Genomic DNA, 64,491 nt, shown 5'->3' with positions numbered 1-64,491 from the left:
GAGATGACTTCAAAGAAAAAAAAATCTCTGTACTCACTTCGGCAGCACATAAACTAAACCACGAGAAAGGAGAAAGGCAGGGGATTATACATGTGAGATTGTTAACATTTAGTTCCTGGGCACAGTGTGGGGCAGGGGAGAAGACAATTGAAAAAATAGGATGTTTATTAATGTGAATTCAGAGTAATTTAACAAAGAAAATATTAAAGAAACTGCACATCCAAGCAAGATAGATCATTGTAGATGCTGTTTCTAATGACAAGATTTTGCTTCTAGGTCTTGTTGAAAGTAATTATGATATAGTCATTCAGTGAAACACACATACATACACAATGAACATAGGTGTTTATCACTATGAAAAGTGTTTACAATGCATATGTTTAAAAAGTTGTTACAGAAAAGTAGATCTATACCCATATCCACACCTATCTATGTATTGATGTGTATCTTGGTGGTTATGCCCAAATCAGTCATGGTGGTTGTTAATAGTCTACGGATGAAGGACACTGGGTGGGTTTGTCTTCTGTATTTTCTTTCTCCTTTTTTTTTTAACTTTTAATTAGGTGTATCCTCTCTTTTTTTCTCCCCCTTTCATTAATTCTGTGTTAAGTAATAAAACACATATCTGAGCTGGTTAAACATGTGTGTTCAGTTTGTGAAAATTCAGAGAGCTGTATCCTTTTTGCACTTTTCCATGTATGTGAATCTTCAATAAAAATAAATTCAGGGCATCTGGTGGTTCAGGCAGTTAAGCGTCTGCCTTCAGTTCAGGTCATGATCCCAGGGTGCCAGGATCGAGCCCTGAGTTGGGCTCCCAGCTTGGCAGGGAGCTTGGGTCTCCCTCTCCCTTTGCCCCTCCCCATCCTCCTCCACACGCACTCTCTCTCTCTCCAATAAATAAAAATCTTAAAAATAGATATGAATTTGAAGTGAATGGATTTTACATACAAATTCAACTTTGTAGCTTCATTTAAACAAAATCTGGCCAAATTAAGCCCATGTCCCCACAGGCAACAACTGCTGGAGCAGAGTAATCATTGTCCTTATGGACAAAGCATGAGTGTACAACTCCACAACCCCAAGCAGGTCTTCTCTGTTTCAGGACACTCTCCGGACATCCCTAGATTAACGGCCTCACAGATCCTTTTCATTTGTAAAAATCCTAAGGTTCTCCAGAAACAGTGAGACACACCAGGAAAAATGAGAAAATAGGACTGAGAATAAAGGGAACGAATCTCAACTCTACCACTTACTAGTATGAATGAACCACTTAGCTTATCTGAGCCTCAGTTTCCTGAATTGTAAAATGGGTATAACAATAATACCTACCTTACAGGGTTGTTAGGTTCAATGTATAGTATTGGACGCAGAGTCACTCCTATCTCTATAGGTAGTAGAGACTTACAGCTTTTCCTAATACTCAGAAACGGGAAAAGAGGGTTCAAAGAGATTAAGCAGTGCATTGGCAGCAACTCAGCCAGTTGGAGGCCAAGGTTAACTCCCCGATTGCCCTTGGGAAGAATGAAAGCCAGTCGTCTGAACCTAAGGGTGGGGGATGTTTCAAAGCTTGGGGACTCTGGATGATGAGGACAGAGGTTCAGTCTGGAAGGCATCAGTGTCTGACCCTGAGTAACCTTGCCCTCGCTTATGCAATGGTGGAGCTACTGACGTGATAGCGGTTTCACCTGAGAGGAAAGAGAAAACCCCTTTGATGTGCCCTGGGCCTCAGGCCAGAGCAGTTGCTCAGCCTCCTGGCCATTGCTCTCCTCTGCCCACTCCCCGTCATGAAGGCCTCCCACTCCCCAACCCCAGGCAACCAGAGCCATGGAGCGGCTCCTACAGGCTCACGAAAGCCCATTAAAGTTTGCAAACCATTTTTTTTTTTTAACACCAGCATTACCTAAAATTAAGTTCTACTAAAAATGAAACTTTAAAACTGCAAAAATTGAAATAAGATCAACTTACAACGAAAACTGTATTAAAAAACAAAAAAATATCTGTAGCTATTTAACTCTGCTGTTGTACGGTGAAAGCAGCCAGAGACAGTTTGTAAATGGGTTGGTACCACTGTGTGCCATTTATTACAAAAACAGGCAGTGAGGAAAAAAATTAGACCGTGGTCCGGATTCGGACCAGGGGCTGTAGATTGTGCCCTCCTGCCCTGACAATAAAATAAATCCAGCCTTGGGCGCCTGGGTGGCTCAGTCGTTAAGCGTCTGCCTTCGGCTCGGGTCATGATCCCAGGGTCCTGGGATCGAGCCCCACATCGGGCTCCCTGCTCCGCGGGAAGCCTGCTTCTCCCTCTCCCACTCCCCCTGCTTGTGTTCCTGCTCTCACTATGTCTCTCTGTCAAATAAATAAATAAAATCTTTAAAAAAAAATAAAAATAAATCCAGCCTTGGTTTGTAGCATTTGCTGAATTCTGTGGTGTAAATACTCCCTATGGCCAATTTCAAGCTACCAATGTGAGGTCACTCATTGAAACTGGGAGTTGAGAATGGCATGTACACCAGCATATCACACAGATGTAACAGAAATCACCTCAAAAGCACAAGTAAAACGAAAATGTAGTAAAAGAATTAGGAGGTGGTGAAAGCTGAGCATTTATTACCTTTGGGTTTTTTTTTATTATTATGTTGTTAATCACCATACATTACATCATTAGTTTTCGACGTAGTGTTCCATGATTCATTGTTTGCGTATAACACCCAGTGCTCCATGCAGTATTACCTTTGTTTTTACTCTTTTAAGTAGGCTCCATGTCCAATGTGGGGCTCAAACTCACGACCCCGAGACTGCGAGTCGCTTGCTCTACAGACTGAGCCAGCCAGGTGCCCCTTGGCTTGACATTTTCTGACCAAAATAGACTATTTGGGCAAGTCTCTTGAGTCTCAGTTCCCTTATCTGTAAAACATTAGAAATAATATTAAGTTGAGAGGACAAAATGGGCACAATGCTTGACTGTAGCGAATCAAATGGGGGAGAGGTACAAGTAGTGAGGACATTTTCATGGGACAGGTTCTCCAGAAGCAGACGCTGAGACAGAGCTGAGGTGCAAGAAGTTTGTAGGGCTTCACCTCGGTGAAAGGGAGGGGGGAAACCGGATTGAGAAGGAGGGGTAGGTGGTGGAAGACCACCTTGGCCAGCCCCACTGGTGGTTCTGGAGACAGGACTTACTGGTCAGCTTTCCCCATTGGGCTGAAATTGTTACAGGATTTTTTCTCCATCGGTGTCCACAGTTCTTTGTCACTCTGCTTCGAAGAACGGAGAGGTAGACCAGACAGACTGGTGGGCAGCAATAGCAAGGTTTATTGAGTGATAGCAGAGTGATGGTACAAAGCTCTCAAGGAGGGAGGGGACCCGAGGGGGTTGCCACTGGAGTTTCTATGTCTAGGGGGTTTTATGGGCTTGTTGGCTGGCTGTTTTAATCTGATTAACCCTCCCTGCACCTGTCATCCAATCAGATTTTTTCATCTATCTATCATATGGAAAAGAGTGGAGGGCTCCTTCCAGGGTGGTGTAAAATCCTCCTAAGGGGGGTTTCCTCTTAGGGGGGGGGGCCCTTGTCCCTGCCTGCCTGCCTTCCAACTGTCCATCATGCCCCCTCTGAAGAGGTAACCCTAACTGCTATTAGGGAAAAAGGTCGACGACCGATGGTAGCTACTTCTGCTGGTCAGGGGTGCTGGATGGGGGGGCAGTCAGGGCTCCTCTCCTCCCAATCTATCAAGGGGTCCCCTGCAGATGTTTGGTTTTGACCTTCAAGTGAGGCTCCATCTGAAATACCATTTGGAGTTTGACCCTTATTCTGGAAAATATACAGCAGGTTGGGGCATTTAGGAGGCAAGGCCCAGAGCACAATGCAAGACCGAGTACAGCCAGGGATCCTGTGAGAAATAGAGCACGTTTTAGTGAACCCCTCACATACATGCAATAAGGATGACGATTTGATGGGATATAGGGGAAATAATATTTATCTGTGTCTTGTCGCTTCAAGACTAGTTTGAGGTCCTCTCTGGGTTTACAGAGGGATTTTGGTTCCTTGTTAGGCCCCGTTGGGAACCAGGATTTGACCCTGGAATGGTGGATCCAGGCTTCACTTTGCTGTTGGAGTTGCTACAATCCCTGTATGCGGCCCTTTCCAGACCGGTGCTAACAAGCCCTTAGTCCCCAGGGTGAAATGGGACAGGTTAGTTATTTTGGAGCTGGGAGTTAGAAAGCTCCTTGCAAGAGGGATAATGATTCTGTTATCACTCTGAAGGGACTGGGGGAGTCCAAACCAAGGGATTTACCTGCCTTTATCACTTCTGGGGCTTTTTCGGTTTTACAGAGGAAGGCCTCAATCCAGTGCATGAAGGTATCTACCCAAACCAGGAGGTACCAGGAACCCATGCATTTTAGACACGCGTGAAGTCCATTTGCCGATCTTCCCTGGGGTAACTTCCTACTTGCTACATGCCTCTGGGGATTTGTGAATGGGAGAATGGGTTCTTCTTCCGGCAGACTTCATTGTTTTTAACATGTTTTTAATAGTCCTATCTAAATTTCTCCCTGTAAAGAGTTTGTGGATCATTTGTAGGGTTTTATCTCAACCTAAATGGAAGGTTTGATGTAGGGTTTTTAGGACCTTCCATTGGTCAGCGGCTGGCAGGTGAAGCCTACCATCCTCTGCCTGGAGCCAGCCCGTAGACTGGGGAGTATATCCCCGTTGTGTTGCCCGTTGTCTTTCCTCAACTGAATAGCGGGGTGTTTCCTGGGTTATGGAGCCATCCCAGACTAGGGGGGCAACCGTAAGGGTCATTGACCTGGCAGCTGATTTTGCTGCAGCATCGGCCAATCTATTCCCTTCATCCGTTCCTTTTTGGTGCCCCTTGCAACGTCTAACTGCTATTTCCGGGGTTGATGTATGGCTCGTAGAGCTGGGTGACTTCCTGGTGATACTTGATAGGAGAACCGGAAGCAGTTAGGAAAGGCATGTTTGCATTTAGTTAGAAAAGGCGTATCTGGAGTCGGTATATACGTTGACTCTTTTGTCCTTACTGAGCTCTAAAGCTCAGGTGAGGGCCCTCAGCTCAGCCGGTTGGGCGCTTGACCCAGGTGGGAGAGGGTTACTCTCTGTTGTTTCACATAAAGATCCAGCCTTTCGGGTGCCCTGTTCAACAAATAAGCTCCCATCAGAAAATAAAGTCCATTCTGGGTTTGCTATTGGGGTTTCTTTTTAAGTCCTCCCAGGCAGCATAGGTTTGGGTTATCATTTCTTGACAGTCATGCTCTGTCCTGTGCCTTTTCCCAGAAGGAAGGTGGCGGGATTTTAAAGTAGAGCAAGTTTTTATTTGCATGACTGGGCCTTCCAGGAAGAGGGCCTGGTAACGCAGAAGGCAGCTGTCTGTGAGCCAGCGACGGCTATCAGTTGATAGGAGGCCTTGGATATCATGAGGGGTGTAGATAATAAGATCCTGTCCCAGAGTTTGTTTTGTAGTTTCCCACTGGCTGTTGAGCTGGCCCCCAGGCCTGAGTTAGGACACCCAAGGCCATTCCTGTTCTTTCTGTCACATGCAAGTTGTAAGCCTTCCCGGTAGGAATTAAAGCTGGGGCACTGAGCAAGGCCCTCTTGAGATTTTTAAAAGCTTTTTCCGACTCTGGATCCCATATGAATAGATGGATACTGGCTGTCTGGGTGTCCTTGATCCGAGAGAGAGGGTGTGCTATTTCTCCATATTCTAGTATCCAGGAGCGGCAGTGTCCTGTTACGCCCAAAAAACCTTTCCAACAAGGGAAAGTTGTGGGGTCCTTAAGGTGTATGGGAACAGGCCCTGCTGTTAAGGCCCGACCCACTACAGCCTGAGCTACCCAGACCTGGGAATGAAGAGAAGTGTGGGGCTCCCAGGCATTAAGAGTGAGAGAAAATTAGATCTCCGCAGGTGCACCCCAGAAGGTGAGAAAAAAATTTGGCTTATGGGGTTGCCCAGTGACACCCTTAAGGACAACACTGCGGTTGAATAGTTGGCCCCGGGGTGGAGAGTAGAACAGAAGAGGTGGCTCCAGTATCAAGAAGGAAATCGACTGGTTTTCCTTCTGTTTCCAAAATGCCCTGAGGCCCTGGGTTCCCTATGGTGGGCTGTTGTGGAGAAGCCACCACGGAGAGCCCCGGGCCCCATCAGGTCCCAATCAGGGGCGCTGGCCACCTGAGCCCTCGCAGATTGAGATCCCCGAGGGCATTCAGATTTCCAGCATCCCCCTCCACAGGTGGGACAAGGGTTACAGGGCCTTGGTTTTTGTCACGGGGCCAGTGTCCCGGGTGGCCACCCAGATGGCCTTTGGTGCCAGAGCCTTGGGAGGCCGATCTTCCTCACTCTCCTCTGGGTCCGGACTGTAAAAGACCCACTGGCAGCTTGTTAGAGCTCTTCTGGGGTCCCCTCGGGGCCAACAGCCAACTTTTGCAGTTTTTTTCCGTGTAAGAACAATCTCGGCCTTAGGGACAACCAGGCAGGGGAGATAGCTGTGTATTTAATGAGAGCCTTTCTCAATCTAAGAAAATTGTTGGGTCTTCTTCCCGAGTTTGGGTTGACAGTTTATTTACCAACAGACCCAGATATCCTTTACCAGAGACTTTGAAAGCTACCTTAACAATTGCCCATGAAAACTTTGAGACAGGCAAGATTAACCGCCATTTTTTATCAATAGACCCAAATATCCTTGAAAAGCACACACCAATGTCCGGTAATCAACGCTTTAGCACTTTACTCTATTAGGAAAAGACCTAAATGTAATCCCATTTATCATCCAAGCAAAGCTTTCTTAACAATTACCCATGAAAGCTTTTGAGACAGACAAGATTAACCGCCATTTTAACTCGAGTTTTTTTGACCTTCCACAAACCTAGACAGAATCGTTCCTGGTTCTAAACCCCATCAGCTCGGACAGATGAGTAGATGCCATGCTTTTTTTTTCCCCACCGAAGTGGGAATATGCAGTCCCTGTCAGGCCGGAGAAGACAGGGAACTTCCCCAAAACAAAGGGAGTTTTGGCAGCTGCTTGGGAATATTCCTTAGTCTCTGTCCTGAGGGCGCCTGGGTGGCTCAGTTGGTTAAGCGACTGCCTTCGGCTCAGGTCATGATCCTGGAGTCCCGGGATCGAGTCCCGCATCGGGCTCCCTGCTCGGCGGGGGGTCTGCTTCTCCCTCTGACCCTCTTCCCTCTCGTGCTCTCTGTCTCTCATTCTCTCTCTCAAATAAATAAATAAAATCTTAAAAAAAAAAAAAAGTCTCTGTCCTGAGGTAGACTAACCACAGTTGGTTCCAGTTATAGCCATTACCCTGGGAAATGAGGGAGAAACCCCCATATACCACTCAATCCCTCTATGATACGAGCTTGGACGTGACAGCGATACCAATTTCCAAGGGGATCGTTAGGATCCTAACTGGGGTCTTGAGAGCGTCCCCGGTTGGGGTCTTGAGAAAGTACAGCTGGGACTCCAGCTGGAAACTGAAGCCACCCATGGGCTCACCCATCCCTTGATCCCCGTGTCTTTCAGTGGTGGCCAGAACCCCACATTTTTCTGCTTCAGAGAGGGTCTGACTTAAGAGAAGCACTACATCCAAGCTTGGAAAACTTTGAGGTCGCCCTTCATCTCAGGTCTTGTAGCAGTACCTCCCCTTGATCCCCCTTGGAGCACTACCTGTTCTTGCAGAGGGTAAGGCCCTGGAGCACCAGCAGGGGTTCCAAGATAGGTTGGGACAGGTATGCGGACCTGACCTCACCCTAGGAAGGATGGAGCCAGGGGTGGAGATTCCCCTACAGACTATTTGCCTATCAACTTCTATGTGGCTGTGGTGTTCCTTTGTTCCTTCCGGAGTGGAGGGGGGGTGGGGGGAGAGCCGGAACAAAGCAGCCAGGAGGCTAGGATCAATCCTACATGGCTGAGATCAGAACAAAATAAAATTTTTCCCAGTTAAAACCAGGAAGGCGGGGCGCCTGGGTGGCTCAGTCGTTAAGCGTCTGCCTTCGGCTCAGGTCGTGATCCCGGGGTCCTGGGATCGAGCCCCGCATCGGGCTCCCTGCTCGGCAGGAAGCCTGCTTCTCCCTCTCCCGCTCCCCCTGCTTAGGTTCCCTCTCTCGCCGTGCCTCTCTCTGTCAAATAAATAAATAAAATCTTTAAAAAAAAAAAAACAAAACAAAACCAGGAAGGCAAAGTCCCTCAGGTGGCCACATCTCCTCCTCCAACTTCTATTGTGGCCATGTCCCAGGACAAAAGAGAATGAGTTGCCTTCGTCCAGTTAAAACCAGGAAGGCGTCCCAGTAAACGACATTGAGCGATTTATGGGTCTGAAACTCTTCCTATAGCCTACAATGCCAGGAAGGGACTCTTAAAGGAGTAAGGTCTTGGTCCGGGAATTACGCATCTACAAGAAGAAAGGAAAAGGCGTCCCCTACCTCAGTTCCTCCTCATCTTTTCCTGATGTGTGGTCCCAGCGACTCATGCGACTGACAGCCAGAGCCCCTGTCCTCCTTGCGAGGTGCTGGGAGGAGTCGAGCTTACCCAGGCTTGGTGCTACCTCCAGAGCGCGACCCTGGTTCCCCACGCTTGAGACTCCCTTAGAAGTCAATGCATACACTAGACGTCTTTCAGTGTTCTGTCTGGCATAGCCACATGGAGGGACAAGATGGGTCACCCGGGGAGGGGAAATCCACCTGGGATAAGCCCTGATGGAACCGAAAAGTTGGGAGATCCCTTAGATCTTAGTTCTTTCGCCCTGCTTGGCCATTCCTTCACACAGGTGGCGTAGCCAATCTGAGGGGTGTCCCAGTAATGCCCAGGATAGGAGGAGTCAGAAACAGGAGACTCTTCCTCACTGGGACAGGGAACTCTGAGTGAGATCCCTTGGAGGCCACCCAAACCACTCGCACCACCACCAAGGTGCTCAGATATTAGGAATCTGCCTAGTTCTTTCCCATCCCTGCTTTCCCAGGCATGTTTTTCCCTCAGTGGAGTTAGATGGCCCCCAAAGCACCATTCGATAAGTTTGACAAATACAGAGCTCAGAGAGAGGCTCTTTCTCAGGCAAAAGTCCCAGGGCAAACCCACATTGGCCAGCTCTGGTCAGGCTCCCATCCCTGAAGAAATCACAGGGATCCTCACTGGCTGGTCTTGGCTCGCCTGCCCCCAAACCACATGGACGGGAAGGGGAAGGGATGATTCCCGAAAGGAAAAGTGAGATGCTGTAACAACAGAGTAGGAATAGAGGCTGGCAGCAAAATCCTAGACATTCCTCAGTGGCCCCAGAGCTGAGCCCAGAAGACATCCTTCATCCCACATTGCCTGCACTGTTTGGAACACTGAGACTCAGAGAGGATCTGGGAGTAGCCCAAGTTCACGGTCTCCAGAGCCCAGGGGTCCTGTATCCCATGCCACAACTCTCTTGGGCCCTCTAGGCTGTCACTGATGCTGCCTGTGCCCCCAAAGCTCAGGCCTGTGGGCTCTGTGCCCCAAGAGATAAAGACTAGCCAGCTGCACCCGCCCCACTGTGCTACCCCGATAACTGCCAAGCCCCCTGGCCAGCCCCCACCTGCTCCCAAACTGCTGCCTGCCCTTGCTGGCAGGGCTGTGGGGCCTGGGGCGGAGAGGAGTTCTATCCGTGTGCCTTTGAATCCTCATTCCCTTTTGGGGGCTCTGTAGCTGTGTTGATTCTAGAAAGCAGAGCACGGGACCGTTTGGCTGTTTTTAGGTCCAATTTTAAAATGCAACTAAAGCCTTTTGGTTTATTTATGTTCTCTGAATATAATAAAGAATCACAAATAGGCCACTGGGCCGATCCAGTCCAAGCACAGCAGCTATGAACAGCCGGGTTCTCTGCTCAGCCCTCTTCCCTATGTTGACCTTGAAGAGAGGAGCCTTTAAAGGCCTGATGATGTTGCAACTATAAAACTCACACTGCCTCAGAGATAAAACCCAAATACCCAAATCTAACATTTGAGACCTTCCCACATTCCTCATAATAATCCACGTAAGCGGTAACCATTAACCGAGTCTTACTGTGGGCCAGGTATCAGGCAAAGCACTCCACGTACATCAGACCAGATGATCCTCATAACAACCCTATGGAAGGAGGTACTATTTTAATTCCCATTTTACAGAGGAGGAACCTGGAGAGGCCACGTTCAGGCAATAGGCTTGAGCAACGGAACCGTGAGCAAGGCACAAGGGCCCCCAGCGACCACACCACCGGGCAGAATGCAAGCAGGCTCATTAAGGGACCCACCTCGAAATAGCCATAGGCCTTAGTAATCACTGGGCTACTCACAACCAGGCACAGTTACCAAAAAAGGGACAATTCTATACGTTCCCATACGTCCTCACCCCAGCCTATAACTGTGGCCCCTCACCACCACCTCATGGCGGACGGTGTCTCTCCTTTGCTGTCCCGCCCACTGCCTCCCTGCGGTGTATTCAGCAAACTTCTATCTCCTTTGCTCTGCCTTGAGTGAATTCCTGCGCGTCCAGCACCGCTGGCCCCCACCCAATTGGGACGCCCCACATTTGGTGGCTCACACGGGGGACCTCTGCTGGCCTGGGACTCTCCCCAGATTCTCTAGGAATTTCTCAGGACTTTCCGTCGGTGGATGGACTCTCGGATTCCTGGGAGAACTGATGACCTCTGACTGATGACCTCTCCGGTTGCTTGGAGAACTGGTTACTCCTTGGTGAGGATCCGAAGTCACAAGGGGAACCCCTCGGATGGCCCTTGCCTGAAAGGGTGAGGGATTTCTCCTCTTGGCCTTCAGAGGGAGCCTTCCCTCCCTCTCCTCTCTCTCTGGCCCTTTGGTGGCCTAACCCTAGTATTCCTCAGACAACTAAAGTGTCTGGCCACGGTGGCTCCCCGGTGTGGTCTGAAGGTCTGAGGGCCTGTGAGGGTGAAGGACCCCTTTCCTTTCCTCTTCCACTCCATCTGCAGCTCATCCAGGGCAAATCCGCACACGTTACAGACTCAGTTGGGACCCTCTCCCGACGGGGACTGACTCTCAGCCGCCTGGCTTCTTTCAGGCATGCCCCGCTTCCCTTTACTCTCGCGGATCCAGCCACCATCTTGATCTGTAGGCAGAACACGCTCCTCTGTGATTGAGTGCTGAGTCCCCCACCTCCTTTTTCTGACCTAGTTTGGCCACCAGGTGTCCAGCTTTCCCTGTTGCCCCAACAAGGATTCCTTTTGCTCTCTGCCATGACCCTCTCCTTGGTGGGACACCCAAGTAGAGTCAGTTGCTCCATATGACATCTGGCTCTTTTTCAGGTCAGTGGCAATGTGGGGCCAGGCAAATGGTCAGGAAAGAATTCTTGAGACGTTTTTGTTGCAAAAAAAGGTGCTTTTATTATAGTACAGGGACGGGGCTGTGGGCAGAAAGGCCTCGCTGGGATTGTGAGGAGTGGCTGATTATAGACTCGTTAGTTAGTGAACAGTGTTAGGGAATAGCGTAAGTCTCTAAGGAATTCATGCATGTTAAAAGCAAGGTCTCCAGGACCTTGGAGGCTAGCCATTGTTAAGATAAGGTTGCTTCTATTTAGTAAAACATTAGTCATGAGACCCTTCAAATGTGTATCAGTGGGCCGCAGGTTTGAAAGGTAATTGCTAACATATATCTTGTGTATGTGTGTGGCGGGGGAGGGCAGGTTACAGTTATGGGAGGGGAGTAACATTGACAAGGGCAAAGCTCTAGTGGTAAAACATTAAAGGAAGTTCTTGAGGGAGCTGTAGGAGTGTTACAATCCGTGTGCCTCAGGAATCCTGCCTGGAGTCATGGCGAAGTTCTTTTTCTTCCATCGAGTGGGACGCCCTGCCTGAAATCAAGACCACTAGTCCGAGCTCCATTTCCCTTGGTGGGACGCCCCTTGGGGAATCTGTAGCTGGTCTTTACAAATCCCCTCTATTCCTTCGGACTCGCCCTGGGGCTGTATTTTTTAAAAACTGGAACAAATTTGGCCCCCAAGGCCTGAGGAAAAATGTCCCATCTTTTTATGTCATGTTTCCTGGCCTTGGTACAAAGTCCCAGATCAAGAGGTATGGCCCCTCTATGGAACCCTTTCTTATAATACTATTTTCCCGCTTGACCTCTTTTGCCAGAACTCCTTCAAATGGTCAGAGGTCTCCTGTGCAAGCCTTCATGGCACTGTCCCCCAAACCTCGACCTCTACAAAAACTGTAGAATGTGTCTTGCTGGGTTTCATGGCCCATCTGGCCCTGCAGACATTCCAGATGATCCCTCTTTTACTCCAGCCCATCGTCTTTCCCTTCCCCCTGAAGGCCCAGCAGCAACCCTGGACTTAAACCGCCCACTTAGACTTTCCCACGGGTACCCCAGGTAAAAACTGACGATGGGAAAACAAACTCATCGACTTCTAGTGGACACAAATGCGACATACTCAGTAATAAGGCTAATTTAAGCTTGTTGGTGTAACTAAAATAGATGTTTTTAGAGTTATCGGCATTAAATATAAAACTTTTATTCTACCAAGGTTTACTGAAGTCAAATAAACTCATGTTATCTCCATTGCAATCCGTCAGCAAAAAGATGGCTTAAAATGATGGTTCATTTTATAAATAAATAAACTTTTCTTTAAAAGATGCGGGGTGGGGGTATGGGGAGGGAGGTGCGCCTGGCTGGCTCAATCAGAAGAGCACATGACTCTTGATCTCAGGGTTGTGAGCTCAAGCCCCACGTTGGGTATCGAGATCACTAAAAATAAATAAACTTTAAAAAATGATGGTTAATTCTGTCTGTCTCATAAAGTTCTCATGGGTAATTGTTAAGTTAGCTTCCAAAATCTTTGGTAACCTGAAACTTGGAAGTTTTGCTAAGTTAAATTATAAATTGGGTTGAAATCATTAGATATCTAAGTCTTTTCCAAGTAAGATAAAATACGGAAACACTAATGACTAAACAAGGTTTACCTGCTTTTGGCTTCTTATTGAAGAGAAACTAGGGGTGCCTGGGTGGCTCAGTCGGTTAAGCATCTGCCTTCGGCTCAGGTCATGATCCCGGGGTCCTGGGATCGAGCCCCGCGTCCGGGCTCCCTGCTCAGCGGGGAGCCTGCATCTCCCTCTGCCTCTCCCCTGCCCGACTGGTGCTCTCTCTCATGCTCTCTCTCAAGTAAAAATAAATAAAATCCTAAAAAAAAAAAAGAAGAAGAGAAACTAAAGATACCTGGGTCTGTTGGAAAACGTGCTGTGTGCCTTCCTGAGACATTGTACTAGGAAAATGCATGTTCCTAAAAATTATGAAGTACATTCATAAATTTGCCAATCTAAAGAATCCTGCTGTAATAGACAGTTTGTCTTCATTGGAGACTAAAGTTTCTGAGAGTTAAAATTGTGCTGAATGTAGTTAGGACTGATGGAAATGATAAGGAAAGCAACTCTTTATGTAAGAAAGTAGGAGACGTGTAAGAAAGGTATAAGAAGTGAGCATACATTTTGTTGAGGGAAAAAGAAAATAACTTTGTCCTAAATTGAGACTGGTTAGTTAGACCGAAAAGGCTTAGGACAAAATCTGAAGACAAAAGAAAGTTGTAGAAGGAAAAGCTTTAGAAAAGAATTTTATGTGTGGTTAGGACAGATTAAGATTGAAATGAATGGATTTTAAAAGTATGCTGATATAAGACTGAAATTCTGCTTTACTCTTTGTTAAAAAGACAAGTTGTCTTGGATTACAGGTCAGCTCTTGATAAGAAAGTGTAAACAAAGGTTTCTTTTTCTTTTCTTTATCCAGAAAATGAAAGTTTTTATGTTTTGTCTTTATCAGGTCTTTGATTACTTAAAGTGAAAACTTCTCAAAATTTATAATGATCTGTAATCCTATTTAGACATGTACTTTAAAACCTTCTAAGGTTTCTGACAAACTTCCCTGAGATTTGAATTGTAAATGAAGTCTTTTTGACGAGGCTTGTTTCTTTGGTATGTTAAGTTACTCAAGAAGCACCGTCAAACAAATAATACGCCTTAGGTTGTATTAAATGGGTAAATGCCATAACTGTTTTAGAAATTGCATAAAATCCCTAAGGTTTTAATGTGTTCTGGTATCGGGTCATCACTTGATATTCTAATCATTAAAATGCTAGGTGTCTGAGAAATAACTGGATTTCCTTGTCAGCTGCATTATAATGAACTCTCATATCAGATCTTTATCCATGTCCGTTTCTGAGTTTTTTGGTTATTTATAGTTATTGTTCTGATGCTCTTGCAAAATGAGTTTTGTCTTCAAGGAGATTCATGAAAAGAACTTTTTTTTTTTTGGACAAATACAGGTATTTGTTATCTTTAAGATCATAAAACTGAACTGGGTGAGAATTTCCAGAACTCATGCAAAAGCTGCATTCAAACAGGACAAAAATTAATAATGTAGGACTGAATGAATTAAAGAAGATAATTAAAGTTTTTATGACTCTTGTTTGAGCCATAGCTGGTTCATGTTTGCTCTTCCAGATTAAGGAAACTTTCTCTTAAGACATCCATGATATGGGTGCCTGGGTGGCTCAGTTGGTTAAGCGACTGCCTTCGGCTCAGGTCATGATCCTGGAGTCCCTGGATCGAGTCCCATATCGGGCTCCTTGCTCAGCAGGGGGTCTGCTTCTCCCTCTGACCCTCCCCCCTCTCATGTGCTCTCTCTCTCTCATTCTCTCTCTCAAATAAATAAATAAAATCTTAAAAAAAAAAAAAAGACATCCATGATATACAGAAATGTGATAAAATATCCCTTTGTGAACAAATTGAAACATTTAACTCTTCTCCCTACCTGAACCCTCTAAAATTCAGAAACTCTCAGTATTTTTTTTCCCATGGCAATTATAATTATTTGCGTAAGTTCAGTAAGAATCTGTTCTCCCTGTAGCAGAACACCACTGGAAACACTCGTTATTTTACCAAGGCTTTGACTGAAATGTCATGTTTGAGACAGACAAGCATAGACTCAGATATGACCAGACAGCTCTAAGGAACTAAGGTTGACTTTATGGAGCCAGGGAAACCCCTTGGAAATGTTGGCCTGATACCTTGTTTATAGAGTTCCCAGCAGCCGTACCAGTAAAGAACATCACTTCCTGGCAGGTGCAGGAAACTCAGGACATTTTGGGGACCTAGAGAAGAGGAATTTGCCCAAATCTACAGGGACTGCAGGCATGTCTGATGGCATATATGTGGCCTGGCTTTTCGCCTCAAGCGGCTATTAAAAGTTCAATCTAGAGATTCCTTATGAAAAGTTCCAGCAAAGCAGATATTTTTTAAGATTTTATTTATTTATTTGAGGGAAGAGAAAGGGAGCACGAACAGAACAGGGCAAGGGGCAGAGGGAGAGGGAGAAGCAGACTCCGCCCTGAGCAGGGAGCCCAATGTGGAGCTTGATCCCAGGACCCTGGGATCATGACCTGAGCCAAAGGCAGATGCTTAACCAACTGAGCCCCCCAGGTGCCCCCAGAAAAGCAGAGTTTAAAGGATTTATATGGTCAGGGGCACCAGGGTGGCTCAGTCTGTTTAGCGCTGGACTCTTGATTTTGGCTCAGGTCATGATCTCAGGGTCATGAGATTGACCTGCCTCAGGCTCCATGATGGGCATGGAGCCTGCTTGGGATTCTCTCTCTCCCTCTCTGTTCCTCCACCCCACCCCTGCTTTCTCTCTAAAAAAAAAAAAAAAAAAAATTTAATTAAAAAAAAGGATCTATACGGTCAATCACTATTCTTGCTGAGCTTATGTGAACAATTAGACCACGTTTGTTAAAACTGGACTTGTTTTAGGGGCAAGTCGGCTTCTCCCTGTCCCTCTGGCTCTCCCCGCTGCTCGTGCTTTCACTCTTGCTCACTCTCTCTCAAATGAATTAAAAAAAAACTTAAAAACCAGACTTGTTTTACAAATGAATTAGTCTTGATTTGGCTATCTCTGGAAAATAAGCGTGAATTTAGAGAAAAATTATGTTCCAATAACATACCTTTGCGGATGCCAAATTCTAGTTCTGATTGTCTTTGCATGTTTGTTGTTTGCCTAAGCTAGACAACTCGAGGGAAACATCAGAGAAATTGCCACGATAGCTCACATATAGACAATCTTCATGCTTGTTACTCTGTGGGGATAATAACAGGGCCCCGTGGGCATACGATTATTTGCAGCGGAAAAACCGGATGGAGTCCCTCAACAATCGTATAACTCAACTACCACCTTGACCAATTCTGTGTGGCGGGGATGACAAAGTCGCTCCTTAAAAGCTGGAGCGTACCCCACTCCACAGGGTTAACTGTGGACTTGTGGAGATAATGGATGGCCCCGCTTTCCTTAGGATTGGATAGAGGACGCACCTGGGGACACCCATATCCCCCAGACAAGTCTTCTAACCCTTCATAATTAGGATATTGTGAAGGCCAGACACCAAAGAGGGCTTCTTTTTTTTTTAAAGATTTTATTTATTTATTTGAGACAGAGAGAATGAGAGAGAGAGAGCACATGAGAGGGGGGAGGGTCAGAGGCAGAAGCAGGCCCCCTGCTGAGCAGGGAGCCCGATGCGGGACTCGATCCAGGGACTCCAGGATCATGACCTGAGCCGAAGGCAGTCGCTTAACCAACTGAGCCACCCAGGCGCCCCAAAGAGGGCTTCTTGATGGTTTTATCCCTTAGCCATTTTTCTCTCAGGAGCTGCCTCTGTTGATGTAAAATTGCAATTAGAGGCTCAAGCCAAGCATCATACAGTGGCCATCTTTAATGAAGCCCAACACACAGTCACCCACAAATTCAAAAGGTCGCCCTCCAAAACGGAGAATCAACACAACAGGCCCCTCCCCCAGAAGATCAGCAAGAACATCCAGCCAAGACCAAGTTTACCGATCAATAAGAACTGCAAAACTCCAGCGCTAGGGGAATACAGCACATAGAATTCATGGTTTTTTTCCCACAATTCTTTAGTCTTTCAATTTTAATTTTTTTTCTCTTCCCTTTTCAACCAATTTCTTATTTCATCAACTCTTTTTTTAAAATGTTTTAATTGTCATTTTTACATTCTATTCTTTCATTGTATTTAATTTTATTTGTGTATATATATATACATATATATGTGTATATATGTATATATATATATGTAAGTTTTTCTTTCTTTACAATTTTGGGATGTAGTTGCTTCTAACAGAACAAAATACACCCAGAATCTAGTATATGTCTATTCTCTTCACCTGATCATATTCTCTTTCTTCTTCTTCTCCTTCTTTTTGTTAGTCTTCTTAAATTTTCATCATCACAGTTACATTCTATCCTTTCAAAATATTTATTTTTGTATATATATAAGCTTTTCTTTCTTTACAATTTTGAGATGTAGTTGCTTCTAACAAACCAACCAAAATACACTCAGTATATAGAGTATTGCTCTGTTCTGTTCAACTGTCTGTTTATATTCCTCCTTTCTTTTTTCTTTTTTCTCTTTTATTTGGTCTTTTAATTTTCATTTTTACACTTACATTCTATCCTTTCGCTGTATTTAATTTTATTTTTGTACATATATGTTTTTCTTTCTTTACAACTTTGGGATCTAGTTTTCCAACAAATGGGCCAAAATACACAAAGGATCCAGTGTATTGCTCTATTCTGTTCACCTGTCTGATTATATTCTTTTTTTAATTTTAATTTTAATTTATTTTTATTTTTATTTTTATTATTATTATTATTTGTTTTGTTTTCAGGTCTCTTCTAATTTGTTTAGTGGATATTTCTCTGGGATCATTGTTGTCATCTTAGTATTTTGTTCTCTTGTTCATCTATTCTTCTCTGGACAGAATGACAAGACGGAAAAATTCACCTCAAAAAAGAGAACAAGAGGCAGTACTGACTGCCAGGGACCTAATCGGTATGGACATAAGTAAGAAGTCAGAACTAGAATTCAGAATAACTATTATAAAGATACTAGCTGGGCTTGAAAAAAGCATAGAAGACACTAGAGAATCCCTTTCTGGAGAAATAAAAGAACTATCTAATCAAGTCAAAACCAAAAAGGTGGGGCGCCTGGGTGGCTCAGTCATTAAGTGTCTGCCTTCGGCTCAGGTCATGATCCCAGGGTCCTGGGATCAAGCCCCACATAGGGCTCCCTGCTCCACGGGAAGCCTGCTTCTCCCTCTTCCACTCCCACTTCTCTCGCTGTGTCTTTCTCTGTCAAATAAATAAATAAAAATCTTTAAAAAAAAAACCCAAAAAGGCTGGGGCGCCTGGGTGGCTCAGTCATTAAGCATCTGCCTTCGGCTCAGGTCATGATCCCAGGGTCCTGGGATCGAGCCCCGCATCGGGCTCCCTGCTCCGCGGGAAGTCTGCTTCTCCCTCTCCCACTCCCCCTGCTTGTGTTCCCTCTTTCGCTGTGTCTCTGTCAAATAAATAAAATCTTAAAACAACAACAACAAAAAGGCTATTAATGAGATGCAATAAAAAATGGAGGCTCTAACTGGTAGGATAAATGAGGCAGAAGAGAGAATTAGTGATAGAGAAGACCAAATGACAGGGCCCCTGGGTGGCTCAGATGGTTAGGCATATGCCTTCGGTTCAGGTCATGATCCTAGGGTCCTGGGATCGAGTCCCGCACCGGGCTCGCTGTTCCGCGGGAAGCCTACTTCTCCCTCTCCCACTCCCCCTGCTTGTGTTCCTGCTCTCACTATCTCTCTCTCTGTCAAATAAATAAATAAAATCTTTAAAAAAAAAATGACGTCTCATTATGAAGGACCAAGATTTTCTCACGGTGCCATTGCCCCCTTCCATTCCCTGCTTCCACAAAACACGTTTTAGTTAGATTGCAATTGCTTTTCTTTGTCACTTAAATACAATTCTACAACTTCTGTTTCTTGAGGTATCATCTTCAGAGAACATGGTATAACTCTCCTCCTGGTAAGATGAAAGAATATGCCTCCCAGCTTCTGTTCTCCAGGCGTCTACTTTTACATTCTGTCTCGTAACCAAGACTCCCACTTTGATTTGTCAACAGGCTGATTACAGATGTTAAGAAGCGTTAACAAACCCTGCTGTACCCATCCAATGAAACCCTGGAACCCTCCCCAAACCCACATTTTCAGACGTTAGCCAAGGGCCAAACTTATAAGCAGGCCTTTCTAGAACTGTTAAGCTAACTCTTTTCTGCACACTCCCTTTGCCCTTAGCCAAGGCATCTTTAAAGCAAAACATGCAACACTGAGCTCAGATATGCCCTGCAGAGATCTTGGACTTAGCCAGGTACAATGAAACCCAGGAATCATAAAGGTTTGTCTTAGAAAGGGAAATGGCTTCTTCTTTACATTTCTGTAGGAGCCTTTCTTTACCTGGGCAGAGGCAGCAACAATTCAGCCCAACACAACTGTGGCCAGTAAGTTGAAACTGATCTGATCACCTTCTAGGGCACAAGCAATGAATATCATGATATTCGGGGGACTCACACAAGAAGTACAATCTCAGAGGCCCCGCGTGGTCCCCCTGGAAACACAGAGTTTACATTGTTAGCACTGCCCCGCCCCCAGCAGGCCATGTACTTACCTGAACGTCGAGGTATCAGGGCCCCTAGATGGGACCTCCCATCCTAGGGTTCTCACTGCAGTCCAAATAATTCCCTTGAGTTCTTGGCTTATGATGGACTACTTGAGGCCATCAGTTCCAAATTGTTTTTGCATGTCAGTGAGCTGTGTGGACATCTGGATATGTTCGTGGAAAGTGCAGTAACTGGGCCACACCCTGCTGTCAGGTGGGGTCTTCGACTCAGAATCTGAATTCAAAGCTAGAAGCTGCTTGGGAAGGCAACAAGGGGAGTTTTCCTTCAGAAAGAAAGGAAAGCCCAGAACAGTTCTGAAAAACCAAGATCAGTAATGCTCTCTCCTCTCCTCCCCTGAGCCTCCCAGTACTGGGGTTTTGTTTTTTTCTGTTGTTAAAAAAATCAGTATTGGGAGCCTGGGTGGCACAGTTGGTTGAGTGTCTGACTCTTGGTTTCCTCTTGGGTCACGATCTCAGGGGTCCTAGGATCGAGCCCCGCGTCGGGCTCTGAGCTTGGCATGGAGTCTGCTTGAGATTCTCTCTCCCTCTCCCTCTGCCCCTCCCACTCATGCTCTCTCTCTCTCTCTCTCACTAATAAATAAAGAAATCTTTAAAACAAATCAGTATGTCCCATTCAGTAACTAAAACTTTAATTATTTTTCAGCCACCCCCTACCCTCACCCAGACCTTTGTCTGGAAGGGTTCTACGCAAGAAGGACAAAAGCATTTTCATAGAAAAAAAAAATTTTTTTTATGCAACTTCTCCGGAAAGACTCAATTAGGTTCAGGAAATAGGGCGAAATCCTGCTTTTTAAAAAATGTTCAAAATGGGTTTATATAACTCTCTACCCCTTTCACCCTAAGCATGGATCTAGTGAGCCCCCTTGAAAAGATAATGTTTTTTTTGGCGGGGGGGACAGTTGCATTTAGCAGACGGCCCCACTGAGGTGCGTGTACCAAGAGAAAGTGAGGAAGGAATAGTCAGACTATCATCAATCCATTGATGGAAATTGCAGCTAAAGGAAAAGTCAAATACAACAATCCACAGCCATGAGATGTCCCCCATCTGTCAGGAGTGGGTGGGAGGGTCACAGTCCTTGTGACATGCCCTCCCCCAACCTGCTGCTTTGGGCAGGAATCACAGTTCGGAATGCAACAAGTTTGCACCAGAAATAGCCGATCAGCTGCTCGGTTTTAACTTGGGCCATCAGAAAGCAAATCTTTCCTCGCGGACATCTGCAACAACCAGACGGTCCAGCAGCATCCGTAATGTTTTCACAGCGTCTGCTCCACAGAGGGGTGTCCCAAATCTGCCCAGCTCATCGAGTGCAGTGACTTCACCTGATGTCAGCTCCACACAGCTTGTGATGAGGCTGAAATAGCAGCGGGTGTCAGCTTGGAAGCTGAGCCAGGCATCCGGGATCTGTGAATTCAGGATTCCAAAAGTCAGTGGCAAAAAAGGTAACTATGCTGGGGCGCCTGGGGGGCTCAGTCGGTTAAGCGTCTGCCTTCGGCTCAGGTCACAGTCCCAGGGTCCTGAGATTGAGCTGTGCACTGGGCTCCCTGCTCAGCGCGAGGCCTGCTTCTCCCTCTCCCACTCCCCCTGCTTGTGTTCCCTCTCTCGCTGTGTCTCTGTCAAATAAATAAATAAAATCTTAAAAAAAAAAGGTAACTATGTAAGATGATGGATACATTCATTAGCTTGATCATGGCAAACACTGCACAATGTATATACATATATCAAAACAACACATTGTATACCTTAATTATAGGCAATTTTTGTTAGGCTATTTTTGTCAGTTATCCCTCACTAAAGCTGGGAGGGTGGGCAGGGCACTGGCTTTTCTTCTGCTGCAGCCAAGTGAGACAGCTTCCCTAACCCTTTCTGTCCTGTTGGTCTTAGAGCCCAAGTGGATGTCCTCAAAAATATACCTCCAATTGTCAGACAGGCAATTTCACAAGAGCTCATTAGCAACTAAAAAAACTGCTTTTTCAAGCCATAAAAGTGTATCTCCATTTAGAGATTGCTTCTCTTTCTCAGTTGTCTTCCCACCCCCCCCCAGAAGCTCCAAAAGGCAAAAATCATAGTAAGAATCATTTGTTACAGAAGATTGTTCTGTTTTCAATACTCAAAAGATTTCAAATTCCAAGCTGCCCACATGGCAAAATGCAAGAAAGTTACATCCCAGTGACTTTTTCTTTCTTTCTTTTTTTTTTTTGGTGACTCTTCTCGAATTGGGATGATCCCTCTGGCACTTACAAAATTATAGGCATATGACATTTTACATCAATTTTAACCATACATCCAAATATGATAGCTATGAAATACAAAGGCATTTAAAAAATTCCTTCTCCAGGGCTCCTGGGTGGCTCAGGCGTTAAGCGTCTGCCTTCGGCTCAGGTCATGATCCCAGGGCCCTGGGATCGAGCCCCACATCGGGCTCCCTGCTCAGCAGGAAGCCTGCTTCTCCCTCTCCCACTCCCCCTGCTTGTGTTCCCTCTCTGTCTCTCTCTCTGTCAAATAAATAAATAAAATCTTTAAAAATAAATAAATAGGGCGCCTGGGTGGTTCAGATGGTTAAGCGTCTGCCTTCGGCTCAGGTCATGATCTCAGGGTCCTGGGATCGAGTCCCGCATCGGGCTCCCTGCTCCTTGGGAGCCTGTTTCTCCCTCTGCCTTTCTCTCTCGCTCTGTCTCTCATGAATTAAAAAAAAAAAAAATCTTTAATAAATAAATAAATAAATAATCCCTTCTCCTTTAATTTCATTGAAAATTTACTTAAAACTCCTAGCAGTAAATTCAGCATTTATGGGGTGGGAGTGGGGGGCAACAGCAGCTGTGGAACCCCCCACACACACACACACATTTTCTTTCCCCTCTGATCTGTCTAAAGCTTTGCCCCCTCTCTGAGAACTGATTTAATGTTTTCCCTCCCACTTGGAGGAGAGAATAATACAAATTTCCAACATTTGGGGTCCAACCAAAGCCCACCATTGGAAATGTTTGGGCTCTTTCTCCTCCTGCCTTGAGGAGAGAACAAAAACCAAAGGTATCACCCCCACTGAGATCCCCCCATTGTTTTATTTTTTATTATTTTTTAAAGATTTATTTATTTATTTATTTATTTAAAGATTTTATTTATTTATTTGAGAGAGAGTGAGAGAGCACATGAGAGGGGGGAGGGCCAGAGGGAGAAGCAGACTCCCTGCTGAGCAGGGAGCCCGATGCGGGACTCCATCCCTGGACTCCAGGATCATGACCTGAGCCGAAGGCAGTCACTTAACCAACTGAGCCGCTCAGGCTGAGAGAGAGAGAACACGAGCAGGGGGAGCGGCAGAGGGAGAGGGAGAATCTCAAGCAGATTCCCTGCTGAGCACAGAGCCCCACAAGATCTCACAACCCTGAGATCATGACCTGAGCTGAAACCTAGAGTCAGACGCTCAACCGACTGCGACTGCACCACCCAGGTGCGCCCCACCCCCCTGCCTCATTTTAGCCAACGCAGCCAAAAGAGGCCAAGGGATCCAGCTCAACTCTCGTGGGGTACCATCTACTGAGTGTTGAGTCCCAGAGGTCATTTTTACTTCTCACAACATCTGCAGCTGCAGCTCAGGGGGAACGGCACAGCCACCCAGGCACCAAAGGTTGGCTGACCATTCCGGGAAGCCATGCAGCCCCCCCCCCCCCCGCCATGGCCCCTGGGTAGGTACCGAGTACTCAGTAAGGGCTTTGCAAAGGAGCTGAGGGCCTGGGCCACCTTGGTCATGGTCACAGAGGAAGAAGATCGTCAGTGCTTATACAGCTAGGAATCTCATATGCATCTCTTTGAAAGGATGTCCCTTTCCCTTCGTGCTTCCTTTCCCCCAGACAATGCCTGCACCGTATTTCAGTGAGTCAGGATCCATCGAGCGAATCCCATTGCTGCCAGCACGGTGTTAGGGGTTCCCAAGCCCACCCTCGGGTTTGTTAATGTGCTAGGAAGACGCACGGGGCCCAGAATTGGTTATACTCACGCCTAAGATGTATTACAGCTAAAGGACACAGAGCAAAATCAGCCCAGGGTAAAGGCACATGGTGCCTACAAGAGGGCAAGGGTCTTCTCCTGGGGAGGTTGGGGGGGGGTGGGTTCACGTAGGATATGCTAATTTCCTCCAGCAAGGGGTTGCGGAATGTCGTCTACAAAGGAACCTTTCCAGAGCCTAGGCACGCGGGTTTTTACTGGGGGCTGGTCCCATATGCACCTGTTGCACAGCACGTACCCAAATCCCAGACTCCCAGAAGGAAAGCACATGTTCACCATAAAGCACATGCCTTGTACAAATAGTTTACACCCAAGGAACCACTCCTGTCATTTCTGGGGACGGTTGGGGACCTTCCTGAAATCCGAGTTTCTCAGTGCCAGCCAAGGCTCAACCTTGCAAGCCGGCCTTTCTACGAACAGCACCCTCAAGCTTGCTGTGTCCATTCCTTTCTGCACACCAGGGCGCAGTGGAGGATGAGTCTTAAGGGCCCATCTGAAGAGAGGGCGCCATGAGCACGGTCTCTAGAACCCAGCTCCCAGCTCAGGTTGGACAGAAGGTGGCAACTCGGGAGCAAAGAGCAGAGACGGCCATACTCAGCCACTGCTGACATGTTATCCCACCCGGCCCAGCCTGAGAAGGAGAATCTAGGAGGGAATACAGGGCTCCAGAGACGGGGCCCTGCGCATTCTCCCTCCCCCGTTTCGGCCTGCTGCTGGAAGAAGCACGCAGGAGTGTATCCAGAGTGTGACTGAGATCTGCAGTGTTTCTGGAAGCAAAGTCCAGGGGGTAGGACAGAACCACCAGCCTTGGCCAGCTGAGCCAGACACTTGCCTTCAGCACTCTGAGGCTGCTGATAACCTGCTCCCTTGATTTGGTAAACATTGACTATGTGCCTAGGACACCAGCCAGGCCAGGCTCCAGGAGTGGGGGTTCGAGTTGGCGACTGTGAACAAGGGGACAGGATGTTCCTTTTCACCTGGGAGGCTGAGAGGGCTGCACCGAGCCCTTCTCCCCTGGTGGAACCTTCTGGCCTGAGAGCTCCATTCTGGGCTACCTCTATGCCAGTTTTCTCAACTGGAAACCTAGACCCAGGGGGCGGAGGTGGACATTGAGGGCAGGCTGGCAATGCAACCCCAGGAGGGGCAGAATAAGGAGGTGGGACTACCTGGCCAGCCTCCAGACTTGCCCAGAAAACAGAAGAGAGAAGCTGGGAAAAGTTGTCTGGACTGGTGGAATGAGATCCAACTTCAGAAGCAAATAGGCCAGGGTTTGGGTTTCTCTTCCTCCCAGCTCCGGGGCTTTAGTCTCCCCATCCATCCGGTGGGAACATCAGCATCTTCGATGTGTAGAGAAGGCAGTGCAGCAATTAGAAAGGTGGTCTTGGAGTCAGAATTACCCGGTTCACATTCCATGTGAAGTTCTCGAACCATCCTGGGCCCCACCTCCAGGGCTGCTGGCTAAAGCTGACCCATGGCAGAGCTTAGCTGAACCTCAAACCTGGGGCTGGGGAGTGCCGACTGGGCCCCCTGGGGAGAAGAGGGGGCCTGGCAGGTCTGCTGAGGAAGGCAGAAACGGGGGAGTCTCCTCCCAGATAAGTCCCTCTCTGCTCCCTGGTGGGAGGGAAAGGCATGGGAGGGAAGAAAGAAGGAAAGGAGAGAGGGGCTTCAGGCACTTTCTTGCTGTTTGTTACTTTTCTCATCTGAAATACGGTAATGTTGGACCGAACGATCCTTGAAGTCATTACTAGACATGGTGATCTGTTTTTCCGTATTTAAAAAAAAAAAAAAGGGCTGGTGCAGGACGATTTAGGAACCCAAGTGATGCAAGAGGGCAGGGGGTCATAACATAGTCATGGGTCAAGACTGTGAGCGTCAGAGACTGGGAAAAGTTTCCAGGCAATGATGACAGTTGAAAAGTCAGTTCCCTGGAAAGAGGGCAAGATGGCTCAGCACCAGAGTTTTGGGGGACTGGGGTGAAGCAAGTGGCAGGGGGTTGTCCTGGAACCCTCAGGTGAATGCCATGGCTGGCCAGCAGTCAGTCACCATTCCATCTTTTAGGAATGTGAGACCTGGGGACTCAGGTATGGGGTTGCTGGGAGAGCCCTGGCATTCCTCCCAGAGGCATCTGCTCCCCCTTCCCACCACCCTGCAGATACTGAGAACCTGGGGCAGGGGGCAGGGCCATAACCTCCTTCCCATTACTCAGGCTGTGGCAGCCCCAAGGCCCCCTGTTTTCCATCAGTTGCCCAAAGCCCTAAAGAGACAAGTAATCATAACCAACATTAACAGAGAATTCCTATGTGCTGAGCTCTACTCCAAAGACTTATGCTTCATCTCACTTAATCCCAACCACACTATTATTGCTTCCATTTTACACATTTTACAACTCCTCTGAGACTGAGGCTCAGAGGGGTTCCGTGACTCTCCGTGACTCTCCCCAGTCACATAGTATGTAGCAGGTCCAGGATTCAAACCCCCATACCCATGCCTCTAACCACTATGGAGTACAACCCTTTTACCTAATTATAAACCACATGCTCGCTATGCAAACAGGGCTTCAGGACCAGTCCCTAATTCCCCGTCAAATTTTCCCTAAACAAGAATTCCGCAGTCACCACTGCACTCAGCCTGGCCTTGACTTCTGAACTTTGGATTCTGGAGGGCAGAGATCATAGTCCCAACCTGGGGTCCTGGAGTGTGCCCTTGGCTCTGTGCCTTGGCTCTGCCCCACTGACTAGTGGCCTTGGGTAGTCACTCCCCTTCTCTGGGCCTGACAATATGACCCTGTCCACTGAGGCTGCAGCCGGATCAGAGGCTCCCAAGCCTAGGAGCTTCCAGGGTTGGATCAGCTTCCGCCCGCCCCTAGGAAGGCCAGGAGGCCAGGGGCGGGATCTGCTCGGTGTTAAATACTTCTGTCCAGCACTCCACTGGCCCCTTGTCCCAGTCTCAGAGCAAGAAGTTTGACCAAGATCAACCATGGTAAGTGCCTGCCTGGGGGGCAGGGCAGCCTCCCCAGTGATGATCTGCAGTGAGACTTCCAGAAGCGCCTTGTGTCTGAGCTTCCAAGTCTTACTGTCCTTTTCTTTCTCCTTAGACGACTTACAGCGACAAAGGAAAGAAGGTAAGTAGGAGGGGAAATGTGGGGTCAGGGCCCCAGGAGACTAGGATGTCAGCAAAGAGCAGAAAAGGAACTTCAGCGGGTATGTGATGTCCAAGATGCACACTCAGGCTCATCTCTCCAAAGAAAAACTTTACCTCTTCTTAAATTCCTGCTAATCTCTTAATCCTGTCTAGGAGTTCTTTCTAGATTTTTCATTTTTATTTTATTTTTTTTTTAAAGATTTATTTATTTATTTGAGAGAGAGAATGAGAGAGAGAGAGCATGAGAGGGGGAAGGGTCAGAGGGAGAAGCAGACTCCCCGCTGAGCAGGGAGCCCGATGCGGGACTCGATCCCGGGACTCCAGGATCATGACCCGAGCCGAAGGCAGTCGCTTAACCGACTGAGCCACCCAGGCGCCCTTTTCATTTTTATTTTAAAGATTTTATTTATTTATTCATGAGAGACAGAGAGAGAGACAGAGGCAGAGGGAGAAGCAGGCTCCCCGCGGAGCAGGGAGCCCGATGCGGGACTCGATCCCAGGACCCTGGGATCATGACCCGAGCCGAAGGCAGACGCTTAACCGACTGAGCCACCCAGGCGTCCCTAGATTTTTTATTTTTTTATGTGTAATCTCTACCCACACTGTGGGGCTTAAACTCACAACCTCGAGATCAAGAGTCGCATGCTCGGGGCGCCTGGGTGGCTCAGTTGGTTACGCGACTGCCTTCGGCTCAGGTCATGATCCTGGAGTCCCTGGATTGAGTCCCGCATCGGGCTCCCTGCTCGGCAGGGAGTCTGCTTCTCCCTCTGACCCTCCCCCCTCTCATGTGCTCTCTCTCATTCTCTCTCAAATAAATAAACAAAATCTTTAAAAAAAAAAAAAAGAGTCGCATGCTCTACTAACAGAGCTAGCCAGGTGACCCTGGAAGTTCTTTCTAAGGTTTAACTTAAATCCGTGTTGCTGTAGCAGACAGCAGTTCCACTCTGTGAAATCTGGGCAGGCCTCCCAAGGGGACTTTCCGATTCCCAACATCCAGGAGCTTGACTTCTCCATTGGAAACCTCTTTTGAGGCTTGGCAAGGCTGCAGGGTGTTTGGCTTCTCAGTTTTGGAATTAAGGCTGGGACAAGGAGAGTGGTTAGGGGACACCTCTCCATCCACACTTTTCTAAACCTACTTCCAGAGACTTAGCTTCTCCCCTTCTCTCCTCCTGCAGCCTCAGAGAGGCCGATTCCTTCATTTCCACTCCGTGACCTTCTGGGTTGGCAACGCCAAGCAGGTAAAAGCTGGGGCCAGGTATTAGAGTGGGCGGAGGGCGGGCCAGAGGGCCTCCTGGACAAGGGCGGTTCCCTGGCTGGGCCTGTGATTCGCCGCTGTGTGGGGAGGATCAGAGCCAGCGTTGGGACCATCCCAGAAATACAGACACTCTTTAGATCCTAATTACACAATCAGGGCCTCGGACCCCAGCAGGAAACCTATCTGGTGTCAGAATGGGCCAGGGAGCCGCCTTTCTTCCCAGGACGGACTCTGTCCCTGGGGCAACAGGGCAGCTAGGCCAATGGGGACTGGAGGCTTCAACCGGGGGGGGGGGGGTCCCCCAGGCTGGCCCTCGGGAACCCGGTGGCAACTCTCTGATTCAGGCTGCGTCATTCTATTGCAACAAGATGGGCTTTGAACCACTAGCCTACAAAGGCCTGGAGACGGGTTCCCGGGAGGTAGTCAGCCATGTGATCAAGCAAGGCAAGGTAAGTCCCCACCCCAGGACCCCACTCACCCAGGCCAGCCTCTCTGTCCCTGCTGGTCTCTGAGCCTCCTAAGGGCTCTGGTGCTTGTGGGTGAAGTAGACCAGGAGGCCCTTTCCCCAGGCCCACCTGGTTCTCTCCCAGGATGTCTGGTGAGGATAAGGGAGCATGAACTGAGAGCCCCCACCAGCACCTCCTTTGGCACCTTCGTACAACAGACCACAGAGACCTTAGTCTCATCTCCTTCTCGGCCTGGCCCCACTCTGGCCTCACAGATGTTTGGGAGAAGTTGACAGAGGCCTTAGACATCAAAGCTGAAAGTCTGACTAGTGCCCTGATCCCTGGGAATCCTGGGGCTCTCTCCCATGGGGGGGCCTGAACAACAGCTCATCTCAGAGGGGAAGCTGAGGCAGAGAAGGGGCTGGAACCCAGGGTCAAGGAGTCCTTCCGGGCTGGGAGGGGCGATCTGATCTGAATGCCCCACTGGGGTGTCTCACAGGTGGGTGGGGAGGAGGGGATGGGGGTGCACCTCCACATGCTGGCCTGAGCCACCAGCTACACCTCCTTTCTCCTCTCTGCCTTAGATTGTGTTTGTCTTCTCCTCCGCCCTCAACCCCTGGAACAAAGGTGAGGAAGCCCAGGGGGTTCAGGGTGCCAGGAAGTGAAGACATGCTATTGTGGGTTGTGGTTGGGCTCAGGGACTAGGGAGTGGGTCTGGTTCAGCAAGGGTTCCCCAGCCTAGAAGAAGATGGAGCCCAGAGGCTGACAGAGAGGTGAGGGAGCCATGACTCCAGCACCATGACCTCCCCTACCGGCCACAGAGATGGGCGACCACCTGGTAAAACACGGTGACGGAGTGAAAGACATCGCTTTTGAGGTGGAGGACTGTGACTACATCGTTCAGGTGAGCCCGCACCTGGGCTGCCCTCTGCCTGCCACGGGGAGCCCTGCGGGTCAGGGCTGGAGGACCCGCCATGTTGGAGTGACAAGCCCAGACACTGGTGTGATGCACACCCGAGTTCCAGGGATGCCCTGGCCCTTGCTAGCTGCATGTCCTCTCACTGAGCCTCAGTTTCCACATCTGTAAAACGGACAACCACAGCACCTACCTCACTGGGTGGACACAGAGGACCTGAGACCATAATTACCACTTCTTGAGCACGACTCTGAACCAAACACCATATTCAAGAAGCAGCTTAGAGGTTCAGAGCATAGAAGCCAGAGGCCCACTGCCCAGGTCTGAATCTTATTATCTGTGAGACTTTGGGCAAGTGACTTAACTTCTCTGTGCCTATAGATCTCATCACCTATAGAACGGAGACAAGAACAGTACCTTTCCTGTAATGTTGCTGTGAGGAAGATGGAGTTTGGTAAATACCATCACCAATGCCTGACATGTGATAAGCATAGCCATGCAGTAAGGTTTCGCTACATAAAGGCATGAGCCATGCATGGAAGGCACCCCGCAGAGGGTCTGACACACAGCAGGTTCTCAGTCAATGGGAGGGGTTCTTCTATCCCACCGCCTGGTTTACAGATGGGGAAGTTGAGGACTGGAGAGGGGGAAGGGCCAGAGTGAGTTAGCAGAGGTGGGACACACCCCCACGCCCCCCTGGTTTGTCTCTCATAGCTCCAACTCTGGGCCTGGGCCTCAGTTTCCCTATTTGCCAAACAGGCACAAGGCACGGGTGTCAGGGGCAACAGCTGAAGCTGGCTGTCATTCCTGCCTGGGTCTGGGAAAGCAGGATGAGCCTGTGGCAGGACGAGGCAGGACCACGGGGCAGCCAGCCAGGGCTCCGGGAGGGTCCAGCACTTACTGCCTCCCTGACCCATCTTCTCTGCAGAAAGCCCGGGAACAGGGCGCCAAAATCGTGCGGGAGCCCTGGATAGAGCAAGATAAGTTTGGGAAGGTGAAATTGGCCGTGTTGCAGACGGTGAGTTCGCTTCGGTGCCCCTACCCCTCCTGCTGTCAGCTCCCCTGAGATGCCAGGATCCCCACCCCCATCCCCACCCCCACTCCCTCATGCCATCCCACCCTGGTGCCTTGAAGCAGATATTCTCCTCTAAGTCTCACTGCCTGTAATGCTTGGCCAGTGTGCAGAGGCTGATGGGAGCTACCAGTCCCCCCCTGATGCTTCCCTTCCTACCCTGTGGACGGGGAGAGTGTGGGGGCAGGTGGCAATGACAACACAGGGGTGTAAACTGAGGACAAGGGCTTTGAAGAAGGGGGCGAGTGGGGTCTGGGGAAGACTTTGGGCAAAGCACTCCACCTCTCTGGGACTCTGTTTAAATGAGCAAGGACTGCAGCTGGACCATCTGTGTGGCCTGAGAATGCTACTTAACCGTTTCTTCAACTATAACCCCATCCAGGGTCATTGCAAGGCTCAAGTGAGATCATTCCTGCACAGCGTTTAGAACAACGGTACCTGGTATATCACAGACATGCAGCAAAGATTCCCAAGTCTGTGTTACTGTCATACAGAGATGACCACAGGTCCCACCTCCTCAAGGTTAAATACAATTTAAAGATTGTTAACATGATTGAAAAAAAAAAACAAAAAACCTTTTTTTAAAAAAGATCTTGGGGCGCCTCGGTGGCTCAGTCGTTAAGCATCTGCCTTTGGCTCAGGTCATGATCCCAGGGTCCTGGGATCGAGCCCCATCGGGCTCCCTGCTCCACGGGGAGCCTGCTTCTCCCTCCCCCACTCCCCCTGCTTGTGTTCCCTCTCTCTCTGTGTCTCTCTCTGTCAAGTAAATAAACAAAATCTTTAAAAATAAATAAATAAGATCTTGTTTTATTTTTTAAAGATTTTATTTATTTATTTATTGAGAGTGGGGAGAGGCAGAGAGAGAATCTCAAGCAGACTCTGTGCTGAGCAGGGAGCCCAACACGGGGCTTGATCCCACGACCCTGAGATCATGACCTGAACCGAAATCAAGAGCCAGTTCCTTAACCAACTGAGCCACCCAAGCGCCCCCATAAGATTTTATTTTAAGTAATGTCTACACCCAACGTGGGGCTTGAACTCACAATGCCGAGATTAAGAGTCTCACACTCCACCGGTGGAGCCAGCCAGGCGCCCCAGAACCCTTTGATATAATTTGAGCCAGTGCCCTCATCATTCTCACTTAGTCAATACATTTGTACTGAGCACCTACAATGAGCCAGGCACTGTCCTAGATGCTGAGGATCCCATGATGAGCAAAATAGTGTCCCTGCCCTCACAGAGATTCTGGTCCCATGGGGCAGGCAGACAGTCAAAGAAAGTCCCAAACAAATGACAGACTGCAATTCATTTCAGAGAGGGGAAGTGACTTGCCCAAGATCACAGACAGAGTTAGGGTCAGACCCGGGGTGGAACCGTGTGGGCACCGGGAGATGTGGCCCAGTCTTGGCGGGGATGGGACCACAGGGGCCAAGCCTGGTTGTTTTCTACCCATAGTATGGGGACACCACACACACCCTGGTGGAAAAGATGAACTATAGCGGCCGGTTCTTGCCTGGATTCGAGACCCCAGCATCTGTGGACCCCCTACTTTCCAAGCTGTGAGTGCCCCTCGGGCTTGGGGGGGTATAGAAAGTCCTGAGGGTGGTGGAAAGCAATGCCCTGATCCTCCATGCAGACTGGGCTTCTCTGAGGGGCAGAGCATCTGGGAGGCTGCTGGGGGACTCCTGAGGGTCACTAAGGGGTGGCTTGAAGAGGCAACACAGAGGTTAAGCACCTAGGCTCTGGAACCAACTGCGTGGGCTCAAACCCCGGCTCTGTCATTTTTTTTTAAAGATTTTATTTATTTGAGAGAGAGAGAGAGAGCATGAGCCAGAGGGAGGGGCAGAGGGAGAGGGAGAAGCAGACTCCCCACTGAGCAGGGAACCCAATGCGGGGCCCAATCCCAGGACCCTGAGATCATGACCTGAGCCGAAGGCAGACGCTTAACTGACTGAGCCCCACAGGCGCCCTATGGCTGTGTCATTTTCTAGCTATTTAATCTCCGTATTTATTTTATTCCTCTCTGCCTCAGTTCCCCATCTGTAAAATGGGACTAGTAATAGCGTGAAAGTCAACACCAGTAAGGTGGCTCTAGAACATGCTATGTCACAGTGAGTGGCTACTGTGGGGAGGGGGAGATTTAGGAAGTAGCCCTCTCCTCACCTCCTGATGGCTTCCTCCCCCGAAAGGCCTAGCTGCAGTCTCGAGATGATCGACCACATTGTGGGAAACCAGCCTGATCAGGAGATGGTGTCTGCCTCCGAGTGGTGAGTCCCTGGCCCAACCCCTCACTGCAAAGGAGACAGGTCCGCTCCCCAGTTCTTTTCTCGAGACACTGGACTGAGAAATGGAGCACAAGGGCGAGGGAGCTTAGCTTGATGCCCCTGAGTCATCTGTTCCCTGAGGATCAGAGCCTTTAAGGCTCAAAGGGACCCACGGGTCCTCCTCTGAGGACCCTTGGGGAAGGTTGGCACAGAGGGCGTCACAGTCCAGGGAGACCTGGAGGAAGTCTGTCGCTTCCCCAAACAGCACCCTTGCGCAAATGAGAAGTGCCCTTCTGAAAGGGCACTTCTCTCGGTCGGACCCTTGCCATACCACACAGATCTTGTTACAAGACACTTCACGTCCACCCGAAGGAAAATGGTCAGAATCAAGGTACAGGCGTTCAGTGGGTATGAGATGAATGGTGGTTCCTTTCTGGAGGCTGCTCAGGGGACAAATTCTGGAAGGTGGAAGTAGGGGCAAGGAGCCAGTCCCTGGCAGGCACACAGAGCCAACGTGTCCTTATGGCCACCCCACAGGTACCTGAAGAATCTGCAGTTTCACCGGTTCTGGTCTGTGGATGACACACAGGTGCACACAGAATACAGCTCTCTGCGCTCCATCGTGGTGGCCAATTTTGAGGAGTCCATCAAGATGCCCATTAATGAGCCAGCACCAGGGAAGAAGAAATCTCAGATCCAGGTGGGGCCTTCCCTGGACTCCGGGGGCCTGGCTGGGGAAGAAGAAAGCAGGGAAGAGCTTTGAAGCCTCCTGAGGAGGCAGGAATATGGGTGACAGGAGCCAATGACCGTGTTTGCCTTGTTTCCCTCCCCCAGGAATATGTGGACTATAACGGGGGCGCTGGGGTCCAGCACATTGCTCTCAAGACCCAAGACATCATCACAGCGGTGAGAAGCTCATTCCTGGTCCTAATTCACCTTTCATCTAGCTCCAGAGCCAAAATGGAGGAGGGAGTGGGGGGCGGGTAGTGGCAATCCTCGGCCGCCTTGGCCAGCCCAGATGGCTGACTAGGCTCTCTTACTGGTTCCTGCCACTCAAGTGCAGGCACATTCCCACCCCAGAGAGTTCCCTTTCCCTGCTGGCTTTAAAAGTAGCAGGTGCCAGAGTAAAAGAGGAAGCCTGGATTCTAGTCCTAGTTCTGCAAGTGACTTGCTGTGTGTCCCCTGGGGGATTCAGCCCCCTCTCTGGGCTTCAGCTGCCTCACCTTGAAAATGAGGATTTTAGGCTACAAGATTGACTAGGTCCTTTGAGCCAAGTTAAATGCGCAGACTCTGTGGAACCGGCCTATTCCTAAGGCAGCAGTATATCAAAGTGGACACGAGCCTGACTGTCCCTTTCCGTCCTGGCCTAACCAAGAATTCACTGCATGACCTTGGCAATTTCACCCATTCATTCACCCACTCAGTAGATGTGTACTGGGCACCTACTATGTGTATCGGGCACCCTTTTAGGTACTTGGGATACATGAGCAGACAAAACAATAGTCTCTGCTTTAGTGAAGGCAGAAAACAAAACAAGGAATATACATGTGCTAGATGGTGTGAGTGCTCTGGAGGAAAACCAAGCAGGGCAATGGGAGAGGGAGGGTGAAGGACACTGCACGTTTAAACAGGGCGGTCACGAAAGGCCACATTGAGAAGGAGACATCTGAGAACACAGAGTTGGAAGGAGGGAAGCATGTAGACAACTGGGAAACGTGCCCTGAGAGTAGAAGCGACAGGCAGGGCAGAGGAAGGCTGGAGGCACAGCAAGGAGATCAGTGTGGCTGGAACAGAATGAGCAAGGACGAGGGGGTAGGAGGTGAGGTCAGAAGGTGGGAGTGAGGACAGATGGTAAGGGCTTTGAATGTGACTCTGAGACAAGACACCACTGTGGGGTAAGCAGAGGAGTGGCGTGATTTGACCTGTGTTTTTAAATAAAATCACTCTGGCTACAATGTTGAGAATAGATATTTAATCTCTTGATGCCTCAGTTTCCCCAACTATGAAATGGGGATAATAATTGTCCAGATACCTCAAAAAGTGACTGCATGGACATAATGAGGCAATACACGGAAAGTGCTTGGGAGGCAGGCACATGATGAGAATTCGGTAAACGTGAGCCATGGCTGTTCTTCTAACCGGGCCCACAAGGGGACTAGCAGGCAGGGGAAACTAGGATAGGGACTCTGCCTCCTCCTGGCTAGTGGTGTTGAGCGTGGAGAGAGGAGGAGACTGACCTTGACCCTTCCTTGAGACAGATTCGCCACTTGAGAGAGAGAGGCATGGAGTTCTTGGCTGTTCCACCAACGTACTACAAACAACTTCGGGAGAAGCTCAAGTCGGCCAAGATCCGAGTGAAGGAGAGTATTGATACCCTGGAGGTGAGGCTAGTGCAGGATCCTTGAGTTTGAGCTGGGGACAATGAGCCCTGAGTTCCATCTCGCCTCACAAACACTGTCCATGCGCCTACCCTGAATTAGGCATTGGGACACCGAAGGAAAACCAGACCAGGTCCCCACGATCATGGGACTTGCAGTCTGGTGGGGAGGTAGATGACAGGCAACTAAATAAATAATAACACAAACACCATCGGAGAGTTGATGCCGTGCAGAAAGTTAAAACAGGCTACGTCGGAGAGTGACCTGGGGCTACTTCACCAGAGGTGATCTGGGAGGGCCTCTCTGAGGAGTTGACTTTTCAGTGAACTCTAAACAATCAGGGGGAGATGGCTGTGTGAAGCTAGGGGAAAGACAGTCCTGGTGAGTCAGGAGCAAGCTCCAAGTGTCTGAGGAACAGAAAGAAGGCAAGAATGGATGAAAGGAAGTATTTGAGGACTGGCCTAGGTCACTGAGGTAGGCAGGGGCTGATTCCTCTTATAGCCTCTTTAGGAGTTTGGATTTTGTTCTTCTGTGGCCAGACACCACTGGAGGATTTTGTTTTGGTTTGGTGGTGTTTTGTTTTTGTTTTTAACAGCTTTATTGATATAAAAGTCACATAACATATAAGGCACTCTTCTAAAGTTTTTTTTTTTTGGCAGAGAGAGAGAGAGACACACACACACAGCGAGAGAGGGAACACAAGTAGGGGGAGTGGGAGAGGGAGAAGCAGGCTTCCCACTGAGCAGGGAGCCCGATGTGGGACTCGATCCCAAGACCCCGGGATCATGACCTGAGCCGAAGGCAGACGCTTAACTACTGAGCCACCAACGCGCCCCTAAAGCACTCTTTTAAATTCAGGGCACCTGGGTGGTTCAGTCAGTTGAACGTCTGCCTTCGGCTCTGGGCATGATCCTGGGGTCCCGGGATGGGATCAAGCCCCAGGTCGGGCTCCCAGCTCAGCTGCTCAGTGGGGCTCTCTGCTCAGCAAGGAGTCTACTTCTCCCTCTCCCTCTGCCCCTCCCCCCACTCCTTCTCTCTCTCTCTCAAATAATTAAAATCTTTTTAAAAAACTTTAAAAAATATGGGGTGCCTGGGTGGCTCAGTTGGTTAAGCGACTGCCTTCGGCTCAGGTCATGGTCCTGGAGTCCTAGGATCGAGTCCCGCGTCAGGCTCCCTGCTCGGCGGGGAGTCTGCTTCTCCCTCTGACCCTCCCCCCCTCATGCTCTCTCTCTATCTCATTCTCTCTCTCAAATAAATAAATAAAATATTTTAAAAAATAAAAACTTTAAAAAATAAAGTGCACCATGCAGTGGTTTTTAGCTATTCATTATGTTGTGCAGCTATCATCAAAATCAATTTTAGAACATTTTCATCACCTGAAACTTCACACCCTTCATCACCTCCCAGTCCCTCCATTACCCACCCCCCGCCCCGCTCCCTGCAGTCCTAGGCAAGCATTCATCTGTCTTCTGTTTCTATAGATTTGCCTATTCTGAACTTGTCATAAAGACGGAATCATGCACTATGGGATCTTTTGTGTCTGGCTTCTCTCACGGAGCATCATGTTTGCAAGGTGCATCCAGGTTGTAGCAGGTGTCCGCACTTCCTTCCTCTTTGTGGCTGAATCACAGCCCATTGTGTGGGTATATCACATTTTTCTTATCTATTCATCAGTTGATGGACATTGGGTTGTTTCCGCTTTTTGGCTATTACTGTGAGTAATGCTGCTGTAATCATTCGTATACAAGTTTTTGTGTGGACCTGTGTTTTTAATTCTCTTGGGATTATACCTAGGAGTGGAACTGCCAGGTTAGAGGTAACCCTATGTTTAACCTTTTGAGGAATCGCCAGTTTTCTCCCCGGGCTGCAAGCATTTTACATTCCACCAGTAACATAGGAGGGTTCTGATTTCCACTGGAGGACTGTAAACAGGGGAACGACATGATCTGATTTTTAAAAGATCCCTTGGGGTGTCTGTGGGGAGGATAGACTGTAAAGAGGCAAGAGGGAAGCAGTGGGACCTGTGCAGAGACCACTGGGGTGGGTGATCCAGGACAGCCTTGACGGTGGCTTACACACGGACTGTGGCGGGCAGGTGGTAACAGGAGAATTTAGGGATCTATTTGGAGGCGTCTGGAACTGCGGGAGAATGGGATCTTTTCTTGACTTTCGGGTGCAGGAGCTCTGACGGGCTTTCTAAAGACTCCACCGTGCCCGACTGGAGTGTGGGCCAGCCGCCCCTCTAACCCAGCCTCCTGTCTCCTACCTAGGAGCTGAAAATCCTGGTAGACTACGACGAGAAAGGCTACCTCTTGCAGATCTTCACCAAGCCCATGCAGGATCGGCCCACGCTCTTCCTGGAAGTCATCCAGCGCCACAATCACCAGGTACGAGCTATTCCCGACAAGCCCCCGAAGCCAGGCAGGGTAGCACGGTGGGCTTTCTCTAGACCCGCAGCTCACCTTCTTCTCTCTCCCGCTCCAGGGTTTTGGAGCCGGCAACTTCAACTCACTGTTCAAGGCTTTCGAGGAGGAGCAGGACCTGCGGGGCAACCTCACCGACTTGGAGAACACCCGGACCCTACCGGGCATGTAGGCCCTGAAGGCCCAGCGGCCCCACCGTGGCCCCACCGTGGCCCCACCGTGGCCCCACCGTGGCCCCACCGTGGCCCCACCATGGCCCCACCGCGTGGCCCCGCCCACCCGCAGGCGTGCGGTGGGCCACGCCCTCAGTCCTGGAACACGCCCACCCCACGGACCCTGAACTGCAAGCCTTCCTTACTGGCCACTCTCTCTAGGCCCCGCCCGCCAGCCGGTACACCCAGGCGCTGACCACGCCCCCCACGGTTGGGCCCCTCCCTGCTCCCGCCCTCCGGAATAAAGCGGACCGGGGTCCTGTGAGAGGTCTTGATGTTTGCGCCGTGCTGGGGCAGTGACGCCCCTCGGCCTGCAGGGGGAGCTCAGGGCCGCAGCACTGCGGGAGGCGTCCGCGTTCTTGCTTCGGAGCCAGGCCCAAGCCCGGGAGGCGCTGAGTGCAAGCGTTTTGCTAAGTGGGACCGCGCCGGTCAGGGAGAATTCTGGAACCAAGGGGTGCAGAGGGCTGATACGCTAGAGGGGAAGACAGTATCATTTCACAGAGGGTTATGAAGATAAAGCGGTGATGATGAGATTGTGTGAAGGTAAAACTGGGAGGGGTGCTAATTTCGGTGGAGAGAAAGCCCCTCTGGAGAGAGGACATTTGGGAACTAGCCACGGAAAAACCTGGGGAAAGAGCATACCCAGGAAGGGTAGCAGGCCTTGAGGTGAAACCGTGCTTGGCAGCATCCCGTCTGATGGCTTTATGATATCTCCCCAAGTTTGCTGCTCTGCGCCCAAACTTCTGGGCACGGGAGAGAGGAAGGTGTTAGCCAAGGAACTTTGGGGCACATCCCTGCTCAGCAACCTAGGGACATGGTTCCTGGTCTGAGAAGTAGAGCAGGTGTGTGTGTGGGGGGGGTGGCTCTGAGCCCCTCAGCTTCTGCCCTCGAGTTCTAAAAACTGGAGAAAGGAACTGGGGGTAAATTGGGTCTCTTCTGCTTCTGATACTTGCCCAGCCCTTCCTGCGGGTGAGTCAGCTCAGAACCCGGAGCAGGCGGATCTGAGCATAAGGAAAAATTCTAAGTTGGTACAATAGAGGAATTTGGGGATTCCCCCCGCCGCAGATTATAGAAGTCAGGGTTTCTGGGATCATGAACTTAAGAAATGAAAAGAACAGCAGTGAGAAGCCAGAGGAACAATGACAACCCCAGTTAAAAATACCCTCCCTCCACTTTCCCATGGCTTATGCAAAGCAGAGAAATTCTGTATCTCAGAAGGTTGCAAACTGGTGGCTCATGGGCCAAATCTGGCTCACAGATGTATTTTATTTAGTCTGTATAGTTTTAAACAAATGTGAGTCATCATTTCAGAAAGTTGGGATACTTCACATACAAATTCTAGGATTCTGGTTCTTCTTGGAAGAACCAGGCCGTTCTGGGCTTGCCTTCCTATGCAGTAACAATCAGCTGGTGCCAGGTGGTGGGTGCCTCCTTAGACGGGACATGGGCAGAGCAGACCCTCATTAGCTGAGCACGGGCTAGGGAGCAGGATCGCCTGGGTTCATACCCCAGATCAGCTACTTGCTAGCTGTGTGACCTTGGGCAAGCTACTTCTCAGTGCCTCAATTTTCCTTACCTGTTAAATGAGGATGGTAACAACACCCACCTCCTAGCACTGCGGTACGTTTAATAGATGTTTTAAAACAGTGGCCAGCATGATGTCAGGGCTATGTGTTTGCTCTTGTTATTTTGGGAGAGGGGCCTGGGTGAGGGGTCTTGCCCAAGTCTGCCTGGCACTTCCTTCTCCCCACCCCACCCTGGCCTACATGCAGATGGCTCAAGTTGGGGCTCCCTTTTTGGCCCCCACAGCAGGACCAGAGAAGAAAGGGCTTGTCCTATGGGACTGAGGGGGCAGAGGGAAAGGTGGATAGATTTGAAGAATAAGGGAGAAGGAGAACCGTCTGACTTGGTAGTGGAGGGAAAAGGAGAGGTTGGGGGTTTCTAGGGTTTGAGTTTAGGTAACCAGCCGCAGCAGTGGTGGGCCGAGGGGCCGAATAGAAGTGCCATTGACCAAGGTGGAAATTATGGCAGGAGGAGCAGATTCAAGAGGGAAGATGAAGGAAACTCAAATTTGGATGTGTGTTTCCTTTCTGTGCCTTGGGCTGGACGCCCTGGATTGTCCTCATGTGGCCCTGCAAGGCCCCACAGCACCTGCCTCCCCCACCCCCACTCGGGACCTCTCAGACCTCATTTCCTTTACTCCCCCCTCCCTCATTCAGCTGCAGCCACTCGGACCTCCGGACCTCCGTGCTGGTCAATTACACCAGGCAGCTTTAGCCTCAGGACCTTTGCACTCACGGTTCCATCTGCCTTCAATACCCTCCCTCCAGGTGTCCACGGGGCTGATCTCCTTTGAGTTTTGTTCACATGTGGGCTAAGCAGACTTCCCTGACCACTGTATTTAAAATCTCACCCCCTCTCAACTGATAGCCCTTCTCATAGCTAATTTTCTCCTTATCATAGCGTGTGTTCATGTTTGCCTGGCTCACAAGAACACAATCACCAAGACAGGGGGGTGTCTTCTCCACTCCTGTATCCCCAGTGCCTAGAGAACCGTCTGACACATCGTAGGTGCTCAACAATATTGGTTGAATGAACAGAATGGCTAGCAGCTGCTCTTTTCTCTTTCCTGGCTCAGTCTCCCCCTCAGCCTTTCCTGTCCCCACGAATCCACCTTCAGTGGTGTTCACCTGTCTGGATGCACAATTCCGAACAGCAGCCCACCACCGAGGGCATCTCCCCTGCCTTCACAAGTGAGGCTGCAAAGAACATCTGTGTACGTATTGTTGCCTGCTTGTGGCTGTCGGGCTCAATTCCAGGCAGCGGAACATTTGGGCTGGAAGTTCATGAGCATTTTTAAACTGTTAATATCTAATTTTTCCTCCTGAAGGTTGTGGCAACTTAAGCTTACACTGATGATGCCCAAGTGCCCCCCGCCCCATGCCGGCCAGCACTGGCTATTTGGTGGTGGAATTTGCATGTCCCTGGTAAGAAGGGAGGTCAGGCATTTTCTCAGTCATGCTGCTTATGGCTGGGGTTTGGCATCTGTCCTTCTCAGGGGCAAGTGGACAACATCTAACCAACTCTCCATGGGCCCCGTGGCTACCCCACCACTGGATCAGGCAGAGTTGAGACCTATGGGGCACAGAAGCTCTGGAATACCACAAACACTAGATTCACTTAATGCTTCTTCACTTGTGGCTCTTTTTTCAGTCCCTTCCCCCTCAAATGCAAACCAGAGGGCTGTCTCCTGAAAACGAGTGGTGAGCATCTTTGAGGTACCACCTTTCCAACTTCTTCCCGTGAGAGCAACAGGATATTTGAGCTTGTTTCCTAATTGCAAACCTTTAGCGGTGTTAGACCTAAGATTTTAAGAAAAGTTATAGAAGCAAAACTGAAAAGCAAAAAAACCTTGAAAGGTCTAGTCTATAAGTTGGCCCAGTTCACATAATCCACCTGACAGGCTCAGAGTTTAAGAACCACCAGTCTGAGTGGAGCACACCACACCTAGCTCCTTCTACCCGGAGCCTAGCCAGGCCACCCTCCCTGTGAGCCGTGTGTGCCCCATCAGAAAGAAAGGAGGAGGAGAGGGAGAGAGGAGAGCAAGAGAGATGGCGTATCTGTAAGAAAAGTCAGTATATTTATGGTTTGCTTTATAAAAGTTACTATAATACAATGGTACATAGTATTGAATTCACAAAAATATGAACAAATATTTACAGCAAGACACACCCACAACGGAAACACTTCTCTTCAAAACAAGTTACATACGGATGACAGAGTCTATATGCACAAAGATCCCTAAAACTTATGGGTTCTCTTCTTTGCAGGAGGAGAGAGGCAGAGAGGGAGGGACAAGAAAAAAAAAAAAAAGGCAGAAACCCCCAACTTTTCAAAAGCAAACATTTGTTCAATGAAAATGAAGGTATTGAAAGAAAAATGAGCCATGTTTCTGGATATGGCAAACCATTTTGGGGGTGGGGCGGGGGGGTTCCTGGGGACAGGGAGGGTGCAGCCCCTCGCCGCTTGGGCAAGGTGAGGCCAGGGTGAGGGGTGAGGCTGGCCCCCAACCCCGGTTTCCTCACATCCCCCTCCACTTCTTCTCGGGGGAGAGGGGTGAGAATGAAGGCAGCCCCTTGGGGGCTGCACAAGGAACTTAAATCAACCATCTCTACAAACTACACATTTCCTCATGTGAAAAATAAATATTTCCTCAGTTGCACAATTAGGCAGAAAACCGCAAACAGAAGAGAAGGTCGCCGCTGTGCCCAGGTCCCTCCTCTGTGTCTTAATGCCACCGATTTCATCGACCTTGAAACCTTGAAATTGGTGGGCACAATCTCAAACAGGGAGGGCATGGGGTAAAGAAATTAAAAAAAAAAAAAACACAACAAAACCACCAACGACAAAAAAAAGAGAAAAATAACAATTCTTTGTACAGAATTTACATGATAACAAGCTTGACACAAGCTGAAGATACCAGAGGCTCCGGGCCTGGGCCTGCATCCTCAGGGTGGGGGCGGCCTGCTGGGAGCTCTCCCGTCTGGGTGAAGATGACTCCTGGTCACAACAGTCACTTTCCAGAAATTATTTACATGCCTGCTCTGCTTTCTGGGGTGAGAGGGACTTGCTTTGTGTGTGTGTGTGTATGCGTGTGTGTGTGCGTGTGTGTGTGTGAGTGAGAGAGAGAGATTTTTGGAAATACAAAGAAATGAGCAAAAAAGTCTTCCCACATGTTTCTACAAGAAACAATGTTCCCGAGAAAAAGTCCTTTATGGCAGCCTATATACAGAAGTTGGTTCTGAACTTCAAAAACCTATTTCTTCCCTTCGTTTTGATTTTATATACGCACAGGAAAAAAAAAAAATCCATGGAAATAAACCCTGAAGAGGATGATGGGAAGGGGGTAAAAAAGGTTAAGGGAAAAAAAAACCAAAAAACCTGTCAGACTTAGATTTGAGTTTTAAAATCTTCTCCAAGATTTTCCTTTCTCTGGGAGAATAATCTTCTCACTCCAAAAATAAATATGCTCTTGCCTTCTTGGGATGAGGGGGCTGCTGGCCAGGTGAGTTGGGGTGTGGGCTAGGGATAAGCGGGTGAAGCTTATAAACAAAAAAATGCCACGTGCATATGGTCAGAGACCCATAGTGGCGGGACTGGAGGACCCGCCTGCCCTGGGAGGCCCTCCCACCCGGGTGAAGGTGAGGGCAGGAGAGAGTAGACAGGACCCTTCCCACTGCCCCCACACCCACACTGGGGCCTCAGGGAGGCTCCCTCATTGCTGGCATTCGAATGAGAAAGTAAACATTGAACCCAAGATTTTGGGGGTGGCAGGGTGTGGGGTGGCAGGAAGAACCCAGAGGGGAAATTCCTGCCTGGGACCAGCTTGGCTCCACCAGGGTCTGCTAGGGGAAATGGCGCCCCCAGGCTGCTGGGGAAGGAACAGATGGGGGCGGTCTTCTCCTCACTGAGTCACCTCCGCCGGCAGAGAGGGGGCCTTGTGTAGTGTTCTGAGGTCAGAGCCGTGTGGCCCGACCCCCCTCCTCTCTGCAGCACCTGGCCCAGCGCCCTGGCCCGGGGGTTCCGGAACGTGGGCCGACACGCCACCACACCGAGGCCTCTGCAGCCCCCCCCGGGGGTCCCCGCCCTCTGATTCTGCTTTCACATTTCAACGGTTAAAATGTCTTTTCTTATGACGAGGAAGAGAGTAAAGAGAAGACAAAACAACATAGCAGCATTCATGGAAAGAGGCTGACGGGGAAGACAGGAAAAGAGAAGGACAGAGACAGAGAGACGGAGAGTGAGAGACACGGACAGAGAGTTTACGCTGGAGCTCAACGAAAATCCTGAAGGGAGCATTTTAAAAAACCAAAGAGACGTGGGCTGAGAGACAGAGAAGCCCTTTCCCACTGAGGGGCTGGAGCTGCGCTGGGTCCTGGGGGTAGTGTTGGGGGTGCCAGGCCCTGACATGGCCGCTGGGTAGGGGACAGCACCTGAAATGGGGGTGGGAGGTGGGGCTGGGCCCCGGGGCCCTGGGGTCCGCGCTCGGGAGCCCCAGGATGGCGCGGGCAGCCTTCCACGGGGCCTAGTTGAGTGTCCCCCGGCAGTTCTCAGAGCCACACAGGCAGGGGATCTTGACGTCCTCGATGGGGAACTTGTAGTCGTAGGTGATCTCCTCGTTGACGTTGATGTGCTGCTTCGAGTAGATGACGATCTTCTTCTGCGACTCCACCGTGATCACCTTGGCATAGCAGTTGGGCTGTGGGCGAGGCAGGAGGGGAGGCTGAGCCGAGGACTCGCCCGTACTCCACCCAGGCCCATCGCCACGAGGCCCCCCGAAACCCGATGGAGCTCCATGCCCGAGGCCTGACAAATGTGCCGCACGACCCCATGCCCACTGGCCACCTGCTCGAGCCTCGGCTGCCCTATCTGGGTGACAAGGAGCCCCCCGCCTCTGATACTAAGTAAGAATGATGATGATGGTAATAATAATAAAATGTTCCCCAGGGCTTCAATTTCCATTTATACTACAGGTGACTCCCCAAATTCTATTCCTGGCCCAGACCTCACTTCAGAGCTCTAGAGAGGGGGTCAGCAAACACTGGCCCCTCGCTGCCTGTTTTAGCAAGCAGACTTTTATTGGCAAACGGGCATCCCCGTTCATTTACATACCGTCTACAGCTGCTTTTGTTACAATGACAGTTAAAGTAGCTGCTAAGAGATCCTCTGGGCCACAAAGCCAAAAATATTTACTATCAGGCCCTTTACAGAAAAGGTTTGCTGGACCCTGCTCCAGACCCAGAAATCCAAGCACCTGCTCAATAGCTGCCTTTGGCAGCTCCAGGAGACATTTTTGACTCCGTAAACTCAAACCTAAAACTCAAGGGAGTGGCCATGCCACGCGTCCAGGCCCCCAGACACCCGCCTCCCCCACCTTCCTCCACCGATGCTGGATCTGGCCCACGGCCACGCCCAGAGGGTTCTACCCCCAAAGACCTCTTGATTCTGTCCACTGCTCTCCAACCCCCACTGCCACGGCCCCAGGCAGGCCCTCTCACCACTCGGCTGGACTTCAGCGGCTCCCCCTGCCTCTCAGTCCTCTGAGAAAATCTACTCCTGACCCAGCAGCCAGGGAACTCCTGTCACCCCATGGCTCAAAACCTTCCAGCAGCCTGCCTGGCTTTTAGAGAAACTTCTCAGCTCTGCCGGCAAGGCTGAGTGATCTGGCCACCCCAACCCTGCCAACCTCATCTCCTAACTGCCCTCTCGCCCCCTAGTCCATCCCTGCTGCCTGCTTTGCTGGCCCTCAAACAGGTGTCCTCCCCTCCAGGGCCTCCCTGAGCAGAATGCGTGCCCCACTCACTGCCACCTGGGTGAATCCCTCCAAACCCTCAGATCCCATAGGAGAGGCAAGACGAAGTCCCTACTGGCCCAGGTGATGATCCAGTCACGGTTGGGAGAGCTAGCTGGGTCAGCACACTCAGAGGGCCTGCACTCAGGGGCACATTTGGTTCTCCCAACAACCTACAGGGAGGGACTGTTTCCATCCAGATCAGGAAACTGAGGCACTGAGACATTACGTAACCAGACTACGGTTCCACTTGCTGAGTAGCGATGTCGTGACTCGAAACAAGAGTTTGGCATCTGCTCTGGAACTCGCCTGCCCCGTCGGAAGCTCCCCATGTTTGTCTTCAGCATGAGACTCACCCGCGTTACCAACACTCACTGCCCCCCCGGGCCAGCGCCGTCCACCACCACCATCACTAGCCACGTGTCACTATTTAAGTTAAACCAAATTAAATGAAAAGCTCAGTTCCTCGGCGGCACTGGCCACATTTCAAGTGCTCAACCCAACACGCAGCTCGTACCACATCAGTGGACAGCGCGGATACAGAGCATTTCTGCCACTGCACAGAGGTCTAGTGCACACCCCTGCCCCAGAACGAAAGCTGTTAACTATGAACTGAGCGGACCACTTCTTGAGCTCCTTGGGTCTCACTATGCCCATTTTTCAGAAGAGAAAATTGAAGCTCTGGGGAGAAAGACTCCGTATACAAAGCCTCACCCCCCACCCCCGCCCCCATCACCCGCGGGTGACCAGAGCTTGGGAAGGAGGCCACGCCGATTCTGTGCCAGAAGCTTCTGGGGGCAGCAGCGGCCCCATCCCCAGGCACTCACGTTGCAGCTGTGGTTGATGAAGCGCGCAAAGTTGCCGCACTTGGTGGCATCGATGATGGTGTCGTGGTCCACCCGGAACATGTAGCTGCTGCCAATGCCCTCGTCCTCGTAACGCTTTTCCCGCATGTCCGCGATCACCTGGCCAGGAGAAGGCCTCAGTCTGGGCTGGACCACCCTGCCCCCACCCCTACGCCCAGCCCACCGGGCAGCGCCTACCTGGCGGATGTTCTGGCCCACGTACTCAATGACCATCTCGTCAGCCGCGATGGGCTCCATGGCGAACAGGCCCCAGTCGTGAATGTGGCTCTTGCAGAACTTGAGCTTCTTCTTCCGGAACTGGGGAGGGAAGGAGCTGAGAGGTGAAAGCCCTGGTCTCAGTCCCGCGGCCCCCCTGGCTGCCCTGGGTGGGGCCCGGCCTCACCTTGAGCTGGTTGAACTTGAGCAGGTCACTGTCACAGCTGCCAGTGAAGGAGGACAGCAGACGGCGCTGCTCAGAACGCCGCTCCGAGCCCGCCCGAGTGGAGGCATGAGGCTGCGCCGGGATGCTCATGCCCTGCCGAGGACGACGGCGACAGGTCAGGAGGGGTGGCTGTCCCGCGGTTGGGGGGAGCTGGCCCACTCACCGGGGTCCTGGGTACCCGTGTCCCTATCGCATCCGTGGCGACACCCCCCGCCAAGCTCTGGTCCCTGTCTTCCCAACTTCCCAGCTTCCTTGCTCTGGGCTTGTCTGTGCCTGTCCCATCCCTACTTGTCACCTCTCCTCTTCCCTGCTCCTTCCTGCCAGAATCTGAACGTGCTCAACGTCCTCCAGGTAAAGCAAACAGCACATCTTTCCCTTCACACTTGCTGTCTTTCCCGTCTCAGCTGGAAGATTTGGAAATGCCTCCACTTTCAGGAGGGAAGATGGTGGGTGTCTATCCACCCCGACCCCCGTGGCTCTCACCTGGGTGAGCTCATCCTTGCTGTGACCCTCTCTTAACGTTTCCATCCTGATGACCAGAAGTCCCCCTCCCAGGCCCAAAAATCCAACTAAGTAACAGACCTTACTACCTGGATGTTCCACAAACCCCAAAACTCAAGCCTCCCACCTCAGAGCTTGGCATCCAGCTTCCTAGTTCCCCAAGCCGGACCCAGCAACGTCCCAGCCAGTTCCTTTGTCCCCTACAGACAATCTGGCCCCCAGGTCTGTCCTTTCAGCTTCCTAATATTTTACTGTTCCTGATACTCTTTCAAACAAAGCCACTTTTTTCTCACGGCAAACGCAGTCGAACCTACCCACGTGTCTCGACTGGGACCTGCAGCAACTGTGCGCCAGTCTCCCCTCAGGACCCCTGTAGTCAACTCTCCACATAGCAGCCAGCGTGAGCTTTGAAAATCAGGCTGAGCCACGTCACCCTCACCCTCTCTCTGGAAACCCCCATGCAGCTCGCTGTCACACAGAATACAAACCTAACCTCATCACCACAGCCTCCAGGGCCCTGATAACCTGTTCTGTCTCTGGCCTCAACTAGTCTTTCCTGCCCTTTCTCACGCCACCCAAGATCCTCCCCACCTCAGGGCCTTTGCACATGCTGTTCACTCTGTGTGTGACTTCCAGACTTAGTGAGTCCCTCTCCTGCTTTAACTTTTCCTTTTTTAAGTAGGCTCCACACCCAATACGAGGCTTGAACTCATGACCCCAAGATAAAGGGTCGCATGCTCTGCTGACTAAACCAGCCAGGCACCCTTCCTGTTTTAACTTTTTATTGAAGCCTTTTTCTACTTCTCTGTGGTGTCTCCCAGTTATCCACATGGCTCATTTCTTTACTCTATTCAGACCTGGCTCAACTGTCACCTTCTCTGACCCCTCTGACTCACCAATCCCTAACCTCCTCTCCTGTTTACCCCACTTGAAATTCCATGTTTATTTGTTCACTTATTTCCTACCTCCCTTCTGAAAGGTAAGTTCTGTAAGGAAGAGGATTTTGTTTCGTTCACTGCTGTAGACCCAGAACGGTGCCTGGAACACAGCAGGCACTCAACAGACATTTGCCAAATTTAAAAAGGAAAGAACGAACCTTCTGGAAATGCAACTCCAACTCGGCTCACATCCCTGATGAAAACCTCGGAGGCTCCCACTTCCCACCCTCGCCGCACTTTTTCCAACCTGAGCGCCCAGGTGAATAACACCCTCTGTGCCGGCCCCTCTGGCTCCACAAGCCCCCATGCTGCCAGGCCCCCACTGCAGCCAGGGAGGCTCCAGGGTGTCTGGGCAGCGACGGGCGATGCCAGGGGCAGAGGCAAGGGTACTGATGGCAGTACCTGCGTGTCTGTCGGGGGCTCGTCGGTGCTGGCGCGGCTGCTGTTGAGGTATCTGAGCTTATCCTTCTTGTCGATGGTATAGAAGCCCTCGCTGCGGGCACAGCCCGTCACGTGCTCACGGATGCCATCGTCCCGTTTCTTTTTCTTAGCTGAAGAGAGGCTGGTGGGTGGGTGTGGGTTAAGGGCCACATGGACATTCTTGGAGAGCCCCTCCCAGTCCTTCCAGAGGCCAGCCTCCCTACCCTAAGGCTAACCTCCAGGAGGCTCCACCCCCCACAGCATCTCCCGATGCTCCCAGCTCCGTCAGGGGTACCTAGTTGCATGGCCCTGCGTGTTTCTTAGCCACTTTCTGCCTCAGTTTCCCCACCAGCAACCTGGGGCAATAACTATGCCTCTGTGAATGACTGCATATGCTTAGGTGCTTAGCAGACTTCCTGAAACAGAGAATTGCTGAGTAAGTTAGTTTGATATAGCGGGGATGACGTCCGCTCCAACGGATAGCGCTGTCCAGAGTGGCCAGAGTAATAACCAACTATCAGGGTAGCATCGTGGTCTGGAGCCCAGATGCTGGAGGCAGATTTGCCTGGGTTCAACTCTCAGCTCTGCTACTTCATAGCTGTAGGACTTCAGGGAGGTCAGTTAACCTCTTTGAGCCTCAGTTTCTATAGAAATAAAATGGGAATAATAGCCCCTACCTCACTGGGCTGCTGGGAAGATTAAATGAGATGATGAGGGGGCTAGAGTGGGCCCCCCGGTCCCTGCTACTGTGATGTTGTACAATTGCGGTGCTACACTGGGCCCCGAGACCTGCTCACTCTGGGGCTGAGACGGGCCTGGCACAGAAGGTGGTGACTCCATATGGAGCCTGGCATGGTGGCAGCCCAGACACGGCTTAGTAGGTGATGGGGATTTGTGCTGGTGCCTTCGTGGGTGTCCTGGGAGACAGGGCCCAGGGAGGTGGGCGAGGACCGCGCCCCGTCGGCTAGGATATAGGGATGGTAGACCCAGAGGGTGTCATTGAGCCAGTCCATGCCGTTGTCCTGCTGCAGCAGCCGCTCGTAGGTGACACACAGGAAGCGGATGTCCTCCTCATCGATGCCACCATTCCAGATGTCATACAGGATGGTCATCTCCTCAAACTCCGACCGGGGCCGGAAGAGGGGTTGTGGTGGCGAGAGCTCAGGCGAGGCTGGGGCCACCAGATCCTCGTGGCGCTTCTTAGGCGGCCGGCGCCAGGGCCCCCGAACCTTGGCCAGGTCCATGAACTCCTCAGTGACCTCATCACGCCCGCGGGGGCCCGGAGGGATAGCCTCGGAGGGCCACTGGTTCTCTAGCTCCTTAAAGGGCAGCTTGGTGGACTCAACAGGGGGTGGCGGTGGGGGCGGAGGAGGCTGGGGGGGGAGGGGGGGGGGGGGGGGCTGGGATCCCCGCGTTCCGGAAGTCCAGGGTCACGGCCCGGGGGTCGTGGGTGCTGGGAAAGACAGGGGTCTGTGGCTGGCCCGGCAGGAGCAGGAGGTCCCTGCCGAGGGTGGCCCCCGCTGGCGGCCGGACCAAGGGTCCATCCAAGGAGAGCACAGCCGGCGGGGATCGCCGGGGCCTGCCCGGCTTCCTCTTGATAGGGGGTGGGCACGGGGCCAGCGGCGCGGGCAACAGCGGTGGCAGCTGGGCAGGGGCCCGGGTCTGGGCCCGCAGGACAGGGACGGGCAATGCCAGGGGCAGAGGCAAGGGCAAGGGCAGGGGAAGAGGCAGGCCCGTCTCCAGGAGCACCGGGGAGGCCAGGGGGCCAGATCGCTCATCGCGCCGGCCAGCTGGGAGGGGACAGACAGGCAGGAGCAGGGGCCCGCCAGGCTCGGGGAAGGTGGGTGTGAAGCTGAAGTCCCGACCAGGTGTCCTGGGGAGGCCCCCACTGCTCAAGCTCGGGGACTGGGATGGGTAGGAGAAGGGGCTGCCGGGCACCTGTGGGGAGCTCAGCGACAGGCCGCTGCTGCCCCCTGACAGTGGGGGCTCCCCACTCGGCGTGGCCGGCACTGTCTCTGTACTCTGTGACTTGGCCAGGCTGCCACAGAGGCCCGGAGTACACGGGGGCTGCTCCTCTGGAGGGGGCTCCAGAGGGATGGGTGGGTCTGGGGGGTCTGGGGTCTCGGGCTCTGGTGGTGGGCTAGGCGGCCGGGGCGGTCGAGGGGGTGGTAACGGCGGCTGCAGGGGTAAGGAGAGCAGCGTAGGGGGCTCCACTTCCAGGTCATCCTCTGCAAAGAGGTGGGCAAAACCAGACCATTACTATGCGATTCAAACATCTCGCAGTGCCCTGTTTATGCTGCCCTACTATGTGCTTAATACCTGCCCTCATAGCCCTCTGAGCCCCCTGGAGTTCTCTGAGTATGGGGACTGTCCCCCTACAGCTAAACTACTCAAGGCTTCTCAGTGGTGTCAGGCACACAGTAGGTGCTTGATAAATGACGGTGGAATAAATGAAAGACATAAGGAGACATGGTTGCTAGCCTCTGACATTATGTCCTTAGAATGGTGTCCTTGTGAACAGGAAATGTCCCGTGGACCAAGAAAACGAGCTCTGCTATTGAATAAAATCCAACAAGTCCCTTTTCTGCAGGACTTATCAGACAGAGCCTTTCTCCTAGCATTTATCTCCACTGTCATATAATACATTTTTCTAGCTCATCTGCTCTCATTTATCACCCTGCCCTAGAATGGGGGCTCCATGAAGACGGATATTTTTGTCTGTTTGGCCCACTGTCGTATTGCCAGTGCCTACAACAGTACCGGGGGTACAACGTAGGCTTAGTAAGTACCTATGACAATACTCAAAGACCTGCGGTTCTGTAGCCAAATTATACAGAATTAAAGAAAATACAACAGGTTTTTTTCCTGAAGGACTTATCAGAGGTACGAACTAACCACACGTGGCTATGTAAATCTAAATTAAACTTAAACAACATTACAAATTCAGTTCCACTTGCCACATTTCAAGTACTCTTAGCAACACCGGGTCTAATGGCTATGGTATTGGACAGGGCAGAGAAAGAGGACATTTCTATCACTGGAGAAAGTTCCATTAGACAGTATGTTAGAGCCTTTAGTATGCTCTGCGCAGTTCCATCAAGGTGATGGAGGGGGCAGTGGTGTCCACGGCCCCTCTCACCTGGCGCAGTACCCCAAAGCCTCCCCCACCTGCCTGTCACTAAAATGACCATGCACACGGCTGCCCCCCCAACCTTCCTGGGAGCATCCCATAGGACTCATGGGCCAGTGGGGAATTATTGCCACTGAGGGCTGGGGGCAGCAGCAGTGCCCTGAGGGGACTCTCTGGAGTTCTGGCTAGGTGCCAGGCCCCATGCTGGCACATTATGTCCCCTCACCCTGTCCTCCCATATGACCTCATGCGGGAGACACTATCCATTGATCCCATGTTACAGGTGAGGAAACCGGAGCTCGGGAAGGTTGAGCAATTTACGCAAAGGAGCCTGGGCTCATTCTGTCAGCGAGGACATCCTGCCTCCATCCCCACCACCCCACCGGGGGCCGCAGGTGCTACCTGGGGTACGCTCCGGGGACGGCGGGGGCCGGGCCTCCATCTCTCCGGCCAGGGGCTCTGGAGACCGCAACCTGGCCCCTTCCTGCTTCAGGCCCGGCTCCTCGGGGGGCTCCTTGCAGCTAGCCAGCTCCTCGGCACACACAGGCAAGGGGGGCTCTTCCGGCATGGGCGTCCGCTCCTCGGGGGCTTCATCCTCAGCCTCGATGTCCACCTCCTCTTCCATGACCGAGGACTCTGTCACAGGGGCCCCCGTGGCCACATCCTCCTCCAAGTCCTCGTCGGCAGCTGCGGGAGCTGTACTTTCATCTGCTGCTGCCTCTTCCTCTTCCTCCTCCTCCTCCTCCTCCTCCTCCTCCTCCCTTGCCACCAGCTCCTCTTCATCCTCTGAGGACGATGACGAGGACTCGGAGCTTGATTCGAACTCAGAAGACTCAGAGCTCTCGCTGGAGGACCCAGCTCCAGCCTTGGAAGTGGCGATGCTCACTGTCTCCTCTGGGCAGGGGACACAGGCAGGAGCCCTTCAGCATCTGCTGTGCTCCAGCCAGATGCTTCACCAAAGCTCTTAAACTGGTGGCACCCGGGCTCAACGTGGCCCTCAGCTATCTGGGGGACGTGTGCATGTGTGTGCGCGCACATGCGCTTAGATGTGGCAACCAGTCACCATTTTTAAAAACTGAGGTGAATCCACAGAACGTAAAACCATTTTAAAATGAGTAATTCAGTGGTATTTAGTACATTTGCATGTTGTACAACTACCTCTAGTTCTAGAACATCGTCACGAGCTCGAGAAGAAACCCAACATCTTTAGTGTGATACCGCCCCTCTGTCCTCCCATCTTCAGACCCAAGCAACCACTAGTTTACTTTCCGTCTCCATGGACTGACCTATTCTGCACACGTTAATATAAGTGCAATTGTGCAGTATGTCATGTGTGTGCATTTTAATGAGTTCACATTTGGAAGGCAAGAAATCTTGCCCCCAAAGTATTGCTAAAAGCTGCTCAGGCTCTGCTCTGCTCTGCAGGGGGGCCCTGGGCCAGGACTGGTGCCTCGGCCTGCGCTGCTCACCTCCGTCTGAGTCCTCTTCTTCCTTCTCGCTCGCCTCCGACAGGGCAATGTCCTCATCGTCATTCTCAGACTCGTCCTGCTCATCACTGTCTTCATCGTCATCCTGGGGCAGAGGGATGGGAGGCAAGGGTCAGCCAAAGGGGCCCCTTCACCTGGCACAGCACCCCAGGCCTCCCCAACCCAAATGTACCTTATCTGACGTGGATGAGGTCGAGGAGGAAGAGACCTGGCTCCTGGGGCCTTCCTCCTCCTCCTCCTCCTCTTCCTCCTCCTCCTCCTCCTCTCCCTCCTCTTCCTCCTCAGTGCTTTCCCGCTCCTCCTTGTCGGAGGCCGAGGATGAGGGTGAGGTCGTGGAGGAGCCCGAAGACGAGGACGCCGATGATGATGAAGACACCGACAGTGACTCCTTCTCGTCCTCCTCCCCACCACTGTCCAGTTCCAGCGGCCTGGCTGGCCGTCGCCGCACGCCCACACCCTTGGGGTCCCGCTTGGTAAGCTCGCAAGGGGCATCCGCCATGTCCCGGTCCCGTTCACGCTCTGACTCTGAGGAGAGAGAGGGGTGTCTGACCCGGGCTAGGGAAACATTGGGGGAGATCCCAGCACCAGGTGAGAGATGCACATACCTTCATCTTCCTCATCCACAGAGGTTGAAGGTCGCAGGCGCTTCTGGTCACCAGAAGAGGCTGTGTCTGGCGGCTCCTTCCTCTTGACCTTGAAGGAGGGCAGGCGGATGGCCCCGCGCAGCCCGATGCCCAGGCCGAGGCCCTCGTAGCCCAGGCCCTCACCCTTGCCCCACGACTCCAGCAGGCACGAGGCGATGCGGTCCTTGGGCTTTGGCCTGTCCTCGTCCTTGTGCTCACCTGACTTCACTGGGGTCAGTGAGGCCTGGGGTGCCAGAGAGGAGGAGACTGTCACCATGGTTACGGGGCGGCCCTCTCTTAGCAGCCTGCCTTCCCTCAAAAGGGACAGCCACACCGTAACTGATACTTCCTTCCCACAAAACTGGCTGCGCTCTGTGCCCACGGCTCAAGACGCCGCCAGCGCTCCACTCGGCCTCACTGAACCTCAACGTCCCCACCTGCAGAGCAGGCTGCACGTGGCAAGTGCACATCTGTGTCGACACACGAGCTTCGCGAAGTCACACTCACTGTCCCACTTGGGGTTACAGGGAGCGCTGCTTCCAAGAACACACCTGGGGGGGGGAGGGGCCGGCCGGCCACCCTGGGGCACCCCGCACCCGCTGCCTACCTTGGCCATCCGCTCCTTCTTGTCCCACCACTCGTCGAAGGCCCGGAAGGCCACCACCTCGACCATCTTGCGGTTCAGGTCGCGCTTCATGATGGCCTTGAGCTCTTTGAGCACCACCAGCAGGACGCCGTCGACAGTGGCCTTGTGTGGGTCCTCCTGGCGTGGCACGTAGCCTGGTGGCGGCACCGACGGGTCAAACTTGGGGAGGGGTGGCCAGGGCTGCCCACGGCCTGGCCCGCTGTTGCTCAGGGAGAACGGGCCCCGGTAGGGCGGCAGGTTGACAAACTGCAGCCCAGCTGAGGCTGCCGCCGCCGCAGCGGCCATGAAGGGTGGGTAGGGGCAAGCGCCCTGGCCGGTCATCAGACGGCTCAGCATCTGCGTTTGCATCTGGAAGGACATGGGCATGCCGCCCCACTGGCCACCCAGCACGTGGCTCATATCCACCTGCATCACGGGAAACAGCCCCGGAGGGAAGGGTGGCAGCGGAGGCAGGATGGGCGGGGGTGGGACACCGGGCGGGGGCGCTGGCAGGGGGGGCGGGGGCACTGTCACAGCTGGGTGGGCCGGGGGCGGTGGGGGCGGGGGCGGTGGCAGAGGTGGGGGCATGGGGAAGCCTGGCTGTGGTGGGGGTGGGGGTGGGGGTGGGGGCAATGGTGGGAAGCCGGGGGGCGGAGGCAGCGGCAGGGTCGGAGCCAGCACAGAGGGGGCCGCCACGGCTGCCGCCCCTGGGGTCACCACCATGGGTTTGGGGCAGTCGGCGCTGGTGATGGGGGCTGAGGGCATCTCATCATCCGAGATCTCCATGTCCTCTCCCGAGGACTGCTGGCCCTGCAGGGAGAGCCAGGAGAGAGTGGTGAGGTTAAGCCCGGGAGGCCAAGCTGGCTCGTGGAACCCTTCCAAACACCAAAAAGTCACACAAGCCTTCCGCAAGACTCAGGAGCAACATGGATTCTGCGGTTCAGATCCTGGTCCCCTCCCTTCTGGACCATGTGGCGAGTCACTGAACCTTGCTAAGCCCCAGTTTCCCCATTTGCATAATGGGCATCCTAGGACCTGCCTCACAGTTTATGAGGATTCATTCATTCATTCAACAAACACTTGCTTGGCACCTGCTGTGGGCCAGGCACTGTTCGAGGTGCTGGGGACACAGCGGTGAACAAGACCGACAAAATCCTTGCTCTCATGGAGCTAAGCTTCTAGAGGGAAGAGGCGAACGATAAGCAGAATGAAGATGTGAAATACACAGCCCACCATGGAGAAAAAGGAAGCTGGGGAGGGAGATGGTATGAAGAGGGAAGCAGATTCTGTCAGCTTGAGAGATTCTATTTCCATTTGTACTCAGAAAAGGTAATACTAAAGTGCTACAGTGCTTCGACGTCTGATCATCTTTCTAAGGACTTGATATATATATTAACTCCGTTAGTCCCCAGAACGACTCTACAAGGTAGATCTGCTATCTCCACTTTTACCGAGGACATTGGAACACAGAAAGCTTAGGTAACTTGCCCAAGCCAACAGAGCCAATAAGAGATGGGACCAGGATTCAAACCAGTAAGTGGCTCCCCAACCTGCGCTCCCCATCAGCCTGCCATCCTCACTGAGGCGGAGAGGGCCAGATGGCCAAGGTGACGTTTGAGCAACAAGGTTTAGCAGTTTTAAGGCCGTATAAACAGGAGGTACGTCCTTATTTTCCTTAGTTACTCTTCGCATCTAGTCTTGAGACTGCACACTTAGCGTGAGCCAGTGTGGAGCTGAGTGCTGTGTTTCATTTCTTGTCTGCACTCTACCTTGCAAGGTGGGGGTCTACTCCAACCCCTCTGACAAGTGAGGAAACAGCCCCAAAGCCACTGGCCCAGGAGGCACAGCCAGTCAGAAAGAAGGCTGGCACTCAAGCTCAGGATGGATCCCCTGGGTTCAGCGGTACCAGGTGAACAGGGGAGGAGCCGGGGAGGACCCCAGCTCTGAAATAGGCACGGCCCCTTTACACCAGGACACAGGGCTTTGGGAAGTTCGACACACAGGCCTGGAACTGGAAGGGGACACTTTGGTGTACATGGCAGAGTTGGAGTGAAAAGGCAGAGTTGGAGTGAAAAGGCCGAGCAGGGGTCGGGGAGAGGAGAGTTGGATCGCCCCCAGGCTCTAGTGTCAGGACAAGAGCTGACTAGGCTCAGTCAGGACCTGCCCTAGATGAACTTGGCTAAGGAGACAGAGCCTTTGCAGGTTGGAAGAGACAGGGAGTGCATTTGAAGGCTGAGGGGGCAGCGTCTGCAGAGGCTGTAAGCTTAGAGGTCAGATCTTCAGGAGAGCGAGTCCACAAAGGGAAATGGAGGGGGGGAGCGCCGCGGGGAGGAGGAATACCAAACTTTCAGCAGCGGCAGCAAGCTCTGGATTTTGCTAGACCCCCCTCTACACATACACACACTCTCTCCCTCCCCAGGCTCAGGGTCCGCAAGCACTTGCTGGAGGAGAGACTGGCAGACTCATCATGATTCTCAGGGCCAGAGCCCGGGAGATCAGTCCCGGACAGCGCCCAGCTAGGCGAGTGCAGCACACGGAGGGTTAAGCCGGCACCGCGGCCAGCCAATCGCAAGGAGACCCGGATCCTGCGCTCCAGCCCTCGGCCCTGCCCCTCCCTCCGCCCCTCCGGCGCCTGGGGGTGGGGGTGAGAACCAGCGGGAACTAGCCGAGCGCTGAAGGGCTCAGCACCAGCCCGCGCCGCCGGGCCTGGAGCTTCCCTCGCGGCACCTCACTTAAGCCGAAGACAGTGTGAGGCAGGTACTTCCACCGTCCCATTTCACAGACGATGAAACTAAGACTCAGGGAGGGAAAGTGCCTTACCCAAGGTCCCATAACCAGTAAGTGACAGAGCTGGGTCTCCAGGCTCAAGGACTGGAGCCTGAACTTTTAACCACCAGCCTCTGTGAAGAAAGGGAATGGCCCTCAGCGGTGCCCCCTGCTCTCCCTCCGGAGTCTTCAGGCTGAGCTGGGTGGGACAGCCTCCCGTTCAGTCTGGAGGAGCCCGGGTGCTGCTCTCCAGGCTGCCAGCAGGGGGCTCCCGAGGGCCAGCCTGGACGTTATCAGTACTGTGGTCTTCCCAGGGCTAATGTCCTGGGGCATCCCAACACCACCTTTCTTGGGCCTCGGTCTCCCCTTCCCTACAGTGACAAGATGGGAGAGCCCAGTCCCTCCGGCTACTCCGGGCTTCCCAGTCCTGGACCAGCCAGTCAGCATTGGTAAACATCCCCTCACCGCAGGTAGCAGAGGGAAAATGGCAGGGCTCTCAGCCCCCCACCTCTGCACACCTGTCACCTCCTCCTGCTCAGACCCCTTGGCACCAGAAACCACTTCCCTAGAACCGTCTGGAGGCCCTCTGGAGCACTGGCCACCTGCAGTCCCCTCCTGGGCAGGCCAAGTTCCTCTCTGTTCCTCCCTGAGGCAGCCAAACATGCCTAATCAAAGGGCCTGGGAAGGGGGGTGACCCTCCTTCCTGCCGCCCACAGGGGCACAGAGCTCTGTCTAAGTCCCTGGCTGCTCATGCCCGCTGGGCGCACAGGTTCCAACCCAGGTCTTTGGGAGGGCCAGGACAGGTGCCTGGACCAGAAATGGGGAGGAGCAGAACCCAGGGAAGGTGACCTAATCCTTCCCGCCAAGGGACTGCAGCACACAGCAGCCCCCACCCCAACCTGGAGGCTGGAGATTTGGGTAATAAGACCCCAGATGAGGATCTATGGGTGAGGAGCGCTGGAGAATGGTCAGTTTTGCCTGTTTTTGGCTGTGGCCCTCCCCCTGGGCTAACCCTTAAATCCTTCACTCCTGGAGACAGAGGGAGAGGGCTAAGGGGAATTTCAATGCCCTCCCTGCCCACCATGGCCTCCCATCTCTTCAGAGGGCACTAGGTTCTGGGAGACAGTACTCCAGAGCTCCCACCTGGCCTAGCCTAAGAATGCTCTGGCTAATCCCTCTCCCCAAATAAGCCTGAGTGTCAGGATCAGCCCTGATCACCCCCAAGCCACCCAACAGAGGAGGGGATCCAGAACCATTACCACAGTCCGTACTATCTGGGGTCTCAGGAAACTCCTACCCAAGAAGCTCAAGTCAGACTTGATCCCTAGGAAATGTCTCAACTTCCCATACCTAACAGGAGAGCAACAGAACCAGGTCATGTTTCCCTTCTCTCTATGGCTGCTAGGCTGCTCAGAGCCAAACCAGCAGCTCAATCACAGCCCCTGGTGCTTTTTGCATTCTCTTTTTATTCTCTGTATTTGACCTGTTATTTTAGCTGCCCTAACCCTGTTGCTTCTGTGTTTTAGCTAATTGTCCTAAGGAGGTAATGTTTCAGAGGAGGAAAGAGGGAGACACAAGATAGACAAAACCGATCCAAGACAGAGGTGGACAGACATGGTGGTACCTCATCCATCTTCTCTGAGGTTGGGGTCCTGTCTCCAGCCAGGTCCAAGGCTACCTCAGTTGTCTGGCCCAGAATACCAGAAGGGTCCGGGGGGCCTGGCTCCGGAGGGGGCCGGGGCCCCAAGCCCAGGTCAAGCTCATCATCCTCATCTGAGTCGGGCAGTGGCGTGGGGCTGATATCCTCCAGGCCGGTGCTGGAGGGGCGTGAGGAGGGCGGTGTGGGGCCTCGAAAGCCTGGCTGGGAGTTGGTGCCAAAGGGGGCCAGTGGGGAGAGCTGGGAGGAGGAGGAGGAGATAGGGCTGCCCTCCATCTGCAGCTCCGTATCCGAGTCCTGCTCCCGAAGGAAAGGCAGCTTGGTGCGCTGTTCCTTCAGCAGCATCTCTATGCGTGAGTCCAAGCTGTCATGGGGCTTCTCCAGCCCCGCAGGTGATGACTCCAGCGTAGGCGTGCCTGGACTGTCGCAGGGCTCAGGACTCCAGCCAAAGGTCGGCCGGCCACCCAACTCCATGCTGTTGGCATCAGGAGGTGGTGGGCCAGGCGGTGTGCCTGGCTTCTCCTTGGTCAGGGGCTCAGTGGGTGGCAGGGGTGGGGGCACAGGTGCTCTCCGGAATTCCCCGCTGTCGCGGGCCCCAAAGGTGGCTGTGGTGGCGGGCTCCTCAGGGGGTGGGGGGAAAGGGGGCACCGGGGTCTGATACGGAGAGAAAGTTGACTTGAACGTGACTCCAGGAGTGGGGGTCGCTGGGGCAGGTGGTGGGGTGTGGGCGAACGTGGCCGAGTCCTGTGGTTGGGCCTTGAACGGAGGGCCACCGCTGCCCCCACTGCCGCTGACTGCCCCAAACGGGAGGTCCACAGAGCCCCTGAAGGCAGCTGGTGCCCCTGCAACTGCAGTGACCGCACAGGAGTTGTGGACATAATGATGCTCGTGACGGCGGTTGTAGGCATCTGTGAACTTGCTCTCATGGCGCCGGGCCTTGAAGGTCACTGCGGGGTCCTGGCTGAAGAGGTAGGAGGGTGTGGGCTGGCGGCTGGAGTAGCTGGAGTCCTGCGAGAAGGGGGTGCCCAGGCGTGGCGTGAGCGGCGTGCCCTGTCCGTAGGAGTTGGGTGTGTCCAGGCGGCAGCTGGAGTATGCAGTGTCCTGGGAGAAGGGTGTCCCACCACTATTGGGGGTGACAGAGGATGAGCCGGAGCCACAGCTGGCGGCTAGGCTACCATCCTTGAGGCGCTTCAGAGCATCTGACAGCTAGGGAGAGAGAAAGAGAGGGACAGCGGTGTGTGAGATCCCTGGGGGGAATCCTGCAGTGGGAGGGGGCTGTTCTCCCCTCTCACTCGGGGGATCTCAGAGCCAAGGTGGTCACGCTAGAACTGCAGCACGGTAAAAGGAAGGGGGGGGCAGGGGATTGAAGAGGAGTTTCTGGATGGTCCTAACTTTTCTCTAATCTTAGGATATCCGGTTATCCTCAAGGAACCTTGAGGATTTTTTATAATCCCTAAAGCAGAGAAAAGAGAAGATCTGACATCTTGGTTTGAACTGGGATTTCGCTCCTGTCTCAGACTGTCAGAAATCGAAGACCTTCCAGCAGGCAGAACTATGGTTTGGGGAGTGAGGGGGTGGCCAAGGGCCCTGTTCCCTCCAGTCTCCCAGTGTTTTAGGAGTTAAACAGCATGACATGGTTAAAGTGCCTAATGGACAACCCAGCAAGTCAGCAAAAGATGCTTCATTCTGGCAAAGCTGCTCCTGAAGGCAGCTAAGTTGTTGGGGAAGGGCTGATTGAGAATCTCCCCATGTGAGGGCGGTCTGGGTGGAAGGCAGTGGTTGAGTAAGGAGTCAGTCTTGCTCTGGAAAGAGGGACCTATACTCCGCTTTCTGGGGGCAGGGGTAGAGCAGAGCACAGGACATCAGACACAGCAGCGTTTCAGCACCAACACAAAGTAAGCCCTCGTAGGCTGTGGGTCTCTGGGAATCCCAGCCTGGGCAAGGCCAGGCTCCCTTCCCTCCTGGGCTCTGGAGTCCAACGCTGGAGATGGTGAAGTGGGGGCGGGGGGCACACCAGAAGCTGGTGATGAGTGTGAGTGTGTGTGTGGGGGGTGCTGATGGTGATCTACCCACCTGCAGGGTCTCGTTCACGATTGGAGAGACAGCATCCAGCTCACCCACTGGGAGGGTCTGGGGCGTGTATCGGCCCGTGACCAACAGTTCGTAGAACCGCATGCGGGTTTCCCCTGTGGGAAGGGCAAGGGAGAGAGGACTGAGGGAGGCCCCAGGTTGGGGCAGACCCCACAGGTTGGCTTCCCTGTGGGCCCCTTGTGCCTGAGACCCCCACGCCTGGGAAGCTGTGTGACCCTGACTAGGTAACCACCTCTCTTTGCACCTCACTGAGAAGTCCTATCTGTTCAACGAAGCTGCTAAACTGTATGGTTTTTCTGACCTTAAGGTTCAGAATTTAATCCTTTGTGCGACTGGGACTCCCCCCAAAACAGAAATGCCACCCCAACACAAAGCCTTTTCCTGTCACTTGGGCCATGGCACCCAAACAAAGAGTCAGGTCTTCCCTAACAGCCAGAGCCTACAGCAAGTGGAGAGACCCAGCGACACAGAGGCCACAGTTTGTTGCTAACTATCTGGGGCCAGGTGACCAGCAGAGTTTGTAAAACACACTCTAGCACCACATTACTGTGAACTCCACAGGCCTCCTCTTCTGACCAGGCTCCCGAGGCTCCCCAGGTCTGCCTGGGACTCAGTCCCACAGAGCCCTGTCTGGTAACCCTCCCCCCACAGCAGAGAGAGGCCTCTACAGAGCAGGGGGCCCCAGATTATTGATATTTATAGAGCCCTCTGAAGCAGCTGCTTACATATGCAAAGGAGACGCATTCCTTGAGCTACACTTTACACTTTAGTGGTCTCTTTCTCGAAATTCGAAATACAAAGTTAGTTGGCAGTCTCTGAGGGCCTCCCACTTTTTTTTTTTCTTTCCCCTTTTCAGAAATGAAATGGGCATGTGACAGGGAGAGGGCTCCATATTCAATTCTCAGAGAGACATCAGACTGCAGCCACCCAAGGGATATGTAGATTTGAAAGGGTCTGTACGCCCCCAACAGAGACTGAGATACTAGAGGGAGGGAGAGGGGTGCTGTGGCTTAGGCAGGAACCTGGGCTTGTGCCCTGAGGAAACTCAGAACTAGGTACAGGCTTGGCAAGACTTTGTGGGATAACTGTGCCCACCCAGTTTCAGCATCCCTCCACAACCTTCCAGCAAGGGCTTAGAGACCCAGTCAGCAGGTATTCATTATTAAAAGCAAAAAAAAGGGTCTGGATTTTCCAGTTTGGGTTTGGTATGCCCTGGTTGCCCCTAAACCCTGTGCTCTCAGAACTCCTGGAAGCTGCCGACCGAAGCCCTCCCAGGCAGTATCTCCCAGGAGACCCCAAGAGGCACTGGACCCAACAGTGCCTGTCCAGTCACAGGGCACGCTGCTCCTCAGGGCACCCAGCACCTTCTTCTATATTGGTGGGAACTTCCCTAGAGAGGCCACAGGCAAACTTTGGGGGATGCCCTAGAGTCCTACAAGCCCCTCTATCCAGCATCCAGCTTCTCCTCCCAAGAACCTAAGGGAGGAAGGGTGGCTTCTCCAGCTCCACTCTCCCAGCAGCCAGCTCAGAGGGAGTACAGAGCGGGATTCCGGTGCACCGGAGGTGCTGCTGTCTCTTTAAGAGAGAGGAGGGAAGGCACAGTGTCAACCCTTGAGCACCCAGAGCAGCCCGCCCAGCTCTATCGGAACATTATCAATGAAACCACACTCTGGGCCCAGATTGGTTTCCACCTCCAGAGGGAAGGGGTAGCACTGGGGGGTTTGGGACCCTGGATCCTTGGAGGGCCCTCTTTTTAGTTGAAGGACCTACCCTTTATGTATTTAAAGGCATTCTAGCGGCTCTCCCTCAGCCCCTCACAAATAAACAAACCCTGCCTCCTCCCCTAACCCAGATGGCAACACTGGGGACTGCCTAAACCCAGGCCACCAGGGCTCAGAGAGGGGCCCGCAGGGGTGTCAGTGGTGGGGAAGCCTCTGGGTGGTCCCTAGGGGTACAAGCAGTAGCCAAGGACAGCACATTTGGTAAATTATAGCTTGTCTCCTAGCAACAGACAACACATTTAGCTCCACGTGACTCTACCCTCAGGAGGGGGCAAAAAAAAAATAGGGTTGTGGGGGGTCCCCAACACTACAAGAGGGGCTCTGGGAGGGAAAGGAGTCATAGTGACAGGGCCTGCCCTACCTCCCCCGCGGTAGGTTGTCCTAAGCAGGCCTCCACTCACCTTTAGTGTCCAGCTCCACGTGGATGATATTGCCCATGACTGAAGTGCTATGCAGATGCTGAACAGCCTCCTTGGCTCCCTTGACGGTCGCAAAGACCACCTTGGCAATGCCCAAGTGCTTCTTGGTCTTAGGGTTGTACAAAATCTCCACCTCCTCCACCTCCCCATACTTCTTACACATGTCCCTCAGGAAGTTTTCTCGGATGTTATCATTCAGCTTGGCAAATGTCACCTGCTTCGGAGGCACCGGGCCCACGTAGAACTCATCGATCTGGCAGGGACGAGGGGGAAGGGAGTTTGGAGAACATTGAAACCGAAGGGAAACACAACATTCCCCACTCGCATGCCCGTGGAAAACAATGAAAGGTAAAAAATATATATATATATATTTTTTTTTTTTGGAAAAAAAAAATGCACGCGGGCGGGCCCGGGAAGCGGAGGATTAAATCGTTTGGAACGTGGAAGTCCTCTGGGTTCGAAAGGAAAGGGGAAAAAGAAACAGTTTCTCTTTCCCCACCCCCCATTCCGGCCTCCTCTCCCTGCTGCGGGATCAGGGGCGAACCCTGGGTCTAGGAAGTTGTCCCCCTTAAGCCACAAGGCTGAGAAGGGGGGCGGGTCCCGGGGTAGAGCCGCCGGGCTGGCAGGAGCCAGGTGGGGACCCGAAGCCCCCAGCTGGGCCGGCAGGACACTGTATCAGATCCTGGATTACAGTTTCACTGAGTGTTATTCTGTTTACAGTAGCCCAGAGGGATCACCCCTCTCGCTGACATCTCCCCCTCCCCGCCAAAACTTCCCCGGCCGGCCGTGGACGGCGGGAAATCAGAATCGGGCTGGGCTCGGTCAGGACTGGCGTTATTTTCGAACTCGGGGAGTGTGTGTGTGGGGGGGAAGACCGTGGGGTCGGGGGGAGGGGTCCTACCTTGAATTTGGGCACCGACAGCTCCAGCTCCTTGGTTTTGGTCCAGATCCCAACGACCCGGGGATCTTCGACAATTTCCACCGGGCGGTTGCTGGACATCTGTAGGGAGGCATGGGGGGGCGGGGCGGAATGGGAGGGCTGGTCCCACTCCCCAGGGGCAGGGGCAGACCCCCTTCTCCAGGCACTTGTCAAACTCCAGGACTGGGGACCCGGCTGACAGTTGGCCCGGTGGTCGGAAGGGGGGGACCCTGGGCGGCTCGAACCCTTTCCCCCGCGCCCCGGGCTCGGCTGGGGGTGGGTGGGGGCGGCGGGGAGGCGCGCCGGCTACTCACCGCCAGGCTGAAATGCTGCCCATCGTAGCGGTACAGTTTATGATGCCCCTTTTTCAGAGCCGGGTCAATCATCAACTTGTAACTTCTCCAATGGTGGTTCCTCCTCTCGCCCGAAGGGCCGGGCTGCGGCGGGGGCTGCTGGTGGTGGTGGTGGGGGGGGTGACTGTTCTCCATGCCGTTAACCCAACCTGAAAACGAGCAAGTTGTTGTCGTCTCCGCCGCGGCAGCGGCCGCTTCTACACACACGCGAAAGAATCAGATCGTCCAGCCCCCACCCCCTCCCACCTTACCAGCGCGCCCCAAAAGGAGCTGTCTCGCTGGCTCCCCCCAAAATAAGAATAGAGCGAGAGAATAACCCTTCCGGGAGAATTAGGCGCCCGCCCGCTCGGCCACCGTCTCGGGGCGGCAGTGAGGGGCTCCCGGGGGGCCCCGGGGCGTGCTGGCGGGGCCCGGGGCGCCCGGAGGACGCGGGCTCCGGCCCATGGTGCCCGTCCGGCCGCCTGGCCGCCCGGCGTGGCGCTCGCTCGCTCGCTCGGCCCGGCT

The 64,491-nt window shown here is 52.2% G+C and overlaps 2 protein-coding genes across 2 annotated transcripts; one reads left to right on the top strand and one right to left on the bottom strand.

Annotated features, from left to right (window-relative positions):
- Positions 1–28,281: 28,281 nt before the first annotated feature.
- Positions 28,282–37,599, top strand: HPD (4-hydroxyphenylpyruvate dioxygenase). The gene is made up of 11 exons (XM_021698634.1): positions 28,282–28,377; positions 28,959–29,001; positions 29,196–29,278; positions 30,219–30,308; positions 31,818–31,921; positions 32,552–32,629; positions 33,164–33,326; positions 33,461–33,532; positions 34,885–35,007; positions 37,275–37,391; positions 37,489–37,599. The coding sequence occupies exons 1-11, from the start codon at positions 28,297–28,299 to the stop codon at positions 37,597–37,599; spliced, it is 1,065 nt and encodes a 354-aa protein (XP_021554309.1). The 5' UTR covers positions 28,282–28,296.
- Positions 37,600–41,216: 3,617 nt separating this feature from the next.
- Positions 41,217–64,122, bottom strand: SETD1B (SET domain containing 1B, histone lysine methyltransferase). The gene is given in 17 exon segments (XM_021698496.2): positions 41,217–43,898; positions 45,818–45,955; positions 46,034–46,153; positions 46,239–46,370; positions 48,119–48,285; positions 49,110–49,533; positions 49,535–50,364; positions 51,669–52,160; positions 52,736–52,838; positions 52,926–53,278; positions 53,359–53,620; positions 53,984–54,811; positions 58,392–59,630; positions 60,498–60,610; positions 62,698–62,968; positions 63,617–63,715; positions 63,949–64,122. Coding segments are annotated over 17 exon segments (5,919 nt in total). The 3' UTR covers positions 41,217–43,724.
- Between the last annotated feature and the right edge of the window lie 369 nt (positions 64,123–64,491).

The sequence above is a fragment of the Neomonachus schauinslandi genome, chromosome 14 (genome assembly GCF_002201575.2).
Source record: "Neomonachus schauinslandi chromosome 14, ASM220157v2, whole genome shotgun sequence".
NCBI classification, from domain to species: Eukaryota; Metazoa; Chordata; class Mammalia; order Carnivora; family Phocidae; genus Neomonachus; species Neomonachus schauinslandi.
The sequence above is the reverse complement of the archived record's forward strand: the minus strand, read 5'-3'. Positions and strand labels throughout refer to the sequence as shown.

Bases quoted from the DNA above. Each gene is read 5' to 3' on its own strand.
- HPD (XM_021698634.1), top strand. From the start codon at position 28,297: ATGGGCTTTGAACCACTAGCCTACAAAGGCCTGGAGACGGGTTCCCGG. The intron at 30,309-31,817 runs GTGAGTTCGCTT...TTCTACCCATAG, and splicing joins AATTGGCCGTGTTGCAGACG to TATGGGGACACCACACACAC. The intron at 35,008-37,274 runs GTGAGGCTAGTG...TCTCCTACCTAG, and splicing joins AGAGTATTGATACCCTGGAG to GAGCTGAAAATCCTGGTAGA.